Source organism: Panthera pardus, unplaced genomic scaffold (genome assembly GCF_024362965.1).
Source record: "Panthera pardus isolate Hobbes unplaced genomic scaffold, ASM2436296v1 HiC_scaffold_12, whole genome shotgun sequence".
NCBI lineage: Eukaryota > Metazoa > Chordata > Mammalia > Carnivora > Felidae > Panthera > Panthera pardus.
This window is the reverse complement of record NW_026526677.1, coordinates 24,834,634-24,906,722: the sequence shown is the minus strand read 5'-3', so window position 1 is coordinate 24,906,722 and position 72,089 is coordinate 24,834,634.

Here is a 72,089-nt window from a genome sequence, read left to right as displayed (position 1 = left end):
GTCATTAAGGATCATGGGTAGGGAGAAATGGGGAGTTGTTCAGTGGATATAGAGTTTCAATCATGAAAGCTAAAAACGTTCTGGAGATCTTCTGTGTGACAGTGTGCATACTGTTAGTACAGATGTGCCTCAGAGATACTGCAGGTTTGGTTCCAGAGCACTGCAATGAAGTGAATATCACAATAAAGCAAGTGAGGTGAATTTTTCGGTTTTCCAGTGCATATAAAAGTTAAGTTTACATTATAACTGTACTCTATAAAGTGTGCAATAGCATTCTGTCTCAAAAGCAATGCACGTGACTTAATTAACGATACTCTATTGCTAAAAATTGTTAATCATGAACTGAGCTTTCAGTAAGTGGTAATCTTTGGTGGAAGGTTCTGCCTTGATGTTGATGGCTGCTGACTGACGAGGGTAGTGGTTGCTGAAGCCTGGGGTGGCTGTGGCCATTTCTTAGAATAAGACAAAAGTGAACTTTGCTGCATTGATTGACTCTTCCTTTCAGGAAGGATTTTTCTGTAGCACGTGATGTTATTTGCTAGCATTTTACCCACAGAGCTTCTTTCAAAATTGGAATCAACCCTCTCAAACCCTGCTGCTGCTTTATCAACCAAGTTCATGTAATACTAAATCCTCCTGTTGTCGTTTTGACAATCTTCACACAACATCTTCCCTAGGAGTAGATTCCATGTCAAGAAATCACTTTCTGTGCTCATTCTTAAGAAACAACTCCTCATCTGTTCAAGTGTTGTCATGAGATTACAGCAATTCAGTTACATCTTTGGGCTCCACTTCTAATTCTAATTCTCTTGCTGTTTCTACCATATCTTCAGTGACTTTCTCTACTGAGGTCTTGACTCCTCAGCATGTTCTAGACCAGAGCTGTCCCATAGAAATATTATGTGAGCCACATAACTAATTTTAATATTTTTTAGTAGCCATTTAAAAAAAAAGGAACTGGGGTACTTGGGTGGCTCAGTTGATTGAATGTCCGACTCTTGATTTCACCTTTTGTGATCCCAAGATCATGAGTTTAAGCCCTGCATCGGGTTCCTCTGCCCTTCTCTCCCACTTGCTCTCTCACTCTCAAATTAAAAAAAAAATTAAAATTGAAAAAAATTTTAAAAATGGGGCACCTGGGTGGCTCAGTTGGTTAAATATCTGATTTCAGCTCGGGTCATGATCTCATGGCTTTTGAGTTCGAGCCCTGCGTTAGGCTCTGTGCTGATAGCTCAGAGCCTGGAGCCTGCTTTGGATTCTGTATCTCCCTCTCTCTCTCTGCCCCTCCCCCACTCATGCTCTGTCTCTCTCTCTCTCTCTCTCTCTCAAAAATAAACATTAAAAATAAATAAATAAATAAGAACAGATAAAATCAATATGAATAATGTATTTTGTAGAACCCAGTATTTCTAAAATATTATCACACAATTTTATTAACAAATTATTGGTGGTCTGTTTTACATAATATATTTTTTTACAAGATCTTCAAAATCTAGTGAGTATTTCCCACAGCACATTTCAATTAGAGTAGCCCCATTTTGAGGGCTCAGTAGCCATCTGTGGCAAGTGGCTACTCTAGTGGATAATGCACCTATAGACAGAGAAAACAGCTGGGGCAAATGGCATAAATTAGAGACAGATCTGGAGAGCCAAGACAAAAGAAAACAGTCCCAGAGTGGCTGAAGAGAAGGGAAGAATGATGGGGGTTGAGTTGGAGAGAGAGACGGGGCAAACAGGATATCTCCCATGCAGAACGCATCGCATCATCTCTTGTGTGCATAGCACCTGCGCCCACAGGTGGTAAGCTCTTCCTTCAACACAGGAATTGTTTTCTCTTTGTCCCAGCAGCTCAGGATGTCAAGTAGGTGACACGTAAGTATTTCATAAATTAATGAATTGAAGAGATGAAAAAAACTACAAGGGAAAATGGCTTGTTTAGCAAGAACAGATTTTTTTTTCATTTGTGCTTACCTTCTTAAAAGCTTTTGAACCGGAAACTCTAGTGCATGCATAGGTTTCTTGCAGCGTATCTATTTATGACAGGTTTTGCAAACTTCTTCTGACTATATCATCATTGTTAAAGAAATAATTGCCAGTTTGGAGTAAACATTTATTGAACGGCCTTGAATAATTATCTTGTGAGGTGTGTTTCTGAATTATCAGCCGTGTTGTGTATAATGTTTTATGAAATAATTGGTAGCTGGTACAATGCCTCATTGAAATAACTGCCTGTTTAGTGCAATATTTTAACCCAGCAATTGTTTATGCTTTGCATGGCTTTCCGTTGCCCTGAATCTTCTTTCCTCTAATATTTCACTAAAGATTTTCTGTTCTGCATAATGGGAAGATGAGCTGCTAGAGCTTTTAATTACTAGGTACGGCTGCATTGCTTATTGAAGAATGGAAGGAAAAGAAAAAAGAATTGTATTCTTAAGCTCACAAGTTGCCTTGCTTTTATTGCATGGCTCCAGTTGAAAATGGGTAAATGTAGGCTTGATAGGCTTAGGTTATTAATACTGTGATGTCCTGTTCATGAAATGCTCATTCCTGGTATTAGTAGTGTCAAACTAAGCATATAGAAGCATAGACTCTCTTTCTCTGCTGTGTTGCAGATCAAATTCTCTGGAAGCAGAACTTAGACTACAAGATCTTTATTTGAGATCAGTATCTGTGAAAGAAAGGAGGAAAGGACAGGACTGGGTAGAATAAGGAATTGAACTCTGATGCAGACCAATGAAATCTCAGCACACCTGGAGGCGAGCTCTGGGGTGAGCATTGCTTGGAGAGCTGTCCCACACTGAGCTGAAATGGATGGCTTTCATAGCCCCACGTTGCAGTTTCCAGATGCAGGCTGCTCCAGGAGAGTCATAACCTTGGCCAGAAGGCTGAAGCAGAGGCAGACCTTGAAGAGGTGATAGCTGGAGCCTGCTGTCCCCACAGCTGGTCAGCATGCCCTTCCTTGAAGGGCAGTCTGGGTAGTACAGTTCATTGTTTGCCACTTCCTATTAAACCCAACCTTGATGTTTTGGTACTAATTTTTCACTCCAATTTAAACAAAATTTTACCTTATTTTTAGTTTTACCTTTAATTTACTTAGTCTAATGAGAGTTAATGCCTACTTTTACTTTATGTTTGTATACATCTGCACAACACTGCAATTAACATAATATAGGTCAAGACTAGAGAACAAAGCAAAGAGAACTCCTTAAAGAGTTCTTTACATTATTCAAGTATGAACAACACTGATCTTTTTATGCCAAACTAATACATCTGCTTTGTAAAAAAAAATCACAGAAATAGATAAATTGAAATATGAAAGATTTCCATAGAATTCCTGTAACCAATTTCACTCCTTCAATGAAAGCACTATTAACAGTTTGGGCCTATTATTACATGTTCCTCTCTAGATCTATATAAATATACATAGGTACACATGCTGATAGCTTTTTTTTTGTTTTTCTCACTTTAAAACAATAGCTAATCATGGCCCAGAGCATTCTTCAAGTTTTTCATTTGAAATCTAAAATGCCTTTTCATAATAGTACATATAATTTTTAAAAAATTAGTAAAAAAATTAGTAAAAATAACTAATAAAATTAGTACCTAATTTTAAACTTTTTAATACATTATGGATATTTGTATTTTACAGCATTTTACCTTTATTAGCAAAGCTGCTAAGAACATTCTGTATAAATATTTTTGTGCATGTACACAAGTACTATCATAGGATAGATTCCTAAAAATATATCTGCAAAGTTGAAGGGTACACATTTTAAGGTAGCAAAAGATACTATTATGTTGTCCTCCAAAAAAATGTGCGTGAATTAGAATGCCATCAACAATCCATAAGACACTGTTTCCTAACATTATTGCCTTCTTTAGACATTAATGTGGCAATTTGTTCTAAGTCTGAAATATGAAAAACTGTGTTCATTTAGTTTTGTACCTATTTTTTACTTCCTATTTTGTTACAATTAGTAATGTATTTCTTCAGGATTACCTCAATAATTTTAAGCTACATGATGGTATCTTGTTCACTCACAATGGGAGATCATTCTAGGTAATATGAAAAAGTATCAATTTTACTTCAAACAATAAACCACCAAAGAAAGCAATTTTACTGGGACTGAATTGATCTGCAGTATGACTTGTGATGGTTAGAATTTTTTGATAGAAAGCAGCAAAAATGGATTTTGGATAACTTAAGAAGGAAAGACTTTGATTGGAAGAAAGTTCAGTAGCTCACAGAATAAATAGAGATAGTCGTAGACAGTGGGTTCAAAGAGGCCAGTGTAATGGGCCTAAATCCAGTACCTCAGAAGGTGACCTTTTTTGAAAAGAAGGCCATTGCAGTTTAAATTAAGATGAGGTTGTACTGGAGTAGGGGGTTCCTGATCCAATATGACTGGGATCCTTATAAAAGAATGCCATGTGAAGAAACAGACACTCCCAAAGCAAGAATGCTAGATGGACATCAAGGCAAAGATTGGGGTGTTGTGTTTATAAACCAAGGAGTGCCAAGGATTGCTAGCAACATCAGAAGCTAGATCTTAGACTTCTGGCCTCTAGAACTATCAGACAAAAAATTTCTGTTGTTTAAGCCACTCAGTAATATTTATTAATAGCACCTGGCAACCCCATATAGCCAGGTACCAGGATGTCTTTCAAAGTTTAGGTAGCAGGGATTATTTATTTGACAGTCTCATCATGTAGCTGTCACTGTAATCAATACATTCTAGTCTCTGGGTATTTACAGCTTTCTTTTCAAGATTCAGATTCCTAGAGAGAGGCCATAGTCAGAGTTGGATCCAGTGCCCCCCCAACACTGCTTAAAACAGAAGAGAGCACCTGATATACAGTCCCATCAAAAATGTACATCAGATGAGTGATGAGGCAATTCCCTCAGAGAATTTGGTTTGTTACCGAAGAATCTGAGTTGGGTAGGATGCTAGAGAGTGTGTTGGGGGACCCATAACTGGTATATTAGGTTAAGGATATGCAGATTATCACCTGCCGAATGAGGAAGCACTCTTTATCCACAGGGGGCCTGTAGGTAGTTCTCCAGACACCCGAGCTCCCACTTTAGGAAAGTGAAAATCCCAGGGTCCTTTTGATTGAAGGCACAACTTCAGTACACCCACACAAAGGAAGTAAAGTGACAGAGTTTATTACTTATTGATCCCAGAGATGGGGGAGGGTGTGGGAGAAAGAGGGCAGAATGAACCAGGGACACAGCAGTCTTCCCACCCATGTCATGAGTCAGCAGGAGGCAGAGAGGAGGGCAGCAAGCACCTATTACTTACAAGATGGTTGGTGTGGAGGGCACTAACTTTTTGTGGACTCAGATCTAAGGGGTTATTTTAAAAGGTACCCTGGGAAAAGCAAAGGGAGAGTTCGTGGTGGGACTCCTGAGTTTAGGTCCTTATCTACGTATCCAGACTCTGGACAGGATTGCATATGTAGATGCCTAGGCAGTACCTCAAAATAGCTGTTTTCTCATCACGGGGAGCCAAGAAATATAAATCTTCACTACATTAGTCAAAATAGTTATGTACATTTTAAAATAGATATTTGATTTATATGAGACACACACAGCATATTGATGTGGCTTATTTATCTCCAGGAAAAATTCTTTACATGAGAAAGTATACAGAAATAGTGATGATGATGATGATCATGATGATGATCATGATGATGATCATGATGATGATAAAGAGGAAGAGGAAGGAAAAGGAGGAAGAAAAGAAGAAGAGAGAGAGAAGGAAGGAAGGAAGGAAGGAAGGAAGGAAGGAAGGAAGGAAGGAAAGGAGGGAGGGAAGAAGGAAAGGAGGGAGGGAGGGAGAGAGGGAGGGAGGGAGGAAAATTATTGGGTAGTTGCTCCATTTCAGGTAGTGTTTGGAATGCCTTATGTGTATGAACATATTTCACCCTCTCAACAGTACTACAAAATGGCTGTAATTATTGTCCTGACTTTACAGTTGAGAAATCTAAGACACACATATAGATTTTAAGATATTTTCCCAAAGAGGGATGCCTGGGTGTCTTAGTCAGTTAAACATCTGACTCTTGATTTCAGCTCAGGTCTTGATCTCAGGGTCGTGACTTCAAGCCCCACAGTGGGCTCAGTGCTGGGCATGAACACTACTTTAAAAAAAAAGATATCTTCTGAAAGAAATACAGCTAACAAGTTGCACAGTTGTTTCAAATCTGGGAAATTTGCTTTGAAAATCGACCTGCTATCTATCCTAAGTTCCACATGTGTAGGGAACATGGCTGATTTGAGATTTAACAAGGAAGAGGTTATTTTCCTCTTTACCTAGAATGTGTCCCTGGTGCCTTTGAGCTACCTATAAGGGGATTGGGAAGTGACACATTATTTTGTAATTGTACTGTCTTACTAGGACAACTAAGAGTCAGTGACTGTCTTTTCCTTAATGGCCCTTGGTTGCTTTTGTTAGCTGAAGAGTGTTCATTGGGTTTTGATTGCCCAAAGCTAAAACCTTCTCTTTGTTGGCAGTATAAAAAAGATAGTGTAGTGTCCATTCCACAGCTAACTAGTTATTTCTAAGTGCCTACAATCTTGTTACAAATCAGTAAATGCTGTGTAAGAAACCCCCAGTGCTAGGTCATTTTGAGTCATTACATTTGCAAGCCTCTTAACTCCTCTGGGAATTGATGCCTTCCTTGTAAAAATGGGATTAATACTTTATGTTCTGTGGTCAAGGTACATTGTTAGATCATGCGTAAGAGTGGTTTTAAAGTACTTTGTAAACTGTAAATATTTTAACCAGACAATCTAAAAAAATACTTTATTAACAGTAAATGTCCTGTGATCTTGCGTTTGCTTCCTTCATTTGTATATAATTAGCATTGTCATTTATTCATTAAACCAGCCAGTCATTGCATTTTATAATGTATTTAATGAGTACCAGGTACACAAGGTGAATGCAGTGGAAATCAAGGCATGCTTTTATTGTCCAAGTGCATGAACACTGCAAATATATAGAATATGATAAATGTTATGGTGGGTTAAATTGGGGTTTCTCAATAGCAGCCCTTCTGACATTTGGGACAGATAATTTTTTGTCCTGCACAATATGTTTAGAAGCATCCCTGGCTTCTTTCTACCCACTGGGTACCAGTAGCGTCCTTCTCCTAGGTTGTGGTAGTCAAAAATGTCTTCAGACATCTCCAGATGTCCTGTGAGGGGAGAAGCAAAACTGCACCCAGTTGAGAACCATTGGGTTAAATGAAGGGTGCCTTAGTTTCCTGCAAGAAAAGATGTCTACACTGAAACCTCCTTAATGAGCAGGAGTTAGCCAATTGAAGAGAATGGGTAAAGTGGAGAGTATGTACATGAATCCCAAAGGCAATATCCTACAAGTCAAAACATTTGGAATTATCTTGTTTTTCTTTTGCATCTGACAGCTAGTGAATCTGAACGATCATTATTTTACTTATCCAAAAATGTACCTAATCTTTTTGTGGTAAGTAGGAACAACCTTGTTTTTAGAGGAATAGGTCCGTCAGAGTCTGGTGTGGATTGGAATGCTATAGAAAATTTGGCGTATTTACAAAAGAAGAGTTTAAAGAATTGAGGCGGGCAAAGTGGGTACAGGGAATTACTATAATTTCCCAACAATTAAAACAACTGGGTTTCCTTGCAAGCTGGACTAAGTGATGATTTTATAAACATGAATAAAATGAGTGCTTTTTATGTCATGCTCCCAGATTCAGTGGGTCAGGCATTTGGATAGAATACAGTGATGACAAGTTGTCCTTTTTTTCTGTGAAATCTGGGGATTCAGCTGGGATGACTTGAAGGCTAGGATCTGGAATCATCTGGAGACTTCTTTACCCATGTGTCTGGCAGGTGGTATAGCTGTTGACTGAGATCTAAGAGGCAGTTGCAGTACTTTGCTTAGATGCAAGGTGAGAGGACATAGGCCCTGCCCCTAGATGGGAGTGTCAAGGTTACACTGTAAGAAGAGATTGTGGGATGGGAGATGTTTTTGGAGGCATCTTGTATAAATACAATCTTCCACAGATACATATATGGCTTCATACAGTTGTCCCAGATTCTAATATTTTATGAGAGTTTAAGAAACAAAAGTCTGAGTTAAAGAGAATCTTTGTTTCTGCCCTAGCATCCTGTGAACCTCTGACCCATACCTATAGATCAGGAAAGTCTTCTTTGAGGGAGAAAATTTACTTTCCAATATAATCATCCCAGAATATATGGCTCTGTGTTTCTTCAGGTACCTGCATTCCTTAGTAGTTAAAGACTATGTTAAAACAAGATCAAATTTATTTAAATGTAAGTGAATGTTACCATCTGTGGGGGGAGGCAGGGAGTGGTTGAATTTCCTTCTGAAAGAAGACCCTAGACAGTTCTCATTTACCTTTACTTGTGCTTTTTGTAAGAGCCATATTGGGTAGACCAGGATGTTTGCTTGGTGAGCTGCATGACCCATCACATCATGTCCCCTCTTTCCTTTCTTAATGCCATTCAGTCTCAAGTACCTGAAAATTGTTTAACTTAACCCCCAATGCATCCGCTTGGCTCCAAATGATATCAAGGGTTTACTGATCATTTGTAGTTGTAAGCAGTTTTGTTCCTGGAACCTCCCTCTCCCCTAAATAAGGAGGACTCTGTAAGTTTCTCTTTGCTTTCTGAATATGTAATCATGAAGAATGATATTTATTCTTCAGAACCTCATCCCCCCAGTATTCTAATAAAATCCTGACTCATCAGCCAAAATAAAAAGATTAATCTATTTTCTCTAGAAATTAGAAAATTAATACTTATTCAACAAAGGAGTTATTGAGTATTTCATATATGAATTAAATTTATTGTGATTGAAAAGGAGACTATGATTGTCCTGAGTGAAACAGTAATCAGAAGATGTTATCACTCAATATCTTCCATTCTCTCAGTCCTTGAGTTAAATTAATGTTTTACTGAACTACATCATTCATTAATAGGTAGCTGTCAAGTGATAGACGGATCATGCTTTCAAGGCTTTGCAAGTTATAAGATGGACTTGCCATCAGTTGAAAAAATTCTTGCCTTTCCAGCAGTGGTGTTAGATTTGTCCTGTTCTGATCCATCCGTGATCTTTTATGATTGGCTTCTTTCTTGGGGCAAATATTTAACTTTCCCTTTCTCTCACTTGTCTTTGAGAGTTTCACTAACCCTGAGGGAAAGGAAAAACATGGCCAACCAATTATGTTACCAAACTTTGAAAGGTCAGATGTACAGGCTATCTGAGGGAGAATGTAAAAGCCATTAGCAGCCTGATATCTCATTTGGTGGCTAACAACCCGAGAGGAATACCAAATGGCCTCCCCCCACATTAATCCCTTAGAAGTAAAGTATCTTAACGAGAATGGAATAATGTTATCAATTTCTTCCGTTCTCATTAAATTCCAAAGGCTGTAATCTAGAGTCCTCCTTGGTTTTTACACCAGCCAGTATGAAAGAGACACAGCATATAAAAAAGAACAAAGCGGCAAAATTAAACTAAAATAGAGCATGAGGTGGCTTATTCATGAAATGTATATGCATTATTTCCAATTTACAAAGGCTCAGTATACAAAACCTCATTCTAACTTGTCTTCCCTTTATACGTCACTCGTGTCCCACAAGTAGAATGCCAACATTTCCATGCTCAGAGTACTCCTTACATTTCTACTTCTCCACCTTTGCTCTCTTTCTCTTCTACTGAATGCTCTTCCCAGGTCTCTCTCTCTGAATGCATACTTACTTTATAAGACCTAGTTCAAGTCTTATATTCTTTATGATAGTAACTCAGACCTACCTTCCCTTAATCTGAAACCTTTCACATCTTACTGACCATATTACTTATTTAGCATATAGGCAAGTACAACAAATTTAAGACAATATCTGTATATCTCACTGTCACAACATGTATTCATTTATTCACCTCATTTATCCATGTGTTAATTGAAGAAACAGTCCACAGTACTAATTCCATATCAGGCAGTGTGCTAGAAGCTGGAGACATGAGAATGAATGAAATCTTCAGTCAGACAGAAATGTTATAACAGAAATGTAAACAGGAGGGGCACCTGGCTGGCTTAGTCAATAGAGCAACTGACTCTTGATCTTGGGGTTGTGAGTTCAAGCCCCATGTTGGGAGTAGAGATTACTTTAAAAAATTAAATGAGGAAAAAAATACAAAAAGAAAAAGAAATGTAAAAGGACACATTGGGTATATAAAGGAGAAGGTGATGACCACTAGCTGGGAAGAAGACCTGAAAGGTGAGTCTCTAGTGAGACATAAGGTGTTTATTAGGTGGTAGAGAATGGAGAAAAGTTCTTTTCTTAAATTTTTTTTAATCTTTATTTATTTTCGACAGAGTGAGAGAGAGAGAGAGAGAGAATGAGTGGGGGAGGGCAGAGAGAGGGAAACAGAATCTGAAGCAGGCTCCAGGCTCTGAGCTGTCAGTACAGAGCCTGACACGGGGCTCGAACTCATGGACTGCAAGATCATGACCTGAGCCAAAGTCGGTCGCTCAACTGACTGAGCCACCCAGGTGCCCCGAGAATGGAGAAAAGTAAGGAGGAAGAGGAGTGATAGCAGAGAAAGGAATTCCAGAAGAAGGAGTCAACATGAGTAAAGACTATGGTATAGACATATGCTCATGGGAGGATAAGTAGTTTTGAGTAAAGAAAACCACAGATTGTGAAATGGGACAGATGTCAGCTAAACTGAGAAAAGGTTGGACTTGGAGGGGGTGGAATCGTGGAAGGCTTCATACACCATGGTCTTAATCAGCAGGCAATGGGAGGCTATTGCAGTTTTCTACAGGCTAGAGAAATGTGGTCAGATTTTCATTTTCTAAGGTCACCCCAGCAGGGATATGGAGGATGGATGGTAGAGAGATATGATTGAAGGTAAAAAGAACAGTTGGGGGAGTGTCTTATAATTGTCTAGTGGAGAATGACTAGAATATGAAGTAAAGGAGGTAGAGATAGAACAGCTATGATAAATTATGAGAAAATAAAACATATAGGACTTTTGACTTCTCAGGGGCAAATGCTGCATCTTTTTCCTACACAGCCTTAAGCACTCACCGAGGTATATTGCTGATACTTGATAAATAGAATTGAACTTTATACTGGTGTAACAAAAGCCTTCAAGAGGGTTGAATAATTTATGATGTCCCCTAGAAAATTAAAGGCAGGATTTGTCTATAGCTAAGATCACTTATTTTATGAATTTTTCTTGGAAAACTAAGAAATTAGAGAATTTTCATGTGGGCTCCCTGTTCCAGTACTCAAACTGCTTTACTCTTAGACTTTCATAACCAAAATTTACTTTAAATTTTGACTTCACAGATTACACGGTTATTTTAAGTTGAATATGTTGGTGTGAGGTTGATGTTTGACCCAAAGTAATCCTAAACCAATAGATTTGTGTTATTTGTTCCTAGAAATTATAGGCCAGTAACATTCTGATTCCTCCTGGACTAGGTGACTATGTAATTGAATAAGAATGAAACTCCCAGATTAATGGAAAGATAGAGCTCCCTACTTTGGGGAAATATCCTTTGATTCTGGTAGAATTTAAAAAGGTCAGAAACTATTATGACTTCTTCCCACTCTACTCACATAAAAGGTGATCCTTAATAGTGTTTTTGGCACTAACTGGGACGCCTGAGTGGCTCAGTCAGTTAAATGACTGACTTGGGCTCTGGTCATGATCTCACGGCCCATGGGTTCAAACCCCAGGTCAGGCTCTGTGCTGACAGCTCAGAGCCTGGGGCCTGCTTCAGATTCTGTGTCTCCCTCTGTCTCTGCCAAACTCCGTTTGTGCTCTGTTTCTCTCTCTTCAAAAATAAACATTAAAAACAATTTTAAAAATAAAAATAAATTTAAAAACCAGTGATTTTTGGTACTAACTGACTATTTAAGTACTAACTAAGCATCAAGTTGTACCTTGATATTCCTTTTGGAAGAGAAAATAGCTTTCAGGCAAGAATATTAGAAAGTCCATTGCTGGGGCGCCTGGGTGGCTCAGTTGGTTAAGTGTCAGACTTCGGCTCGGTTCATGATCTCGCAGTTTGTGAATTTGAGCCCATGTTGGGCTCTCTGCTGACCACTCAGAGCCAGGAGCCTGCTTTGGATTTTGTGTCTCCCTCTCTCTGCCCCTTCCCCGCTCACACTCTTTCTCTCTCTCGAAACTAAATAAATATTTTAAAAAATTAAAAAAAAAAAAAGAAATTCCATTGCCTAAATATGATTTTGAAATTTATGATTGAAAATATTTTCAGTGTCTTCAACTGACCCATAGCAAGTCTTTCTCTTCCCATTTGGGAAAACAGTCTGGCCACTGAACTTGTAACTCCAGGCATTGATGGGACAGTGTAGTAGGCTTCATAAATGGTATCATTCCTGTATAGTCTTTTGCTATGTGACCTAATGGGTCCTCTCATCAAAAGGGAGGATCTATTTGTCCGCCCCTAAAAATTGGTTTGGCCTTATGATATCGTACCAGTTCTGAGTCTAGTTGTCAAGAAGCTTGTTGAGCTTCTCTTCTCTTTTAGGCCCTTGCCTCTGCATGAGGTGAGACCCAGGCTAGTCTGCTGATGATCAGAGTCCATCTGGAGGAGAGACAAGTTACCCCAGGTAAAGCCTTCCTAGGTTAGCCAGGCCCTAGCCCACAGGTTAGATGACCACAGACTCATGAGCAATCCAGATATATTTGGCCAGAACAACAGAACCACTCAGAAAATCCGTATTTATTGTCATATGCCCCTGAGCTTTTGTGGTTGTGTGCCACAAAATTATCACAGTAATTTTGATTCCACTAGGAGGTGTGCATAGGGCAGAGATGAGATCAATCCATTTATGGGTCAGGGGCCACGTGCCCCTATAATTAAGTACAAATAGTAAATCAGTCTCAATGAAAGAGGTGTTGGGTCCACTGATTGAGTCAAAGAGATCTAGATAGAACCAATAAAGCAAGTAACATATTTCCTTGTAGAGAAGTTATTCTGACAGAGTATGAAACCATAGTGAAGGAAACTAATGGCCAAGAAAACTGATTTGAGCATCAGTTAGAGTTTTAATTTTGCCATTAATAGGCAGTTACAATTGCAGCTAATATTTATCAAGAGTTTTCTATGTGCAAAGATAATCTTATTTAATTTAAGACCCACAAAATTCCTTCTCTATGGATACTATTATTATCTTTCCTTTATTGGTGAGTTAAGAAAAATTCCTTATATCATGCAGCTATCAACTAGGAGAGTCAAGTCACAAAACTAGGCCTCTGCCTCCAAATCACCCTTTTATTAAGGACTCTAAGCTTTATTTTACTTGTATGTAAAATGGGGATAATAATGCTTACTGTCAAGGTTTGGGGCAAACATTAAACAAGATAATGCATGGAGGCATTCAGTCATTAGTGCTATTATAAATTTAATTATGATTTTATCCTCAGAGCTCCAGAAGTGTTTGGCCAGGCTGCAATCCTTCTCTTGGAAACTTTGCAGCTGGCTTAATGTTCATGGGGTCTGGAAATCATTCTTTTTATTACAAAGAACTTTTGGTCATCTTTTTATTTGCAGGGAGAGCTCCCTTCCATCCTGACCTATAATCTCACAGACTGGTCCGGGGTGATTCTTCTTCTTCCCTGTGCATTCTGTCAGAAGGCCTGGCATTGAGACACAGATTCTGTGTGAAAAAGAAGATCAGTGATCTCCTCTGGGGATGAGAATTATCAGGATTTAAAAAGGAAGTGCTAAGGAAAAATTAACACATGATAAAATGCGAAGACAGTTACACTAAAAACAAGTTTTCTCCTGCATATCTTGGGCCATATTCCTACAAGTTCTTTATTCACGATTACTTCTACTGTAAGTCTTGTGTGATTAGAAAAGTAATCTGGACATTGTTTTAGGAGACATTCGGTTCAACAGGACTGGGAGTCAGGAATACTCATAATTTAACCCAGCAGAGTAGACATATATGAGGATATAGTAGCATATTAGGGTGGGAGGGTCATTACCTGTTATCAGATGCACACATGTGGGCCTATCTCCATTAGGTGATCTTTCACCCACTGCTTGAATGCTGTGGTGACTTAAAACTTACCAGACCTCATGAGGAAGGTGATTCTATTTGTGGAGAATTCCAGTGAGTCAAAACCTTGTCTCCTATAAGTCTCACTCACTGAACTCTGGTTTTCTGGTTGGGGAAATACACCAGACTAGTTTCTCTATTCTGTTTTCCTGGCTCTTTAAAATGAATACACTCCGGGGCGCCTGGGTGGCTCAGTCAGTTAAGTGCCTGACTTCAGCTCAGGTCATGACCTCATGGTTTGTGAGTTTGAGCCCTGCGTCAGGCTCTGTGCTGACAAGCTCAGAGCCTGGGGCCTGCTTCAGATTCTGAGTCTCCCTCTCTCTCTACCCCTCCCCCATTCACGCTCTGTCTCTGTCTCTCTCAAAAATAAACATTAAAAAAAATTTTAATGATACACTCTGGCCCCCAAGAGGAGTGGTAGCCATTTATTATAAGACATTGTCCATTGGTCATAATTAATAAGACCAGGGCTGTACCCCTGAATCTAGGTAGGCTGTCAGAGGATCTTTGGCATCAGGATTTTGTTAAGTGTTAGATTATAGCATAAATCCCAGAAGATGTTTTAAAAATTCTTTGTCATCACTTAAGTGTCAGGATTTTTGCATAATACAAACAACCAGAATTTTAGCTGCTCTTGTGAAATGAATGAGAAGACCTGACAACATGGGGCAAACATTTCCACATCCTAACAATTGGCTGTACCTGAGTACGTGATGACTCCTCTGCATGGATCTGGCACTCCCCAGTTTTCTGGGGTATCCCCAGACCGTATCTGCTTTCCCCACAAATGCCACCTGTTTGAGCACTTTGAGAATCCAACTTTGCATGCTCCGAGTGCATTTTTGTACTTGTAAGCAAGACAGCCTTAAGCAAACTTTACATAATTCAGTGTAATCACCTGGCTGGATACTAGAATCACCTGGCCAACTTTCCAAAATAGATTCTTGGACCAGTCTCCCTAATTATAAAATGAGAGGCTCCAGATTCTCATTCTCATCTGGTATCTCTGGATTCTCTTATGGCTGGAACATTGTCATCTCAAAAATAAAACCAAACCTCTCTAGATTATAGCCATGGTTGGTAACCACTGATACAATTGAAGGTAGAAAACATGGAATGCATCACCCATTTCCTTCTAATGTACAAAATCCATGCAAGTGGGCCAGCTTTCTCCAAGCTCAGTGTCTCCGGCTGCCACCTGGACGTGTTTTAAGATGCTCTTAGGTAAGAGCTGCCAAAGGCTGGGTGCTGCTCATTTGAACCTGCTTTTGCTCACTTGGTGTGTAAGCTGAGCACGTAGAAGGTAGAAGGATGGGAATGACAAGTGAGGAGATGCAAGTCTCCAGCAGTTTTAAGGTGCCTTCTCTTGGGATTCACCGAGGCAAAGGGATGATGAGAAATCTTAGAACATATTCAAGGATCAACCAACATTATAACGGCTTAACTCAACCCAGCTGAGAGTCAGATCTAGACTTAAAGCTACATCTTGCTGAGCCATCTCTTATTGACTTAGGAGTTGTAGTTTCAAAGACAGTAATCATACTCTTGTTGCAAAGCCAGCTTTAAGACCTTCTAATTTTACTCATGAGGAAGTGCCTACCCTGCCAGTTTCAATAGTAAATCATCTCTGGTCCTGTCTCGCTCTTGTGTACCTGTGGTCTGAGAGACTTCTGTTCCTCCTCTGGGACCTTCCGTTTCTTTAAGTAATGCTTACGTTCTTGGCATTTGCACTACTGCCTCATGCCCCTACCTCCCTGGATTCAGGAGTTGCTTGGCTCTATAATTTGTTACAGTATTTCGTTTACTTTGAACTCCATCCTCAGCTCTACCTGAGATTTTAAAACAATCCAAATATAAACATTGTCATCACAGGGCACCTGGGTGGCTCAGTCGGTTAAGCCTCCGACTCCTGATTTCAGTTCAGGTCATGATCTCACAGTTCATGGGATCAAGCCCCATGTCAGGCACTGACAGCACGGAGCCTGCTTGGAATTCTCTCTCTGGCCTGCACCCGCTTGCGTGTACACATGCGCTCTCTCTCTCTCTCTCTCTCTCTCTCTCAGTAAATAAACTTAAAAAAAAATTGTCATCATGGTAATATATAACAATTCGCTAAATTCTTACTCTATGCCAGGCATTGCTCCCATCTAACCCTTCCAGAGTCTGTGATGCAGGGGTTATTGTGGATGGAGTAGCAGAGTCACAGAGAGGTGGCCAGGCTGAAAGCCCTTCTGTGATTTTCTATTGCCTTTAGGTGAATGTTGCATATACTAATCACAGATGCTCAGACCTTTCCCATGACCCATTCATCCTCCTCTCTTCCTTCATTAATCTTTCTGGCTTCCTGGTAGGGGCATTATTTTTTCTTCCTCTCTCTGTCTCTCTCTCTCTCTCTTTTAGGACTTGACATAATTTTTCTGTGCCAAAAACTCCAGGTCCGTTCTTCAGCCTTACCAGCTTGGCTAAATCATAGTCTCCTTGTAAGTCTCAAATGAAAATTACCTTCGTTGGAGAGGAAATCCTGGACCCCATGTTAATATTTCTTCATTACCTGTATTGGTACTGGGGGGAAGTATTAAAATTTAGCTTTCAGAGCTTTTTTTTTTTAGAACAATTGAATTAGAAGGTGTGGGCTAGACATTTACACTTTGAGCAAACATTGCTTGCGATTCTTATGACCTATAAAGTTGGATAATCTCCTCCATAGACTAAGTTAATTTCCTTGGTTATTTGCTGCTAGCACCCCACCCCTTCCCTTTCAAAGTAACCATCACATTCAGTGTATGTTTATCATTTATGTTCCCTATTAGATTACATTACAAATGACATTACATTACATTAGAGACATTACAAATCCCTATTATATTACAAACTCCATGAAGTTAATGGATATATATCAGTTCGTATCTGTATATCTAGCATCTAGTCTGTTGCTCGGCCTATAACTTTATTTAATTAAAGAGAAACATTTTGTTTTTTTCTTCTTGTGGTAAATTTTATGATGCACCAGCCTACCATTTTCTGACACATAGTAAATCCTTAGAATGCAAGGTTGATTAGTATATGGTCTTTTTGCTCAAAGAACTCACAGCCTTATGGGGGAAACAGGCAAGAAGATATTTGATTTTAGTATAGTATTATAAGAATGAATAGTTCTCTCTCTCTTTCTCTCTCCTAGTTAGCAAATATAATGATGGAGGTAAGGGCTCTATGTACAGGAAAGGTGAGACCTAGTCCAGCCTGGAAGGGACAATCTGAGAGGACTTCCTGGAGGAGGTGACATGCGAGTTTAGCCTTTAAAAAGCAGACATCTGAGAAAGGGGTGTAGAAAGGGTACTTTAAACAGAAAAACATGAGACAGGGGCGCCTGGGTGGCTCAGTCGGTTACACAACCGACTCTTGATTTCGGGTCCAGTTGTGATCTCACGGTGCGTGAGTTCGAGCCCCGTGTTGGGCTCCATGCTGGTAGCTCAGAGCCTGCTTGGGATTCTCTCTCAATTCCTTTCTCTGCCCCTCCCCTACTCTCGAGTTTTTCTCTCTCCCTCTCTCAGAATAAATAAACTTAAAAAAAAATCTTTACAAAAACATGAGACAGCATAGTATGCTTTGGGTAGGGTAACTGTAAGTTGTTTGGCAAAGGTCAGTGTAGGGCATCAGTCAGGGACTCTAAGAACCAGATCATGAAAGCCTCAGGACTTTGCATTTTATTGTGAATGGCACTGGGACATAGTGAAGAGTTCTGTCCTTAGACACTTGCAATTAAGGTCAGATTTCTATTCTGCATCCTTATTATTATGAAATAAATTTTTGGTGCTGATTGATAAATTGAGCTAGTAAAGGATGATTGACTTATGTGTGCATACATTTATATATTCATTTATATTCATTCAACACATATTTGTTGAACATATACTATGCACGGTACCATATTTCATTTAATCCTCACAATGGCCATGTTAATTAGGTGGCATTTTTTCCATTTGTCTGTTGGGGCTCAATAAGGTTTAATTACTCGCTCAAGACAACAGAAATATTCTGTTAGTAACAGAACAGTGTTCTATTCCTGATCTCTTACAAATTTTGTTCTGCTTTTGTTTGGTTCAGCAATGCTTAGCATTCACTTATTTGGTCACTTAATATTTACTTACACCTATTATCTGCCAGGTAATATTCTAGGGGCTCAGAGCATAGAACTGGACAAAAGGAAAAAAAAACATTCTGCTCTTTTGACATTTGGATCCTCCTGGGTATTTAGAACCTTTTACTAGAGAACTGATTTACACTGACCCTGCTCTCCCTTCTCAAGCAGAGGGCAGAGGGGCCCTGGGGTAGCAAGTGGTTTCAGGGATGTCCATTCTGTCTCCTGTACCCAGCATGGTTTTCCAAGGTAAATACTAGCCTTGGCAGAAAGGGGTTAGAAGGAAGGGTGAGGCTTCACTCTTGATATGGAGAGAAGAGAGAGGAGAAGGGGAGAAGGCTATGTAATTATAATAAAATCTGTTAACTACTAAATGTTATTGTGAAAGCAAGGTGTCTTGACATTTGGTACAAGCATCATTTACAGGGACAAAAGGAAAGTACCCTGAAACATAAACTTTGCTAAAGCATTGCTGGCAGATCACCAATCATTCCAGAGAGAGTTGAGCTTGATTGTCTGTAAGAATAGCTGACATTCTGGTTGCAGATTGTCCATAGTGAATGTTTAACCTGGTTACTGCTTTTGCTCTGTGAAGAGAGTACCTCTTCAATCTCAGTGATCTCTTCTGTATAGTGGGGCACATCCCACCCATCATTCCAACCTTCTTAACTTGTAAAGATCAATTAAGATAATGTATATGAGGGGTGCCTGGGTGGCTCAGTTGGTTAGGTTAAGCATCTGACTCTTGATTTTGGTTCAGATCATGGTCTCATGGTTCATGACATCGAGTCCTGAGTTGGGCTCTGCGCTGACAGCATAGAGCCTGCTTGGGATTCTCTCTCTCCCTCCCTCTCTCTGCCCCTTCCCTTCCTGTGCGCTCTCTCTCTCCCTCTCTCTCTCTCTCTCTCTTTCTCTCAAAGTAAAGAAATAGACTTAACAAAAATATAATGTATATGAAAATGTTTTTAATAATTGTCTGGTATTTTTTTTTTAACGTTTATTTATTTTTGAGACAGAGAGAGACAGAGCATGAATGGGGGAGGGTCAGAGAGAGGGAGACACAGAATTGAAACAGGCTCCGGGCTGTCAGCACAGGGGCCCGATGCAGGGCTCGAACTCACGGACCGCGAGATCGTGACCTGAGCCGAAGTCGGCGCTCAACCGACTGAGCCACCCAGGCGCCCCTAATTGTCTGCTATTTTTGAAGACAGGTGAGGGATAGAAAAGAAGGAGTAGCAATTGTTTCACTTTGATTAAATAAGTATGGGGGAAAACTGACTCAAAGCCCGAGAAAGCACTGCAACCAGGTGGGGTCTCTGACCTTGGTAGTGTGAATCTGTGGGCCTTCTTCCTAGGTTGCTTCAATTACAGTGGCTCAACTGCTAAGACCTCCCAGCCTCTGTGACTCTCTTCTAAATTCTAAATTCAGGGGAACCAGAGTCTGATTAGTTAAGCTTGAAAGTGAATGCCACTGTGGTAGGGTTTAGCATGCCTCCTAGAAGCCAACCACCTCAACTGAGGGAGTCGCTGGAAAATCCATGCAGTCCCAAAGATACCCTCTCTAATAGAAAGCGGGAACCAGAGTTTATGACAGAAGCTCCAAGAAGCGAGCTGCACCTCTTTCATACCTGATGATGGGAAGTCCTTTAAATTTTTTGGTTTGCCAGCAGAGATTCTTAACATGCAATCTATAAAATTCATGATCAGCAGTTAGGATGCGTTTTAAATCAAACTTCTCTTTACAAACTTATATTAATAGTGCCTTCCAGGGGTTAGATAAAATGGGGAAGTGCAAAAGTTGCCTGTTCAGCATAACAGATTATCTCAAATATGCTGAGAAGAATAGTAGGAAAGGGGAGTTAATGAATCGTCGCTGTCTAAAAATCATGTTGGTTCTAAAATATAGATTTTGTTTATCTTTGAGATTGCTGTTTCCTGGAGGCGTTTAAAAATAACCTAAAAGCTTATAGAAAATATCCCGTTCTTAATTAAGCAGGGAAATGCACTCCTCAGATGGTAGTTAGCAGTGCAGGTTCTATGATCTTGGAATTGTTCAAGCTTGGGCTCTTTAATGTGCTAACTGTTGAACCTTTGTCAGGTGTCTTATTGCTAGAGGACTCACATTGTCATCTGTGAGGCCAGATTGATAAATACTGTGTAGTAGGGTGGTGAGGATTAAATGAAATGACCTAATTAGAGTGCTTAGCACAATGGCGGGCATGTAGTAAAGATAAATGGCAGTCACTGGTGGTGGTGGTGTTGTGATTATTATTGCCTTTCAAGTGTTTTCTAATTCCATGGTTTTTAAGTTATAAAATAATGAATCACCAATAGAAGTCAACATCCATTGCAGTCACTTTGTGGAATAACACCGACAATGAAAGGAAATGAGTTACATTCTCACGTGTAAACAGACAAATCTTAAAAATGTAATGAGCAGCAAGGCCATTCAGAATGAGATCAGTTCAATAAAATTAAAAAACACACAAATATATAAAAGAACTCTTGTGAACATATTTTGTGTTATGCATTGTTACTTGCCCACCCAATGTTTATTTTCTCCTCGCTGGTTGGTTACTCAGGTGTTCAGTGGTGCTCAGTTGTGGTGTGGCCATTTCTTCACTTTTTCCACAAACAGCTCTGTATTTTTTTCTGTAAGTGTCTCCTTCTGAAAATGGGTGAATGTTTCTTTAGGGTAAATTTCTAGCAGTGGGAGTGCTAGGCCGCACACTGCATTCTTCAAGCTTATTGGATGTTTCCTAATGACTTTTCCAAGGGCACTCCCATCTGCGATGGGTGAATTCTTGCTTCCCATCACCTTTCTCACCATTGTTGTCAACAGACATTAACTTTTGTCGGTGTAATTGGTGTGAACTAGTATCATCTTTTTTAAAAATGTTTAAAGTTTTCTTTAAAAATATTAAGCACAAGTTATTACAATTTTGAAAGGCTCATGTATCTGATAATAACATATATTTAGGCATTTAGGACATGTTTCTGGTATTCTCTAATGAAATTTAATATCTTATTAGTTTGGCACTATGTTCTTTATCCTCGATTTTTTTCAGATGATTTTTTTAGAGGAGTTTTAGGTTCATGGTAAAATTGAGAGAATGGTCGCTATTTCTCATATATCCCTTCCCCCACTACGTCCTGCATAGCCTCCTCCGTTATCAACCTCTCCCACCAGAATGGTACATGTGTTACAATCAGTGAACCTACAGTGACACATCAGTGTCACCTAACTTTATGATTTACATTAGGATTTTCTTTTGTTGTACATTCTGTGGGTTTGGATAAATGTATAATGGCATATATCCATTGTTATAGTATCATGCAGAGTATTTTCACTGCCCTTAAAATCCCCTTTGTTCCCTCTCTTCACCTCCACCCTTGGGAACCACTGATCTTTTAACCATCTCCATAATTTTGCCTTTTTCCAGGTGATACCTGCCCATAGTCCCAGCTACTCGAGAGGCTGAAGCAGGGGGATTGCTTGAGCCCAGGGGTTCTGGGCTGGAGAGCACTAACACTGATCAGAAATCTGTACTAAGTTCCACATCATTATTGTGACCTCTCGGGAGTGTTGCCTAAGGAGGTTAGGTTGCCTTAGGAGAGATGAACTGGCCCAGGTTGAAATGCAACAGGTCAAAACTCCTGTGCTGATTGCCATATTAAAAAAATTATTATTATTATTTAGTTTATTTACTTATTTTGAGAGAGAGAAAGAGCATGCAGGACAAGGGCAGAAAGAGAGGGAGAGAGAGAATCCCAAGCAGGCTCTGCACTTAAAGTGGGGCTCAAACTCACAAACTGCGAGATCATGACCTGAACCAAAACCGTGTCAGACGTTTCACTGAGCCACCCAGGCACCCTGAACATCTTTTCATACTTGGGAGATTTTAGCTTTCATTTTTATTAACTTACTCATCTATTACTTTCACATAGATATTAAGAATTTTGAGCATATATAGTTATGATTTGCTTATGATTATTAGCGTCGTAAATGTCTTCTTTCTCCCTACCTACTTGAGTTTTAATGGTTTTATGATGTTTTACAGAGATATTTTTGAATTCTGAAGTAGGCAAATTTATCCAGTTTTTTTCCTAAGAATTATAATTTTTTGTATCTTAAAGAGATCCATTTCTACTCTGGATCTTAATTGTCTTCTAAAGGTTGAAATAAGTTGCATTTCAATTGTAGGTTCTTAACTGATGTGGACTTTATTTTTGTATATGATAAAAGATAGGGAACACAACATTCTTTTTGTACATAATGAATAATCATTTGTTCCTGCACCATCTCTTATGTGTTCCCTCTTCTGTTCCATTGTTCTGTTAGTCTGTGTCTGGTCCCACAGAATAGTGACATCATTATTATAGCTCCATAATAACTCCTGATAGCTGAGAAGGCTAGCTACCCACATTGATCTTCTTTAGGAGCATATTCACATTGATCTTCTTTAGGAGTGTTTTGGCTGTAATTGATCGCCTAGTTTGCCATGAAAATTTTAGAATCCCTTTGCCATTGTCATGAGGAGCTATGTAGGCACTGTGGTCGTAATTCTTTCGAATTTATAGATTAATTTCTCAAGAATCAATATATCTTCATGGTTTTGCATTTTCCAGTCTCTGTATATATGAGATGTCTCTCTAGTTATTTAGATCTTATTTTATATCTTTTAACAAAGTTTATATATGTGTGTGTGTGTGTGTGTGTGTGTGTGTGTATATCTATATATATATATGTTTTTCTTTTGCTAGATGCTGTGTGCTTTATACTTTTCATTGTTACAGTCAATGACATTTTAAAATTCCACATTTCTGGGGTGCCTGGGTGGCTCAGTTGGTTAAGCATCAGACTTCAGTTCAGGTTATGATCTCACAATCTGTGAGTTTGAGCCTCACATCAGACTCTGAGCTGACAGCTCAGATTCTGTTTCCCTCTCTCTCTCTCTTTGCCTTTCCCCCACTCATGCTCTGTCTCTCTCTCTTTCTCTCCCTTCCCCCTCAAAAACTAGACATTAAAAAAATAAAAAAAATAAAGTTACACATTTCTAATTGTTGATGTATCATATTGCTATTGAATTTTGTGTACTGAATTTATATTCAGCAATCTTACTGGTTTTTCTTACTAGTTTAATAACTCATGTGTTTGGATTTTCTATGTAGACAGTTGGGGTTCAGGATAAATGTCAGTTTTGTTGCTTCCTTTCCAAACGTATCATTTTCTTTATTTTTTCATGTGATGCTTTATTGGTCAACACCTCAAGCGTGCCTAATTACTTTTAGATAGACATCGTCTCACCTTTACTTTCATGATCCAGAAATGTAATTTGGATGTATAAAACATAGAATATTGGCTTTTTGTTTTATCTAAGGTATTCTCCTAGGTGTCCTTTGTAAACCAAATTTCTTAAATCAGTTTGTTTTCTTGCTATTTTCCAAAATAGAAATTAATAATTTAAAAGTTCTGGTTAGTTGGCTTCCAATTAGTCAAAGGTCTACTATAGGATCCCCTAAAACATATTTGTTTTAGTGCTAACGCAGTGAACATCTTTCTGTGGCTCCTCTAGTGAAGACTTCTAAAGATGTCATTAGTTCTTTGCTAGATTTCTTTGCTGTACTTGTTGACTACCTGTTTTCTTATTCCCTCTTGGTGGACCCGATCACCCAGGGTGAAGAGAGGGGCAAATTAAACACCAAGCCTCCTAGCTTGCTCTGAACCTCTACTTGGAGCATTAAGAAAGAACCTACTTTTTCCAGTCCAAGATTCCTGATTTCAGAATTTCTTTTCTAGCAGTATGCTAAGGAAAACTAGAAAAAATCAGACCGAGAGTTGCCCAAATGATACATTATTAAATCTAACTCCACAAACACTGGTGGAAAAGAAGTGCCTGAAAATTCTTCGGTAATCACAAGCTCATGGTATACGCAGGTACCCTTCTTGGCCGTTCATTGCTTTTAGCGCAAACTGTGATGCTGTAATTAGCACAACCTAGTTGAAAGTTAGCTCCATATGGATTGAAATGGGGAGAGATGTGATTTCCCTCCCAAAAACCCCAGGGAGCTGTTCAGGGAGCTGAACAAAGGTAAACAGGTGGCTAGGAAGAGGTCCACATCAGGTACTGTGTATGCTTCCAGATCCCCTTGCCTGTTTCCTGACACACACTTGTGTTAGGGTGGCCGTGTTACTTTTGTCAGAAAACCGTACAGAGCATCCAACCTCAGCCTTCTCATCTGTCCTGTCTTCAGTCTGACATCACTGGCAAATATTGTAATATTGTAGATCTCTATTGTCTTATATATTCTAGGACTGTGATACTAGAAACGTAAAGTCTCCCCTTTTACAGAGATTTGTTTGACTTTTATGCATACCACCTTTCATAGAAGATACCAAATATTTGATTTTTATTCCATACTCCCTCCTCATTTTTTAAAACCTAGCAACAGTGGAATAAAACTTTCAGGGTTTACTTTGTACCTAATCTAAATTCATACCTGATAGCTACAGAAGGATTCAACTCAAGGTTAGCTTTAGGTCATTTGAAATAAAACTATCTCTGATAAATTTCCTAATTACTTTGTTTATGTTACTGATTTACTATATCTTTATATGTTTTAGGGGATCCTATAGTAGACCTTTGACTAATTGGAAGCCAACTAACCAGAACTTTTAAATTATTAATTTGTATCTTGGAAAATAGCAAGGAAACAAACTGATATAAGAAATTTGGTTTACAAAGGACACCTAGGAGAATACCTTAGATAAAACAAAAAGCCAATATTCTATGTTTTATACATCCAAATTACATTTCTGGATCATGAAAAGTAAAGGTGAGATGATGTCTATCTAAAAATAATTAGGCTTGTCACCATCATTATCATCATCATCAATATTACACTCTTCTACTAAGGTTGGGAAATAAGCTAATTTTTTAAGTTTATTTCTTTATTTTATTTATTTTGAGAGAGAGAGATAAAGAACAAGTTGGCGTGGCAGGGGAGATTGGGGGACAGAATCCTAAGCAGGCTCTGTGCTCTCAGCATAGAGCCTGATGTGGGATTTGAACTCATGATCCATGAGATCATGACCTGAACTGAAATCAAGAGTCAGATGCTTAACCTACTGAGCCACCAAGATGCCCCATTTTGCTGCTAATTTTTTAATGCAGTGTTTAGTATTTATAGAAAAAAACAAAACACCCAAACTCAAACATCTTAGTCAATGAGTTTTACATTAGCCATGGAATTCAATGATCTAATACCAATGCTGTGGTACATGTCAGGTTATAGAAGTTTTACTGTATTCTGCAAATCGTACTTGCAGTAAAATATGTGAAAGTAAACCAAGAGTGAAGTTGACATTCTGTTTACACACTGCAATTTGAATATGTGCCTCAGTTGTCCCGGTGATCACTTTATTCACAGAGATTTTTTATAACTTTATAAGTCAGAACCATTATTATATTAGAGAAAAATCAAGTATGAATATTTTTAAAAGCTCATATTCATCTATTTCAGTGCTAATGTGTCCCTCTCCTTTACCATCTTAAACCTCTGTCAGAACACCTGCTTTGATTGCTAACTCATTTAAATCTTAATCCTTGGGATTTGCTCTGCGCCTTTGAGCACAGAAAGGATTTTTATTTTATTAGCCAAAAAAAAAAAAAAAAAAAAAAACCAAAAAAACAAAAAACAAAAAAACCAATCAGGATTAAAGCAGTGCTTTGGGTGAGTTGAGTCTATACAAAATCTTCACCAGTGAGTTTAAATCTTTGAAGGCCTTTTTTTTGTTGTTGTTGTTGTTGTTGTTCATCTGATGGAACACTTCTCGAAGGTAGGATATTCTGAGTCTGCCTTTAAGTAGCAGTTATTAATCAAATCTACCAAATAGAATATTATGGCCCCAAAGCCATATTCTGTGTTCTTTAGGCCAATCTGTACTTTGGATTTAACCAAAAGGAGTATATAACAAACAACTTTCTCAACTTAAAAGTTTTTTTTTTCTTTCCCATGCATAATTGGCTTAAAAAAATTCTGACATTTTTCATTACTGTATTAAATTAAATTATGCCACACGTTCAAAAGTTCAGCAACATCAGTGTTATGTTGCCACAAAGCCAGATTTGTGTTTCCTGCTACTGAGCCTACATTTTATTAAGCAATCGTAGTTTACTCACTTAGAACCTCTGTGGCCTGTGTGTCTAAGTCCCCACTTCCAACCATCCATAGGAACTGCAAAGAGCAGAATTGTTTACAGAGATGAAAACCAAGGGCTAGAAAGGACACTGCATACATTGGCCAATACTTAGGTCACCTTACCCTGGTTAGCAAACACAGATAAGATGCAAACTTAAAATTTCTTCCTTGCCAAAGACTACATTAAGTACGGGAAGGGAAAGCTAAATTTGGATTTGGGGTTGTTGATTCATAGACATTTCAAATCAGGGGATGGTCTTGGACTGCAAAGACCTCTTCTATACAAAGGATTGGTATTATTTTTCTATTCTCACGTGTTTACAACCAAGTTTATCTGGAAACAATTTTAGAGTCAAGTAATTTTGCTCAAGTAGTATCTTCAGTGTATCTCTGAACAAACTGCAGGAAGAAGTATGGTGAGAGGAATGGAAGCATTTTGCTTTTCATGACTCCTCACAGGGCCTTCCAGGTCCCATGCCAGACCCATGGCCAAAATATTTATGCAAGGAATATATATGTGGGTAAGTGGTAGATTATAAATATAATCTCTTGGAAATAACCATGTCTGAGCCCTGTCTGTACTTCCCACATCAGCAAAATGACAGATTAACGTAGCCTATGTTGGACTTTACCCTGATACTTTTGTTCTCTCTACCTTCAGGGATCTAAAACTATCTGTATCTCTCTCGACATATAGATATAGATACATCTACATACTATATATTAATTTATATATAGATGATATTGTTTATATATACAGATAGATAGACACACACACACATATAATATATACTGCCATCTAGATGCTGTAAGTGTTAAAAATCTATTCAGAATTTTCATTGCTGCTGAACCTCCCTCACTATAATGACTACATATATTAGTTTTAGCAACTATTTTAATTATTCAGAATGCCATGTCCATGCAAATTATGTAACCACATGATAACATTATAGTCCATCAAAATCAATAATCAGTATAATTGATATGAAAAGTCTCAAAAGTATTATTTCCACTCTCCATAGTTGACTAATTGTGCTCTTTAAGTAGCTGTGGGAAAGATTTAAAACCAGGACCATTGACAAAGGGCTAATGAAGCTGGAATTATTCTATTGATAAACAAGAAGTTGAATATCCTGGTCCACACCCAGCATCTGTTGTTTATCAGATGTAACACTGACAAAACACCCATATGGTCTGATCTCAGCTCCCTCACCTTCTGTGCCTTAGAGAGCTAGTATGGGGGTAAAGTAGGACAGGTATGTAAAAGAGCTTTGTTAAGTCAAAAACTGTTATACAAAAATGCAGAGTGGCCACTGTTATTTTATTACTAAATAATATTCACATAAATAGACACAATCATGGAATCTTTTAGTTAGAGGGACTTGGGGCTCTTCAATCTAGCCCTCCTTTCAAAGCTTGAATCTCCTCTGCAACTTTGCTCCCCTTCCCCAAGTGGTTATTTGTCTATTAACTGAATTGGTACAATGGATATTGAACCACCATGTTCAAAGCAATGTGCTAGCCATTGCAGGACATCAAGACAAAACTATATTTAATTTATTGGTACAGTACTTTGTCTTACTTTTTTCAGGAAGGATTTAAAGTGACTCCAAAACAAATAAGACATTATTACTTACCTTGACTTTGAAGTCACTTATGATGAAGCATTCACTAAATCCAGAGATAGCCTATTCTATCTTTGAACTTTTGTGACTATTGAGATGTTCCTCACCTTTCCCTTAACTTCTAATTATTGGTCCTGTTGCTAGCACTTGGACCCATACTAAATGCACTCTCTTACACTGCCACCCTTTAATACTTAAAGATACCTCTTCTGTTGCCTGGGTTTCTCTTCTCTAGGCAATATATTTCTGTTCTTTAAATGTTTTTAAAAGTTATGTCAGCATCTTTCACAATCATGATGGCCATATTCTAAATTGGTCATTTGCCTTTTAGAGCATCTCAGTTCTGTTTAGCCATCAACCACATTCTGGATATCATGCTGTGCAATTTGGCTCACTCCTTCTCTAAACTGCCGGAGTCCAGCTCCAGCAGGTCCAGGGGTTCCCGAAGGATGAACGGCGTCAGCGAAAAAGTGAAAAAAAAAAATAAAACAAAAATAAAAACGGACACAAACAACAGCAGTGTGTTGAACTGGCCGCTTTATTGTGGCAAATGTGGCATTATATTTGTTAGCAATTTCCTTGTAGCATACATCATCTATGTTTTCTAGCATTACCTAATTCTAAAAATGTTCCTATGTGTAATCACCTTTTAAGGAATAACATGGTTATTTTCTCATAACATTCCCTCCTGCCCTTTGCTTATTGATTAATTTCTTACATTATTTTCATTATGTATCTATGTTTATCTGTAATCTATAAGGCATTTGCTTTGCTGTTTTCATGAAAGGTCATTTATCTCTCAACACCTCAAGTGGAACAGTTACAGGGACATGACTTCTTAGTTGTTTCCCTGAACCATTTGTGGTTTGAGGAACAAAAGTGTTTGCCTCAGTCTGAGGTGTCAGGAGGGGGCCAAGAGGGCCTTAGGAACCCACGCCTTACGCATTCCCAGAGAGACAGTGCACCTAGGAACTAATGAACTATTCTGTACCTTAACCTACTAGGTTCAATCATCATCTGGAATGCCTCCTGGGGGCCCAGTGGGCCTAGGGGTTGGAGTAACTGGTGCCCATAGAAACACTCCTTTGTTGCCGGAGTAAGGCTTTTAAATCCATTTATCTCTCCTTTGCTGGCAAATGTATGAGGCTATCCTTCCTTTAGGTAGAGGAGTCTTTATAGGGGGTGGCAAGGGCTAAATGTAGGGCCACACAATTTCCTTGCGGGACCTTATTTCTTTCCCAATGGTTCTTTTCCCAGGGGGCCTGTCAAGGGCAATTCCCCAACAGACAATTCCCCAGGTACTTTTATTAAGGCCAAATTACATAAAAGCAGGAGTACAAGAAGCTTCTCTGTTTGTGGGCCACCCGGCAGTCCCAATCCATCCACCGCCCAGGCCCTGCCATCAGGCTGGTTGGATAGCTCGGCTTCCAGCACTAAACCTTTAACAAATTTTTTTCTAATTCCATGTACACATCTATTTCTTTAGAGCCTTCTCCATCCTGACCTTAATATAAGAACTTGCCTGCAAAATTCCCATAACTTCTATTTCCCAGTTAACCCCTCATTGTTGATCAGAATTTAGTACAGACTAGAGTTTTCCTACTAACTTATAACTTACATTCTTGAACAGAAGTTATCTATAAGGAAAATCAGGAAATTAACACATAGCCCCATTTGATTATAATAATCAGCTATTGTTCAGCAGCACTGAAAAGAATAAATACACCTAAATGGATTGTTGATAGAATGGCATATTTTGGATATGTCACTTAGAGGATAACTAAGAGAGACGAGTGCTATGGTTTCCAATAAAATAAATCTAAATGCCTCTATCATCAGAAGAACATAAGACCACAAGAATATGAAAGATTTGGGGCACCTGGGTCATTCAGTTGGTTGAGTATCTGACTCTTGATTTCGGTTCAGGTCGTGATCTCACAGTTCCCGAGATCGAGCCCCATGTCAAGCTCAACACTGATAGCACAGAGCCTGCTTGAGATTCTCTCTCTCCCTCTGCCCCTGTCCGGCTCATGCACACACTCTCTCTGTGTCTCTGTCTCAAAATAAACGAATAAACATTTTTTAAAAAATTGTTACCTCAATTGGAAAAAGTTCAGTTGAGTAAAATTTTTTTAATTTTTTTTAAATTTACTTTTTTTTTTGTAAGTTTACATCCAAATTAGTTAGCATATAGTGAAATAATGATTTCAGGAGTAGATTCCTTAATGCCCCTTACCCATTTAGCCCATCCCCCCCACACACACAACCCCTCCAGCAACCCTCAGTTTGTGCTCCATATTTATGAGTCAGTTGAGTAAAATTTTTAAGATCCTTTTTTCAAAATTGAAGTGAAGGACTTTGGTTTTAGTTACCACATAAAAGAAACTAGAAGTAATTGCTGTCATCCCTCCTACAAGAAAAAAGCGGTACAAACTAAAAATCAGTAACTCTTGCAGACCCAGTAGAGGACTGAGGTTGGAGAGCATACCACCACCCGAAAATATCTAAGGAAACCACTGAATCCAGAGAGTCATAGCTGTGATCCGATTCCCTGGAGCAAAAGTTGCTGGAGCCATAAACAGAAATCTGTGTATGATAGTTTTGATAAACTACTGAGTGTGGACTAGCATGGTTATGAGAAGCTCCTGAGGGCCACAGTGGTTGGTGAAGAGCACACTTTCATGAACCTTACAAGGAACCCTACTGGCATCTCATGGTGAATTTGAGAAAGAGCCCTTCACAGCCCTGGCCAAGAAAAGGGGAGATGACTCATTTTATTTTATTTTTTTAATTTTTTTTTAACGTTTATTTTTTTGAGACAGAGAGAGACAGAGCACGAACGGGGGAGGGTCAGAGAGAGGGAGACACAGAATCCGAAACAGGCTCCAGGCTCTGAGCTGTCAGCACAGAGCCCGATGCGGGGCTCGAACTCATGGACTGTGAGATCGTGACCTCAGCCGAAGTCGGCCGCCCAACCGACTGAGCCACCCAGGCGCCCCTAGATGACTCATTTTAAAATAAACCCAGAGTGTATTCTACAACAAAGAACTAGTTAATAGAGCATTATCCCACCTCTGATAAGGGCATTGCTCCTCTTCCTTGTCCTCTCTAGCTTTCTGGTCAGACCAAGTGTTGGGGAAACCACATTGTTTCAAGTTCTAAAAGTATGCTAATCACAGACTTAAAATTTAGAATATAAAACATAAAACCCAGTAACAAAAAGTATGGCTAAAATATATTTTTCGTCTCTGTCATGGTCAGTTTAAGGAACTAGAAAGAGAAGTAAGTATACAAGGGAAGGAAGAGTTATGAGGTGTTATTAAGAGATCTATTAAAATAAAAGTACAAAAGGATCAAACAAGAGACAGAGTGACATGGAGATCAAAGTGAAGGGAAGAGCACTGTGGTTACTTACCTGGCCTACATTTGAATAATAGTTCCATGTGCATTTTTATCAGTGTGATTTGGAGTAGGTTAAATTCTTGGTCTTAATTTTTTGATCTGTAGAATGGGTAAAATACTATCTACCTCACATTAAGGAGATTAAGAAAATTAAATTGTCTAATTTTATTGAGATAATTGACATATTAGTTTCATTTAGTGTCATTAAGAAAATTAAATTGTCTAATTTTTATTGAGATAATTGACATATTAGTTTCAGGTATACAACACAATGATTCAGTATTTGTATCTACATCAAAATGATCACCACAGTAAATCTATGTGATATCCGTTGCAACAAACAGTTACAATTTTTCTTGTGGTAAGAACTTTTGGGATCTACTCTCATAGCAACTTTCATACATACAATGCAGTATTATTAGCTATAGTCCTCATAACTAAAACATATATAATCATATATATTGTCTCTTATAACTGGAAATTTGTGCCTTTTAATCTCCTTCACCCACTTTACTCACTCCCCCACCTCCCACCTCTGGCAACCATCAATGTGTTCTCTGTATCCATGAGTTTGTTTTTATTTGTTTGTTTTTTAGATTCCACATAGAACATATGGTATTTGTCTTTCTCTTTCTGACTTATTTCACTTAGCATAATGCCCTCAAGTTTCATGTGTGTTGTTGCAAATGGCAAGATTTCCTTTAATGGCTAACTAGTGTTCCATTGTATGTATATGCCACATGGTCTTTGTCCATTCATCTATTCACAGACACCTAGGTTGTTTCTGTGTCTTGATTATTGTAAACAATTCTGCAGTGAACCTGGGGATGCATATGTCTCTTCAAGTTGGTGTTTTTATTTCCATCAGATAAATATCCAGAAGACTTGTTGGGTCATACAGTAGTGCTACGTTGCATTTTTTGAGGAAGCTCATACTGTTTTCCAAAGTGGCTGCACCAGTTTACATTCCCACTAACAGTGTGCAGGGCACACTTTTCTCCACGTTCCCACCAACACTTGTTATTTCTTGTCTTTTTGATATAAGTCATCCTGGCAGGTTTGAGGAGATACCTGACTGTGATTTTGATTTTGACCTTCCTGATGGTTAGTGAGCACTTTTTCCCTGACTTTGCACACTTTTTCATGTACCTGTTGGCTATTTGTGTATCTTTTTTTTGGAAAAATGTCTATTCAGATCTTCTGGGCATTTTTTAATCAGATTTTTTTTGTGTGTGTTCTTTTGCTATTGAGTTACATAAATTATCTAATGTTTAAAGTGCTTATCATGGTACTAGGCATATAGAAAGTTTTAAATAAGTGATAGCGATTACTATTATATATAGTCATATAACAAGGAAAATAAAGATAAGTCACTTGGAAATAGAGCAAAACCATCATTGCCTAATGACTTCAGTTTTGTGGTTGTTTTGGACATTGTATCACAAGTCTTTAAAGTTAAATTACCTTTCTTACAAGTCCAGGCATAATGCCTTCAAGTTTCATCTGTGTTGTTGCAAATGGCAAGATTTCCTTTTTTAAATGGCTAAGTAGTGTTCCATTGTATATATATGCCACATGGACTTCCTAGTTGCCCTGAATGTGAGGATAAAAAATCACTTATGTCTCATTTATAGGAAACAGAACAACTTCCTCATGTTTCCCTCATGGGTACAACCTGACAGTTTAGTAGAAAAACCAATCTGTACGCTTTCAATTTAGTAATTCATATCTTAATTGTTATTAGCTAATTTGATCAATTATTTTTGGAAGGGTTAAGAAAAACCTCACATTCAGATTTTACTGCATATTTCTGTAGACATGTTAAATTAAGCAAAAGTACCACAATGCAAGATTGAATTTGCACTTCAAATTGAACTTCCTGTTACAGAAGCAATAGGATAGAACCCAAGGGGAACAAAGAAAAAAAAATCACACTGAGCTCACTCCTCTTCCAGGCCTGTAGATACAACAGCCTCAGGCGCTGAGGGGTGTCAGCAGTATTTCTGCAGGAACTTCAGTTAGCAGCTACCCCCAAGAGTCTGAATCAGTTATGAATATGACCCTTGTGTCAAAAAGTAAAGGTCACAAGTCACTTACTCCTCCTGGCATAGAAAGACCTGGTAGAAGGGGAAAAAAGGCACCTGGAAGCATATTTTCTTAACATGCAAAGCATCCTGTGCCTTTGCAAACATCTGAGATATTTTTGGATGGCAGATGGAAATTTACTAAAAGAAATGTGGAAATTTGTATTGAAAACAGCCTCTGTAGTCTTAAACTAAAACTTCCATTTGTTTGGGAGAAGGGGGCACCTTCTCCCGTGGTTCATTTTGTGTTAAATTAAATCCATATTTTCATGCTGTGAGACCGGGGTAGTGCCATTTATTAAATTAACTGGAAAATTTGGCAACTCCTTAGTTTTGCCCACATGGTCAAGAAGTTTGCCTATCTCTATGGAATAGCTTGAGTAGAGCCCTTTAAAGTTGGTTGAAAAAGATGGAAATTATCCAAACGTTCAACCATAGTGGAGAAGCATTCTCTTTCACTTGGGAAAATACAATATATCCACTTAAAACAATCTTAAACCTCCACATTCTGGCTCATTACAGTAAGGCTGAGGGTCAGGGTTTGGAAGTGTGCTACTAAGTATGCATTTAACTAAATAAAAAGTCTTTCAAACAAACATACAAAATTTGCATGGAAAAACAATTGGAAGGATAGATGCCAAAATGCTGACCTTTTTTATAATAGGGATACAGGATTGTTATCCTTTCCTCTGGTCTTATGAACTTTTGCCAACCTTCTATCACATACCTGTAAAGTTTCTTTAAAAAAATTCCTTCTTAAGAAATTTGATGTGACAAATTTTAACTGAATGTGCATAGGTACTGGCCAGGTGCTGTGCTGAGGTACAGAGAGGAATGGGATACAGATCCTGGGGGGACTCTCAGTCTCAAAGAGAAGGCAGAAACATATATAATGAAACATATGCAGGTACAGACTGTCCAGAAAAAGGGGTGATCTCCTGGAAGTGAAGGGGAGGTCAGGAAGGTGGTGAGAAAGTCAGCAATATGATATCTGGAGTAAAATGGGTCAGGCACAGGGACAGCTAGTGCCAAGGGGCAGGCAAGACCATTCTTGGTGCGACTGAGAAAATGCCAGGCTAGAGTGGGATGAGTGATGGCAAAAAGTACTAGAGGGTAAGTGTAGAGTTAAAGACACAAATAGACTCTGGGACACTGTATGGACTTTTACTGTGAGTGAGATAATGAGCCATTGAAGGTTTTTAATCCAGGAAAAGACCTTGTTGGATCACTGTTTTAATGGGAGTCTTTGGGCAGCTGTGTTGAGAATAGACTCTAGGGACAAAGGTATGAAGTACAGTATAAGTGAGAACTCTGGGACAGTGATCCAGGTAAGAAATAATAATGACAAAATCAATGAAAATAGCAAGTGGAGGACCTGGAGGCAGTCAAATTCTGTAGATATTTTTAAAGTAGAGCCAAAAGGGGTGCCTGAGTGGCTCAGTTGGTTAAGTGTCTGACTTTGGCTCAGGTCATGATCTCATGGTTCATGGGTTTGAGCCCCACATTGGGCTGTCAGCTGTCAGCATGGAGCCCACTTCAGATCCTCTGTTCTCCTTTCTCTGTGTCCCTCCCCTGCTTGTGCTCTCTCTCTGTCTCTCTCAAAATAAATAAAAATTAAAAAAAATAATAAATTAAGGCCAAGAGACTTCTGATTGGTCCACTAAGATAAACTGAGGCACCAAGAATGATGCCAAGGATTTCAAGCCAAGATCACCAAGGAAGGGAAATAGAGAAGGGAAGAAGACCAAAAACTAAGCACTGAGGCACTCCAACATCAAGAGTGTGAGGACAAGAGGAAGAACAAGAAAAAGAGACTGAGAACCAAAAAAGAGGAGATACCTAGAAGAGTATATTCTGATATTCTGGAAGCAGCTGAAGAATGTACATCAAGGAAGAAGGAGTGATTGATTGTGTCAAATGCTGCTGATCCAAGTGGAAACCCCTGGGCATCTTGACAGCCGTTTCAGTACAGCGGTGGGGGTGAAAGCTGCACTAAAATAGTTTTAAGAGTGGACGGGAGAACGATGATTGGAAAAGCAAGTATAGATATTTCTCTTCAAGTGTCAAGGACGTATTTCCTTCAACACTCCCTGAAGTGTTGCTATGACACTGTGCAATATCTTGTGAGGAACAGAAAAACTCAAGACAAGAAAAATTACAGTTTGTTTGGATGTGGATGGGAACAATCCAATAGGCTGTGAAAATTTGATGCTAAGGAGAGAACAGGAGAATCTCTGGAGAGATGTGCTTGAGTGAGTGACAGGGCCTGTACCTAAGTGGAAGCATCCATTTCAGATAAGAGAATGGGTGGTTCATCTGTGCAGTTGTGTGGGAGGATAGACTGGGAGTCCCCATGGTGGTAGGTAGGTAAATGCAGTGTTTGGAGTATGTGGATATGTTCTGACTGCTACCATTTTTTCCAGTCAAATAGGAGGCTAAGTGATCAGCTGGAAACGAGATTGGAAAAGATGTTGAGAGTTTGAGGAGAGAGATGAATCTATTAAATATGAGAGGGAATGATTGGACTAGGGGAAAATAGTGCAATTAGTAATCGACAGCACCAAGTGCCCTTCTGAGTTTCACTGCCATTAAATGGAAGTGAAACAAGTCTGTGTGGTGGAATGCTTCACCAGTCTGTTCTAAAACCTCTGTCAGCTGTGTGATTGCAGCTGGGCGGCAGGCAGGGATTAACCTAGGTTGTGGCTTTGCCAAGAATTAATGTTGGTATGAGATGAGCAAAGGAGTTGAAGGTGCATGCAAGGGGGTGAAGACAATGATTAATCATGGGATTTAACCTAGAGAAGGAGTGAGAGGACATCAGCTTGACAGTTCATGCTCCTTCCCAGGCACTGAGGTCCTCATGTGCACATGAGCAAGAAAGCAAGAAAGTGACAGATTTCTTACTCTACGGTCACTAACCTTACTAATATTTACACTGGGTCTCATTTGTTGAGAACTAGTATTTGGATATTGTGATGGCATTGCTGGTGCTTCAGATATGTCCTTCTGGATCATTTTAGGTGGGGAGAAAGCAGATCCAGGTCTCTGTTAGGGGAGCTGGCTCAGCTGATAACCACAGACTGGTCAAAGTAGGGGATAAGTCATCCTTCAGCTCAATAAAAAAGTTTTCTGAGACTGTCTAATTGCTCTTCATTTTTTTTTTTTTTAATTTTTTTTTTCAACGTTTTTTATTTATTTTTGGGACAGAGAGAGACAGAGCATGAACGGGGGAGGGGCAGAGAGAGAGGGAGACACAGAATTGGAAACAGGCTCCAGGCTCCGAGCCATCAGCCCAGAGCCTGACGCGGGGCTCGAACTCACAGACCGCGAGATTGTGACCTGGCTGAAGTCGGACGCTTAACCGACTGCGCCACCCAGGCGCCCCTAATTGCTCTTCTTAATTGTGTTAAGTAGGCAGTTTCATTTGCAGAAATTTATTTAAAAAAAATAAAAAAAATAATATAAATTCCTATAGGACATTAAGGCCTAATGCCTTAGAGAAAATTCAGGACATCTTATCTTCTCTCCAAATTATTTCACGGCCTTTAATAATTTAAATCATGTGTGCTTGAATTAACACACCTGATTCTAAAGAAGAAGAAACAAGAGTAGAGACACAGTGCTTACAACTACACACACACACACACACACACACACACACACACACACACACACACACACACTTGCCTCTATCTTGTATTTCTATTCAATTCTGTGCTCCAGGCCTTGGATGAGTTTGTTATCTTGAAACATTGTATTAAGCTAGATGATAACAAAGTTCAAAGAACTGTTTTCATTTGTGAATACAGAATTTTTCTTACAGAGTTAGTGGTTATTTTTTTAATAAAAAAGAAAATTATTTCAGAGGCATTCTACAACATACTTTGTTACTGATGTCTGATGTGGTAGTACCCAAGAATTTCTGCAATTGTTTTAAGATAGATAATGGAATTATTAAAACAAATAGTTACATTGAATAATTATTAAATAATTTCAAGTGAATATTGTTTTCCTATTAGAAATATATGTAGGGGGGCGCCTGGGTGGCTCAGTTGGTTAAGCGTCCGACTTTGGCTCAGGTCATGATCTCACAGTTCGTGGGTTCGAGCCCCGCATCAGGCTCTGTGCTGACAGCTCAGAGCCTGGAGCCTGTTTCGGATTCTGTGTCTCCCTCTCTCTCTCTGCCCCTCCCCTGTTCACGCTCTGTCTCTGTCTCAAGAAAAAATAAACATTAAAAAAAATTAAAAAAAAAAGAAATACATGTAGGTCATTTAGCACTTAAAGGGTATCAAGTATAAATCACCTTGTTTTTTCTTGGCCTCCATGCTTCCATTGGAATCCAAAAGGCGTCACCAACCCCCTTGTGTTTCTGATAAGATTATACACTCTCTACTTGAGGATTAGCAGAAGTGAAGGAGTCCCAGATCTCAACCTCCTCCTTCCCAATCTACTGCCAATGACCTAAAATCCATAGCCTTGATGGGACCATCTATCATGAGTCCATTAGGACTAATCCCTTCATGTCCTATATCTTAGCTTTTGCAAGATCGCCACATAGCGTTTGCATTTTTAAATTCAGTGTTCAAATCTTATTCTTCATTTTGTCTGAACAATATGCAGTTTTTGATACAGCTAGGTGTTCCTTCCTTCTTGAACTTCTTTCTCCGCTTGGATTCCAGGATGCTGCATTTTTCTGCATTTGATTGAAATGGGTTTTCTTTTTTACTATTGTTTGCTGGTTTATCATTCATGTCTCAAACCTTTTAGTACGAATGTACCTCAGGGCTTACTCCCTCAGTGATTCATTCAGTCTCATGGTTTTAAATAGTTGATGGTTCTCAAATGTATTTCTTAGCTCCTCAAATCAAGACTTGTACATCTAACAACCTTCTTGATATATTCACTTAGGTTTCTAATAGGCATGCCAAACTTAGCATGTCTAGAAACAAATCTCTGAACCTTTTTCTTCAGTTTCTCCCTCAGTCTTACTACCACAGTATATGTCAACTTCATTATGATGGTCTTTTGATGCATTGACTTGGCTAGGCTATAGTTCCCCATTATTCAATAAAATATAAATACCAATTTAGGTGTGGCTGTGAAAGTGTTTTGCTAAAGTGAGTAAAGTCCATGATCAGTTGAAGTTAAGTAAGGGAAGCTATCCTAGATAACTAGATGGGACTGATTTAATTAGTTGGTCCACCTTAGAAATATCAGTGAGACTTCCTTGAAAAAGAAGAAAGTCCACTTGTGCATAACAGCTTCTGCCCCTGCCTGACAGTTCCAGCCTCACCTTCCTGATAGCCTGCCCTCTGGATTTCAGACTTGCTTATCTAGTCCGCACAATCATGTAAGCCAATTTCTTGCAAGGGAATGGAATGTGGTATGTGAAGAGACCTTTCTGATTAGGCAAAAAATGTGAGGATATTTGAAGTATTTGTATCCTATGTGTATACACTTACCAGTGAGTGACCTCAGTAAAGGATAATGTTATGAAGCAAGTGGGTAGGGTGGCTTATTCTATGAATGCCCCTCTTCCCTGACTCCTGACATTATTTAATGGGCTCATGCATAAAGTGGCCATTGTGGCTGGGTTAGAGGTTATGTATGCATGGGCTCAGCAACATAGACTTCCACCTACCCAGATGAGTGGCTACAGCCATTGCTATTTTCCAGTACTCTATTTTCCAGCAAGAGATACCAATCCAACCCCAAGTCCCCAGTATGGCACCATTCCCTAAGTAGATCAACCAGCTAACTGGTGGCAGATTGTTTACCTCTTCCATCATGGAAGGGACAGTGCTTTGTTCTTACTGGAACAGATGCTCACTCTAGGTATGCATCTGTCTTCCCCAAACACTTCTGCCAAAACATGAGGAGATTCATTATATACGTTCAAAATAGGATGTACCTTTCCCCCCAAACATGTAACATATCTTAAGTCATTTTAAGGAATTGCAAGAGATTCAGAAGGCGGTAAAAAGTTTACATCCAAGTATTCAGGGAGTATTTATAAAGATATGTGATTTGGGGTGGGTTTTCAAGATCAATTAGTCTCGTCTGGAAATACAGAGAAGAGAGATCTGATTATTTCACACCAGTGGCACCACATAAATGGAATTTGGAATAGAGACTTCATTTGGGGAGTGTGGGATAGAATGTGTGGTTTATCTATAGAATGCCTGGAATTGTCTTTAGAGTTTAGATTTTAATCCTGTAAGAAATAGGAAGTTAGTGATAGCTTGTGAATTGAGAACTGACTTAAGCAAAATGAAATTTTAGAGCATATTGTTTACAGGACAGGTTGGGGAAGAAATCGTTTTCAAGTAGAGAGATTAAGTGCTCTGCTATTATACTAGTTCAGATGTAAGAGAATGAATCCTGATGTCATAGTGAGAATACAAGATGGACTAAAAGAGATAGATTTAACAGTGATTTCAAAGAACCAAAAGGACTTCTAAATGGTCTGCATAATGTGTGTGTTATGTGGTGTGTATGTGTGTGTGTGTGTGTGTGTGTGTGTGAATGATGAAAGTAAATTTTGTACACTGTGTGTGTACAGTTTGTAGAATTGAGAAGATAAAAGTAAAAGAGAAAGCAAAGATGATGCTATAGTTTTCTTGTTGTGGAACTGAGAGAAGACAGTATTTCCAGTAACAGGAACAGAGGGAGAGAAAAAATTATATCCCGTTTCAGATTAATACCAAACAGTGAGAAGGTGTTGTGTGTCAGGCTCTGTTCTAAGCACATATCGTGTAGTGTCTTATTTATTTTGTGCATAAATCTGATGGTCAGTGCCATTCTCCTTCCCATTAAAATTTTTTTTAATGTTTATTTATTTCTGAGAGAGAGAGAAGAACAGGAGTGGGAGAGGAGCAGAGAGAGAGGGAGACAGAATCCAAAGCAGGCTCCAGGCTCTGCGCTGTCAGCACAGAGCCTGACAGGGGCTCCAACTCACAAACCGCGAGATCATGACCTGAGCCAAGGTCGGATGCTTAACCACCTGAGCCACACAGGCACTCCGTCTCCTTCCTGTTTTATAGATTAAAAAATGAAAAAAGGTGAGGCACAAACAAGTTAAGAAACACATGCAGTGGAGGCAAATGGAAATATTCAAGTGTAAGTAGTTTAAATATTGGGTGAGTTTTAAGAAGGAAGAGGAATGGAAAGGATATACATATTCAAGTATGTTTCAGGTTATTTATATGGATTTCTTAAGTCGGTATGCTGGTTTGATGCCCTGGGAATGAAGATAAAGTCATGGAACTAACCCCATTTTAAGCCCAAGAGTCTGGACCAAGATAAAGAAAGTGACATGGCTCTGGCCTTACTTCAATTGATGTTCTTAATTGTAATATTATTGATCTTCTGCAAGAAAGCCTTGGGGCAGAAGCAAAATTAAAATTTATCACCTTGAACATTAAAATCAATGAGCAAAACATGTGAAAACTTGCATTAATAACTCACAGAAATCACCTTCTCATTGCCTATTTCATCAGACTCACAGTTTAAAAAAGGAGCCTTTCAGATATGGGTCCAATTATGTATACATTTCAAACCTACAGTTCATTTTATAAATGTACCATAGAGATATTTGTAAGCAATGCTCAGTTAAGAGCCTTAAGTGATTGACCTTTCTGTGGGTGAGTGATCTAGAATTTTAAAGAGATTTGAGATTTCCCCACGTGTGTTCTATACAATCTTATTCAGCATGTACCTCCTAACAGTTCTGTGTTCAAATAAGTTAGGGAAGTGCTGGCCAAAACAGATGTAAGTTGCTTTCTTTGCTCAAAACTATAGGTCTCAGAACTATTCAGATGTCAGTGTAAATTGTGAATCATTCATTAGAGGTAGAGGATTTCCAGTTCCAAAGTTGTAGTATTTCAAAGCTAATTCCTTCTCCATCAAGCTCTTGTTGTGAGGGTTATCCTAACAGACTTGTGTTAAACAAATAATGTTTTGGGAAACACTGATATCAATTTCCTATAAGAGTATAAAAGCATATTTTAGTAAATTATATGTAATATATATCTTATAATATATTTTGTGATATACAATAATATATTATATGGTATCCTATCTATGATATATAACTATATAATCTTCTCTGATATGTAATAATTAGACATTGTTTATGTGTATCATTAATGTTGTTATGTTATAATTATAAATTATAGAAGATTCAGAAAATTGTAAGGAAGATAATAAAACATCTCTAATACCCTAATCTATAGATGATGGCTATTATCATTTTACATATTTCTCTTTTTTTGTTGAAATTATACTACGTATTAATAATTTTGTTCCATTCATTTTGTAATTACATTAGAATGGCTTTCTTATTCCATCAAAATAGTTGTTGAATGCATAAATAATGACATATTCTGGTCTCTAGAGGATTGCCAGCAGGTGAAGTGGAGAGGAAACTGGATGTATTATTAGGATAACCAAGTTCAATTTCAATCTTTGGTGTTAATTAGATTCATGACCATGACCTGGTCACTTAACATATTTGGGTCAGAGTTTTTTCTCATTTGTTCCTTGAGGTAATTACCCCAGATGATTGCTGAGGTCATAACCAGCCACTAAATATTATTATTCTGTGATTTCCTCCTATTATATCAGACTACAGGGGTGTCTGAATGACCTTGTATTAGGAGGTTATTAGCTTTCTATATCACTTTTTACATAATACTATGGTTCCATCTTATATGATAACTCATAATCAATTATCCATCAATATGAATTAGAAGAAAGGCACTATTGCTTATGAACTCTTACATTCCCTGGAATACTCTTGTTTTCCAGAAACAGGAAGAAAAAATAAAACAAAAGAGGAAATTTTACATTAATTGAAGAATATCAGCTTATCTATTTAACTTAAAGAATCTTAATTCTTACCATTAAAGAGTTTCTTATTAGTTTAATAATTTTCTTCTTGCTTTTAGTGAAATGTGCAACTGATAACACATACAAATTATCCCTAAAAAGATGGGTGAGATATAGATGTATTCGAAGTGATTTAGACCTCACTATTTTCTGCCAAATGTTAAATACATTGCTAAACTCTTGACTGATCCTATTTGGCAAACAAAGGGGTTTGTATTTAGGAAAAGTAAAACCCTGCCGTCTCTGTCCATGTAGTCCTGCCCCCTTGGCCCTCCACCTCAAGGACTAGGTTTTATTTCTGATTAAAGAGTCTGTGTCAACTAGAAGTCATATTTGTAGTCAACTGTACTGTATTAAATCATCATTTCTCTTTAAGTGTCCAAAAAAAGGAAGTTGCTTTTCTCAGTATGGTTTTCTCATTGCTTATATGCTCTTCCTGTTGTTCAGAGTGGATCAGTAGGCCATGCCATTAATTAGATGAACTGTCCTGTGAGACTAATTTTTTTTTCTTAATTTTATGTGAATATTTCCCATGAGCCTGTACATTAAATAAGATGCTGGGTTTGGGCCACCTGGGTGGCTCAGTCGCTTAAGCCTTGACTTCAGTTCAGGTCACGATCTTGTGGTTTGGAGGTTTGAACACCACATCAGGGGGCTCTGTGCTTACAGCTCAGAACCTGGAGCCTGCTTCAGATTCTGTGTCTCCCTCTCTCTCTGCCTCCCCACCCCCCCCACTCATGCTCTGTCTCTCTCTCAAAAATAAATAAACATTAATTTTTTTTTTTAAAAGATGCTGGGTGATAGGCAGATAGCAACCTGGTGAGTCTTTCTTTCACTGACTTAGCACCACCCCTATTCCCTCCCCCAATCCCATGAAACTCTCACTTTAAAAAGATTGGCAGTTTGGGTTAGAGAGGGTGTAGGAAATTGTACATATTTAAATACAGTTTCTGTGACCTTGGTATTTAAGCAGAGTTACGTATTTTGAATTTATTTAACAATTTTTGAACATTACTGGAAGGCAAAATGCAAGGTTAAGGAAAGGCAGTACAGAGACCAGTCTGTTCTGCTGTGGACCATGCGTGTGCCAGCAGTGAAGTGGCCCTTCAGGAACAGAGTGAGAACTTCACCTACACGTTTCTTAAACAGCACATTTTATTTAAATGAGTATTCCTTGCTTCCTGGGCCATGTTCATAATATTTAATGTTTTCTTTATGCTGCTTTATGCCCCAGAATGTCAATAGGATATTGTGCAAGCGAGAAAGTTTGAAAAGGAATGGTTGAAAAACAAATCCATCCTATTCTGCTTATTCTGAGAATTCCATTTCCACTGTAAATAAGTCACTATATTTTGGATTACATGCCACCTCGTGTTATCTAAAAGTGATACCCCGAAACAAATAGGGTAGGTAAAAGCTTGTGCAAAACAAAAGAGAATGCTAATGTCCTCATAGAAAGGTAGATTAAATTACATGAGTAGATATTTCAAAGAGAATGAAACCTAGGGGAGCCCGGGTGGCTCCGTTGGTTAAGCGGGTGAAGTGTCCGGCTCCTCATGGGTTTGTGAGATTGAGCCCCACATCTGGATTCTCTCTCTCCCTGTCTTTCTGCCTCCTCCCATCAAAATAAATAAACTTAAAAAAAAGTGTGGGGACTTTTCTACTGGGGACTATACTATATTCTCCCTTTGCTATGATGCAAGGACTTTAAAGTTTAACACATATTTGGCATGCTGTCCACGAAACCTATGTCTTTTTTTCACTACAGACCACTGTTAAAGTAAGTGACCTGCATGGTAGATTTAGACCTAAGTGCATATTGTCACATGTATCTCTGATAAATGTAAATTGTGTTAACTTGAGTCCACCCCCAGCCCACCAAATTCTTTTAGCATTTAATTCTGTCATCTAAGATTTCCTTTTATCATTACCCCAACATACTATTACAGACATTACAATTAGAAAGAAATTGTGAGAACGATCATGGACTCTTGTGCTTAAGCTTCTATGTGAGTTATTATAACACACAAAAACAAAACAAAAACAAAACAAAACAACAAAAAAAAACCACTTCTGAATATAGTAGGCAGCTGGGCATTAGGAAATTCTCATTCGTCTTCGTAAATGACTGAGAGTTGAGGGTTTGTCTGAACGATCATTGGCTTGGTCTGTTCTAGAAATTTAAAGCTCTGAAATGGATGCACATGTAGTTATGGTAGAAAGCAGTTCCAGGTGGGTTCATTAAGGTTTGGGGTACCATGTTTGAAAACTATAAATGTACTTGCTGTTATTCTTTTGATTTGATTCATTTGGTGCAGCAAACCAGGGATGTTTCAGTCGTATCACATCACTAGGTAAGTGATTTCAGGGGTGGAGTTTATAATTAATGATATTTTATTTCCCTTGAGATGGCTATAGTAGCTGTTGCTATCTTAGACAGTACAGCACTCTTGAACTACATTCTTCTGTCTGTTTGTGCTGCCTTCTTGCTCTCTAACCCTGAGATCAAGAGAAACTCAAAGAATATTTTGGACCAATCACTTCCTTTTAGAGATATGGAAACCCTGACCTGGAGAAGCAATTTGAATTTCATATAACTTTCATGCATCACCAAATGTTATTTTTCTTTTGACTTTTTTTTAACTATACACATTTAGAAAACATTCTTGATGGGGCGCCTGGGTGGCTCAGTCAGTTAAGTGTCTGACTTCAGCTCAGGTCATGATCTCACAGTTAGTGGGTTCGAGCTCTGCATTGGGCTCTGTGCTGACAACTCAGAGCCTGGATCTTGCTTCGGATTCTGTGTCTTCTCTCTCTGCCCCTTTCCCGTTTGTGCTCTGTCTCTTTCTCTCTCTCTCTCAAAAATAAATAAACATTAAGAAAAAAATAAATAAACAAAAACCATTCTTAGCTCATAAGCTATATGAAACCAGAGGGTGTGTTGAGTTTGGTCAATGGACGATAATTTTCTGACCTCTGTCATAAAACATTTTTTTAAAGATAAATAGCTGGGTGAAATAATGAGTGAGAAATGGATGGATAAATTAAAAAAAAAGTGAATGAATTAAATGTAATTAGTATTATATAACCTGGATGGTAAATGGTTCATTATTCAAAAGTTAAACTTTAATAACCACAGACCTAGTTTTGTTTAATTAATGTCTTAATTCAAAAACCGTTAAGGGTGCAGATATTATTTCAAGCAAAGTTTATTTTTACATTATAAAAAAATAATGCCTAGTTATTATAGAACATTAGGAACATTTAGAAGAGTAGAAGAACCAAACACTAGCTCTATTTGGAGACAACTATTATTAATTTTCAATGTATTTGGTAATTTTATATAACCTATACTATGCATATAATACATCTAATTTAAGTTTTTTAATATAGCATGAACAATTTCCTGTTGTTATAAGAGTTTTCTTAAACATCACTTTAAACGATAGCTTTTCTTTTAATAGCGTTTTATTATGAAACGACTTCTTCGGGCACCAATTGCCTCCCTTTTTTATATTAAGTATGTAATTATTTAAAAAATTACAATTCAGCCCTATTTTCCAGCTTGTTAATTAAAGCACAGATATATTTCACAGTCTTTATGGTTCTAAATTGCCTCAGAATCTCTTTCCCTGAAGTCTCCTATTTTCACCTTTTTGGTCCTATTCTTGTGTTGCATCCTCATTCTGGGCTGGTTGACTCCCCCCCCCCCCCCCCCCACAGGATCCAGGAAGCACCAGGCCCTGCTCTGGTTGCTTAGTTCTACACTGATATCCTGCCCTATATGGCACACACCCCGTGTTGCAGTGACTCATGTTCCCAAATCACTCCTTTCTTTTTTTTTCCCCCCTCTGGGAAAAAAAAAAATCCACTTAAAAATGTGTTTCACTGATAACTTGATGTAAGCTAGTGGATACGAGAAAGCCGTTGGATCAAACAAGCATTTTCTTGGAGTGTTTTCCAAGATGTTCCCAGGAAACAGGGCTCTCTGAACTATCATGATTCTTCCCTGAGCAGCCAGCACCCAAACTGCAAGGCTGCTCCCATGAAAGTCCTACAAGTCTCCCCAGCAAGAGCAGATCCCTGTCCCAGATCGTGATCCAAGATGTGTCCAGTGGTGCCTTCCCAAACACAATTCTCCATGCCATGCTGAGAAAGTGGGAGAAACCGCCTGGCTCTTGCAGCTGCAAAATATCTGTTAGTTCCCATTTGCAGCAAGTGATGTTTTCCCAAGCCCTTTGCTGGACAGCAACAGCCAGCATGGGGCTCTGCTTTGCTTGAGAGTTTTTTTTGCCCCAAAGGCAAGGCTATCAGCTCTTTCAGAAATCTGTCCAGGCAGACTGTCTTCTGACATGTCCCTCATCCTGCCTGGAGCCACATATTCAGTCATGGCAGACCAATGTTTATTCCAGTCAGCTGGGCCCTTTGGGGTCCCATGCTCCCTCTTCCCCCTCTAAGCTGAGTGTGACTGATTGCAGTTTTGCTGTGCTGGGACAGAGAGCTCTCTGTCACGTAACTGGTCCTCTGCAGAGACACACTATGCAAATGGCACAGACATTTCATCTACAGGGATCACTCTTTCCAGGCTGAGGCTGAGAGTCTCTCTTTCCAGAAACCACCAATGTCTGTACTCTCACCAGTTTTCTTTTTTTTCTCTCCCTTTCTTCCCCTAGTCCAGAAAACCGTCTTTTTGGATTGGGTGGAGGAAAGACCATAGGCACTGCTTTCACTGCTAATATTTCTCCCACATCGTTTTGTCTCTGCCTCCAAACCTGCTTTTCCCCTAAGGAGTTAGACTTTTAGAAGCCAGCTGTAAGATTGCAACTATTTTCTCTGCTTTCCACATCCCTCCCTAAGGCACTGCACATGGAAAAGAACAGCAGCTTTAATTGGAGCAGTGCAGCAGTGGGAAGAAGAAAGCCAACTGTCTGGAGGAAAAGATACTGGTTCCTATCTCAAAAAATTATCCTCCTACATTTGGTTAACATAGACTTTGTTTCTCTAACTTATTACCAGGATCCTTCACCTATTAAAAATAAATGCCTTTAAATGTCTGCAGAACACATTATATATACACAGGGTACTTTCAAGCCTTGTACCGTTCAAGGCATTCATATTTATAATCTCATTTCAGGGTTTTTTTTTCTGTAACAGAAACTTAAGAGGGGTTACCTATTTCCTTAATTTCTTCCAAGTGACATGGGAAAGGCAAATAATAAAAAGTGCAGAAATAGCAAAGATTGGAGGTTTATTAATCATCATAGCCATTAATTAATTCAGTGCATATTGACTATTACCATGTATCAGGTACTATAGTAGACATATACCCATATATACCAGATTTCATCACACTTAGCAAATCCTGGATATGATAGATCCTGTACTCACAAGCCAATTTTTATTTTTCTCTGAGGATTTCTTGATACTACTTTTAATATTCCATCACAGATCATAAGCATTTTAGAATAGCACTAATATAACTTTCTGTGATGATGGAAATGTTCCAAGCTTGTGCTATCCAAAATGTTAGCCACTAATTACATTTGGCTATTGAACACTTGAAGTGTATCCAGTACAACTAAGGGACTGAATTTTTGTTTTTATTTAATTTAAATTGAATTAAGTTTATTTTTTCTACCTTTATTGAGGTATAATTGAAAAGTAAAAATTGTACCTATTTAAAGTGTACATGTTGTTGGGGCTTCTGAGTGGCTCAGTCGGTTAAGTGTCCGACTTCAGCTCAGGTCATGATCTCACGGTCTGTGAGTTCGAGCCCTGCGTCAGGCTCTAGGCTGACAGCTCGGAGCCTGGAGCCTGCTTCAGATTCTGTGTCTCCCTATCTCTCTCTGCCCCTCCCCTGCTCATGCTCTGTCTCTCTCTGTCTCAAAAATAAATTAAAAAAACCATTAAAAAAATAAAGTGTACATGTTGTTTCATATACATGTACATTGAGAAATGATTACCACAATCAAGCTAAATAACATATCCATCACCTCACATACTTATTTGTGTGTGTGCATGTATCACTTAAGATCTACTCTTTTATGTTTTTAATTTTATTTAAATCCAAGTTAGTTAACACCTAGTATAATAATGGTTTTAGGAGTAGCGTTTAGTGATTCATCACTTACATATAACAACCAGTGCTCATCCCAATAAGTGCCCCCTAAATGCCCATCACCCATGTAACCCACCCTCCAGCAACCCTCAGTTTGTTCTCTGTATTTAAGAGACTCTTATGGTTTGCCTCCCTCTCTGTTTTTATCTTACTTTTCATTCCCTTCCCCTATGTTCATCTGTTTTGTTTCTTAAAATCCACATGAGTGGAATCGTATATTTATCTTTCTCTGACTGACTTATTTGACTTGAAATAATACATTCTACTTCTATCCACATTGTTACAAATGGCAAGATTTCATTCTTTTTGATTGGCCAGTGAAATTCCAGTGTGCGTGTGTGTGTGTGTGTGTGTGTGTGTGCACGCGCACGCACCACATCTTCTTTACCCATTCATCAGTCAGTGGACATTTGGACTCTGTCCATAATTTGGCTACTTATTGTTGATAGTGCTGGTATAAACAGTGGGTTCATGTGCCCCTTCAAATCAACATTTTTGTATCCTTTGGATAAAAACTTATTAGTACAATTGCTGGATCATAGGGTAGCTGTAATTTTAATTTTTAGAGGAACCTCCATACTGTTTTCCAGAGTGGCTGCACCAGTTTGCATTCCCACCAGCAGTGCAAAAGAGATCCTCTTTCTCCACATCCTCACCAACATCTGTTGTTATCTGAGTTGTTAATTTTAGCCATTCTGACAGGTGTGAGGTGGTACCTCATTGTGGTTCCAGTGTGTATTTCCCTGATGATGAGTGATGTTGAGCATCTTTTCACGTGTGTTAGCCATTTGGATGTCTTCTTTGAAGAAGTGTCTATTCATGTCTTTTGCCCATTTCTTCATGAGGATATTTGGCTTTTGCGTGTTGAGTTTGGTAAGTTCTTTATAGATTTTGGATACTAACCCTTTATACAAATGTCATTTGAAAATATCTTCTCCCATTCTATCAGTTGTCTTTTAGTTTTGTTGATTGTTTCCTTTGCTATACAGAAGATTTTTATCTTGATGAGGTCCCAATAGTTCATTTTTCCTTTTGTTTCCCTTGCCTCCGTAGACATGTTGAGTAAGAAGTTGTTGCGGCTGAGGTCAAAGAGGTTTTTGCCTGTTTTCTCTTCTAGGATTTTGATAGTGTCGTGTCTTACATTTAGGTTTTTCATCCATTTTGGGTTTGTTTTTGTGTATGGTATAAGAAAGTGGTCCAGTTTCATTCTTTTGCATTTTGCCGTCCAGTTTTCCCAATACCATTAGTTGAAAAGACTTTCTTTTTCCTATTGTGTATTTTTTACTGCTTTGTCAAAGATTAGTTGGCCATATATTTGTGGGTCCATTTCTGCATCCTCTATTCTGTTCCATTGGTCTATGTGTCTGTTTCTGTGCCAGTACCATACTGTCTTGATGATTACAACTTTGTAATACAGCTTTAAGTATGGAATTGTGGTGCCTCCCGCTTTGGAACATGGATGCAAAAATTCTCAACAAGATACAAGCAAACTAATCCAACAATAAATTAAAAGAATTTTCACTACAATCAAATGGGATATATTCCTGGGCTTCAGGGGTAGTTCAACATCCACAAATCAATCAACATGACACATTAATAAAAGAAAGGATAAGAACTACATGATCCTCTCAATAGATGCAGAAAAAGTATTTCACAAAATACAGCACCTTTTCTTGATAAAAACCCTCAAGAAAGTGGGGGTAAATGGAACATACCTCAAGATCATAAAGGCCATATATGAAAGACCCACACCTAATATCATCCTCAGTGGGGAAAAACTGAGAGCTTAAGGTCAGGAAAAGGACAGAGATGTCCACTCTCACCACTGTTGTTCAACATAGTGTTGGAAGTCCTAGCCTCAGCAGTCAAAAAACAAAAAGAAATAAAATCATCCTGATTGGCAAGAAAGAAATCAAACTTTCATGCTCCACAGAAGACATGATACTCTATGTGGAAACCTGAAAGACTCTACCAAAAAACTGCTAGAACTAATACAGAATTCAGCAAAGTCATGGGGTATAAAATCAATGTACAGAAATCGGCTGCATTTCTATACACCAATAGTGAAGCAGCAGAAAGAGAAATCAAGGGATCAATCTCAATTATATTTGCACTGAAAACCATAAAATATCTAGAAATAAACCTAACCAAAGAGGTAAAAGATCTGTACACCAAAAATTATAGAAAGCTTATGAGAGAAATTGAAGACACAAAGAAATGGAAAAAAAAAACATTCCATGCTCATGGATCAGAAGAACAAATATTGTTAAAATGCCAATACTACCTAAAGAAATCTATACATTGAATGCACTCCCTATCAAAATAACACCAGCATTCTTCACTGAGCTAGAACAAACAATTCTAAAATTTGTATGGAACCAGAAAAGACTCCAAATAGCCAAAGCAATCCTAAAAAAGAATAACAAAGCTGGAGGTATCACAATTCCAGAATTTAAGATCTACTCTTTTAACAAATTTTAATACAGTATTATTTTTTAAATGTTTATTTATTTTTGAGAGAGAGAGAGAGAGCAAGCAGGGAAGGGGCAGAGAAAGAGGGAGACACAGAATCTGAAGCAGCCTCCAGGCTCTAGCTGTCAGCACAGAGCCTGACACGGGGCTCAAAATCATGAACTATGAGATCATGATCTAAGCTGAAGCCGAGTGCTTAACCGACTGAGCCACCTATGTGCCCCTCAATACAGTGTTATTAACTGTACACCAGGCTGTATATTTGGCCTCCAGAGTTTATTCATCCTGCATAACTGAAACTTGGCACTCTTTGATCAATATTTCTCTGTATCCCATACCCACATGCCTGGGAACCATCACCCTGTCTTCTATGAATTTCACGTTTTTAGATTCCACATGTAAGTGACATCATGTAGTTATTTGTCTTTCTGTGACTGGCTTATTTCACATAGCATAAGGTCCTCCAAGTTCATCAATATGACAAGATCTTTTTTTTCATTTTCAGTAATATTCCATTATGTGGAATGGAATGCCATATTTTATATAAATGTGTTTTATACCGTATTGTCTTCATCCATTCATCCTCTGATCGACATTTAGGTTGTTTGCATATCTTTGCTATTGTGAGTAAGGCTGAAATAAACATGGGAGTGCAAATATCAGTTGAAGATACTGATATCACTTCCTTTGATTATATGCCCAGAAGTGGAATTGCAAGATCATACGGTGATTCTATTTTCAATTTTTTGAGGTACTTCCATTCTGTTTCCCATTAATGGCAGTACCAATTTACATTCCCACTTAGTGTATACAAGGGTTTTTTTTCTCCACATCCTCACTAACACTTCTCATCTCTTATTTGTTTTAATAATATCCATCCTAACAGATGTGAGGTGGTATCTTTTTTAAATTAATTAATTAATTAGTTAATTTTTAATTTACATCCAGGTTAGTTAACATATAGTGCAATGATGATTGCAGGAGTAGATTCCCTAATGCCGGTTACTCATTTAGCCCATCCCCCCTCCCACAACCCCTCCAGCAACCCTCTGTTTCTTCTCTACATTTAAGAGTCCTTTATATTTTGTCCTCCTCCCTGTTTTTATATTATTTTTGCTTCCCTTTCCTTATGTTCATCTGTTTTGTGCCTTAAATTCCTGCTATGAGTGAAATCGTATATTTGTCTTTCTCTGACTAATTTTGCTTAGCATAATAATCTCTAGTTCCATCCATGTAGTTGCAAATGACAAGATTTCATTCTTTTTGATTGCCAAGTAATACTCCATTGTATGTATATACCACATCTTCTTCATCTGCTCCTCCATCAATGGACATTGAAGCTCTTTCCATACTTTGGCTGTTGTTGATAGTGCTGTTATAAACATTAGGGTGCATGTTCCCTTTCAAAACAGCACACCTGTATCCCTTGGATAAATACCTAGTAGTGCGATTGCTGGGTCATAGGGTAGTTCTATTTTTAATTTTTTGAAGAACCTCCATACCATTTTCTAGAGTGGCTGCACCAGTTTGCATTCCCACCAGCAGTGCAAAAGAGATCCTCTTTCTCCACACCCTTGCCAACATCTGTTGTTGCCTGAGTTTTCAATGTTAGCCATTCTGACAGGTATGAGGTGGTATCTCATGGGTTTTGATTTGTATTTCCCTTATGATGAGTGATGTTGAGCATTTTTTCATGTGTTGGTTGGCCATCTGGATGTCTTCTTTGGAAAAGTGTCTATTCATGTCTTCTGCTCATTTCTTCACAGGGTTGTTTCTTGGGTGTTGAGTTTGATAACTTCTTTATAGATTTTGGATACTAACCCTTTATCTGATATGTCATTTGCAAATACCTTCTCCCATTCCTTCGGTTGCCTTTTAGTTTTGGTGCTTGTTTCCTTTGCTGTACAGAAGTTTTTTTATTTTGATGAGGTCCCAGTAGTTCATTTTTGCTGTTGTTTCCCTTGCCTCCAGAGACATGTTGAGTAAGAAATTGATGCAGCCAAGGTCAAAGAGGTTTTTGTCTGCTTTCTTCTCGAGGATTTTGATGGCTTCCTGTCTTATGTTTAGGTCTTTCATCCATTTTGAGTTTGTTTTTGTGGATGGTGTAAGAAAGTGGTCCAGGTTCATTCTTCTGCATGTCGCTGTTCAGTTTTCCCAGCACCATTTGTTGAAGAGACTATCTTTATTCCATTGGATATTCTTTCCTGCTTTGTCAAAGGTCAGTTGGCCACACGTTGTGGGTCCATTTCTGTTCCATTGATCTGAATGTGTGTTTTTGTGCCAATACCATACTGTCTTGAAGATTACAGCTTTGTAATACAGCTTAAGTCCGGGATTATGATACCTCCAGCTTCGGTTTTCTTTTTCAAGTTTGCTTTGAATATTTGAGGCCTTTTCTGGCTCCATACAAATTTTAGGATTGTTTTTTCTAGCTCTGTGAAGAATGCTAGTGTTACTTTGATAGGGATTGCTGTGATGTGATGTCTTCTTGAGGTTTGATTTGTATTTTCTTAATGGTTAGTAATGTGGAACAGAACAACCTTTCATATACCTATTGGCCATTTCTATGTTGTTGTTTTTTTTTTGACGGGGGGAGAAATGTCTTTAGATCCTTTGCCCATTTTAAAATCAGATTGTTTTCTTACTATTGAATTGTTTGAGTTTTTTATATATTTGGGATATTAACCCCTTTTCAGATATATGTTTTGCAGTTATTTTCTCCCATTCCATAGGTTGTCTCTTTATTAATTGTTTCCTTTGCTGTGCAAAGGTTTTATTTGTTTGTTTGATGCATTTCCATTGTCTATGTTTCCTTTTGTTGCTTGTACTTTTGGGGACATATCCAAAAAAATTATTGCCCAGGTAAGTGTCCAGAAGCTTTTTCCCTTTGTTTTTCTCTAGTAGGTTACAGTTTAGGTCATATATTAAACTCTTTAATAATTTTTGAGTTGATTATATGTGTGGGTGTGTGTGTGTGTGTATACACACACACACACATATATATATATATATATATATATATATATATGATTACTAGAATAATCTTAGTTACCATCTACCACCAGAAATAGTTACAAATTTTCTTCTCATGGGATGAATACCTTTAAGATGTACCCTTTTAGCAACTTTCAAATCTACAACATAGTTTTGTTAGGGATTGTCACCATCCTATACACTATATCCCCAAGGTTTATTTACCTTATACTTGGAAGTCTGTACCTTTTGATCATCTTCCCCAATTTTCCCCACACTATTGTATGTTCTTGGCATCTTTGTTGAAAATCAGTTCACCTTGTATGCCTGGATTTATTTCTGGACTCTCTATTCTGCTTCATTGGTCTATATGTCTGTTTTTATGCTGATCTCATACTATTTTGATTACTGTCATTCTGTAGTATATTTTGAAATAGGGCAGTGCGCTGCCTACAGTTTTGTTTTTTTTCCCCCAAGGTTTTTTTTTTTTTTTTTTTTTTTTTTTGCTCTTAGGTGTCTCGGGTGGTTCTATATGAACTTAAGATTGTTTTTCTATTTCTGTGAAAAATTCCATTGGGATTTTTATAGAGATTACATTAACTATGTATGAAACTTCCTTCTGATATCAGGAACAAGACAAGGATACCCCTTCTATTCAACATAATACTGGAAATTCCAGCCAGAGTCATTAATAAACAAGTTCAGTAAAGTTGAAGGATACAAAATTAACATACCCAAATCAGTAGCATTTCTATGTGCTAACTATGAGGTATCTGAAAGAAAAGTTAAAACAATCCCATTTATAATAGCAGCAATAATAAAAAAATTATGAATCAATTTCGCAGCCAAGGAAGTGAAAGACCTCTTCAAAACTATAAAATATTGATGAAAGAAATTGAAGAAGATACAAATAAAATCCCATATTCATGGATTGTAAGAATTAACATTGGGAAGTGCCCTATTGCCCAAAGCAATACATTTAAATTTAAGTTTCAATTTAAAGAACTACATGTGGTTAATGACTACTGTATTGGACACATGGTGGTAGAATATTCCCCAGAGACTTACCAAAGTAACTGATCAGTTCATATTTTATCAAATTTCTGGTGTTTTTAGAATTTGAGGGGAAGTAGAAACCAACAGTAAATTTAAACAACAAAATAATGTGCTGGAAAAAAAACAGTGGGCAAATGAAATTAAAAATAGGTAGTACCTGGGCTTGTAAAATGGCGAAAGATCAGAATAATTTCAGAAAGCTAGAGAGTAGTTCCCTCAGCAGTGCTTCAGAGCTGCAACAATCTGCTTTGGATCACCTATAGGGTTTCCCTTTTTATGATGTTTCTCTTCTTACTGTTTTATTTGTTTGAGGTTTAAAGCTGCAGAAGAACATGCTTCATTGGCCGCATGCATGTAGCTTTCCTTTGAGGTGAGGTCAAAGATTGGATTTTTCTCACTTCTGCAAGAAAAGCAAGCACCTTTATTAGGAACCTGCATTTACTGTTCTACGTACTCCGCACAGTGGGGTAGAGAGAGTTTCTCATAGGGAAATTCTGGTGTTATTAGGAAAATGAATGAATTTTTTGTACCTCTCAGATTCGCAAATGTCTCTACAACCTGAGGGTTAATAAGACAGTTTCATCAACAGAAGTATCTAATTGATGAAGCCATTCGATACTATCCCACCTTTCATCATTCTGAGAAATTACTAAATTATGCTAAATTAATAAATGTCACTAATTATGATTCCAAGGGCATTGACCTCATTTTAGAGATGAAGAAATTTTAGTTCTAGTGCTTAGAGTCCACCAAAAATGTCATTAGTAAGTTATGGAAGCGTTATAGATTGTTATTCTATAAGTAAATGGACATAAAGATCCCGAAATTGCTCTTAACGAATTCTAGAATGATGTAAAGTGTATCTTCCAGATTGGTTCACCATTATTACTTGATTTGGTTTAAATATGTAAGTCACATATTGAGCTCTGTTAAGAACATGCATTTGCAATGGGGGTGCTATCTCTTCTAAGAGGACAAAAATTTGTTATTGGGGGAGAGGAAGAAAAAAATTACTAATTTTTTAAAGCACAGACATAGATCCATTATTTATGCAGTATATCGGTCATGTTAACATTTCAGAGGAGGGGAAGAATTCAGGGAATAAAAAGTAGAAAAATATTTCTTAAGGGCATGATAAGGCAAAAAAAGGTTGAGAAACACTATTTTAGAGCTTAGCATTGAGATAGATGTCAAATTGTACAATGCAAAATAGTGCATTGAAAGCCAAAGGCCTTCTTCCTCCTCACTGTTCTCTAAGAATTGTCTATGGAGTTGATGTTTCTACAAAAGCAATTTGTGACCCTTAAAACGTTTATTTGAATTATTTTTCTGTGGAATTTTCTTTACAGTTGGGGATGTCAAGCAGGTAAAGAAGTCTTTTCCCTAAATGTATATTTAAGAATTTAGTAGGGTTGTATGACCTTGAGGCTCAAAGGTCCCCTACATATCTTCCAGTTGCTTTCCCAGTTTCCCTGGGAGGCCTGACCTTGACCTCCAGTATGAGGAGTAAAAAGATACTACTAATAACTTCCTATATGGAGGTCACTGTGGGAGTAAAACCATCTCTTACCAGAGTTGGTAAGACTTACAGCCTCATCTAGCAGTTTGATCTCCCAAGATTCTGGATTTTACTCTGTGCTCTGTGGGGTTTGCTTTCTTTAATGTTAATAGTCACATCCTCATTTAAGTTTTTGCTGTTATGGATAAAGAAACATCTTCAGAATTTACTTCTACCTGCTGAGAACCCTTCATTTTGGACACAGCATCATCTACTATGTAAGTAAACTGAGTTAGATCAATTGACAGTAGATGCCATAAAAGCCATAGACATTTCCCAAAGAGTGTCTCTATATTCCAGGGTCTCAGGGGTAAATGGAAACCAAGACCTGAGAGCAGGTGGAGTTAATATTCTGGGAATAAATACCATTTAGAGTCAGAAACTAGGATGTAGCTATTTTTTCTCTCCTGTTTTCCCTTTCTTTCCTACCTACTGAAGGTGATATGAACCTGATAGATACCTTTGGATGTTGCTTCCAAGCTTAGAATCTGGGTGGACTGTCAAGATGGGGGCATATCAGGAAAAGGGAGCTCGTATGAGGGGTGCTTTCCAGAAAGTACACAATTACTAACAGATAGCCAAGGAGGGAATATTTTTTGGCTGATGAATTTCTGAATCATGGTGGGAATAATAATAGTATAGCAATACTAGCAACAAAAGCAGTTATTACTTATTAAATATTTACTATGTGCATTTCATGCATCATCTCCTTTAGTCCTCCGTATGGCATTACTATTCCTAGTTTACACATAATAGGGCTGAAACCCAGGAAGGTTGAATAACTTGCCCACAGTCAAATAGACAGAAAGTGATGGAAGTGAGAGACGAAGGCAGCTGACTGGATAGCGTTAGACTATACTATTGTGTAGGTACAGGGAGTGAGAGGCAGAGCAGTCCTTTGGATAGTGTGTAAGTTAGCTATCGCAGCAATAATGCTGTATAACAACCATCCCGCCTTTTTTATTTTCATTTTTGCTAATTCATCTTCAGTTAGTTTCTCGTGTCTCCATGTGTCTCATTCTGAGGCCTGTGTTGAAAGGTCAGAGGCTCTTTTAGATCTGCTTTTCTTAATGGTGATCACAGAAATGTAAGCATCTGAGCAGATACACATGATGTGTCTTAAGACCCAGAACTAGCATACTCTCACTGCCTCGCACTTTACATTGACAAAAACAAGTCAGATAGCTAAACTTTATGGGGAATGGGAAGAGGGTGCTTGCTCTAGTAGAAGGAACCACAAAGACAAATGCTACAGGATGTGGGTTGGTAATTCTAAAACAGGATCAGGAAGGGCATGAATAATTGAGAACAATAATATTACTACCACAGATAGACTTTCTCAATTACAGACCACGTGAGGGCTGACTCATATTCTTTACCCTTCCATACTCAGGGTGAATGAGAGTGACAGCTCAGGACATTGAAACATTTCGTTACTCTATTAACCATAATGTATCTTTGTAGACAAATGTAGCATAATCATTAGGTTTTCCTTGCAATGCCTAATTAGCTGAGGGTATAATTTCACAAAGATATTCTTGTTAGGCATGCACAGGCTCGTAATTCAAATTATCATAGTGTCCAACTACTTTCTCCTCCTCAGAATAACTTATTGTCTCATGCTTACTTAAATATTTTTTATAGCCACCTCACGGTGCCCCCTCACACATTCATTATACTTCCATATTCATATAAATTATTGACCCACACTTCTCATTCTTTCCTAAGTTATGAAGCCTATTTCTTCTTAGTCCCTACTCCTTCTTGCTTGTCATTACTGGCTTCAATGTTGATCTTCCCTTCTCTTTTCTCTTTGCTTCTGACCAGTCTTATAGTAACATTCTTTGCCACTGGCCATCAGTGAAGACTGCAGTGATCCACTTTTAAAATAAAATTGGTGGGAATCTGGGATTAGAAACCCTCATAACACACACAATTGATGAAAGGCAACTCCAAAGAAGGAAATAAGTGTCGGGCCAGAGTCTGACAACATGGTACCAACCCTGCCATTTTCTTACTTCCTGATTGTAAGCAACCCTTGTGGTATCTTTGGGCTTCAGTTCTTCTCTGTAAAATAGGCAGAAAAGGCATGCAATTGTACATGACAGAAAGATATATGTAAAAAATGCTTTTTAAAATTTTTTTTATTTTAATTTTTTTAATGTTTATTTTTGAGTGACACAGAGAGAGAGAGAGAGAGAGAGAGAGAGAGAGAGAGAGAGAGAGAGAACTATCAAAGGAAGAGCATAGAGAGAGAGGGAGACACAGAATCCAAAGCAGACTCCAGGCTCTGAGCTATCAGCACAGAGCCTGATGCGGGGCTCAAACACAGGAACTGTGAGATCATGACCTGAGCTGATGTCGGACACTGAACCAACCAGCTATGAGCCACCCAGGCACCCCCAAAAATGCTTTTTATTTCCTTCTATAAAACTTGAAAATGAAAATTCACAAATATGGATTTAGTTACATTGAATGCCCACATAATGTGGCCATAGAAATTTCTGTAGAGAATACCGTGAAAAGACAGACATGATATAATGAAGTGAAAAATATCTGATTTATTAATTTCATTTCTTTATTCCTTCAAAAATTGAATGCAGCTGCTGGGCACTACAGCTCAAATGGTGAAAATAATCCTGCTCTCATAGCTTACATTCATTTGAAGGAAATATAAAAAACCAAATAAATTAAAACAAAGCTGTCACAGTGAAACATGCTAAGAAGAAATAAAATGAAGTGCGGGATGGGCTGTTAACACAGCAGACATTGACATTTTGGATTCAGTAGCCAGAAAAGGCTTCCTTGTGACAATAACTTGTGGATACAGACCTGGAGTCTGGGTGGAGGGACTGGCAAGACATGGTTCCTGGGTGGGGTTGTGTCTAGTGTGTTTGAGGGTCATAAAGGAGACTTTGAGACTGGAGTGGAGTGAGTAAGGGAACAGCAGGGGATGAGGGCATAGCATTAGTGGGGAGGGGGCCATGTCACAGAGGGTGTTGGCAGCTCCTGATGGGGATTCTTTAGTTTTCATGCGGAATGAGATAGGAAGCCACTTGGGGGTTTGGGGTGAAAGGAGGAAGATGTTCTGCTTATATTATAATAGCATTTCTTACTCTGAGAACTGACTAAAGGAGGTAAGAAGGGAAGCTGAATAGCATTGGAGAGGTTCCCACAATGACCTCGACAGGATGTAGTGGTGGCTTGTGCCAGAGTGCTGGCATGAGGATGATTTCTGGGCATATGTTGAGGTAGCAGCAGTAAGATTTGATGATAAACCAGTATGGGTGTGAGAAGAGTTTAGATGACTTAAATGATGCTTGATCTGAGCACAGGAAGAATACAGTTCTATTGTATGAGAAAGAGGATGTCTGCAGGAAGAAGGGGCTGGAAAATAAGTATACTATAGTCTTATTTTTATATAGCATTTATATACATGTACACATATGAAAATTCATAGCCCAAGGTCTGAAATGATACACACAACTTGGAAGTAGTTACCTCCAGTGATTATAACCATGGAGATGTGAGGATGGGCCTGCCTTATTTTATTCTGTATCCTTCCATGATGATAGAATTGTTTACAATACACTTGTATTTATCCATTGCTTTGGAATTGATAAAAGAATTCTACCTACATCTGGAGTTCTTGGATCAATCCATTTCAACCAGAATCTATGAAGCTTACAGAGTTATACGAATGTAGATCACAGGCATTTTTTTTTTTTTTTGATTAATGAAATACATTATGAACACAAATTTCAGCCCACTTCTTGGCTGTGGAAATTGAACACAATATGGGCTAATAAAATATTTGTGTTAGTCACATATTTGAACATATGATGCTTTCCTGATTCATCCCAAGATGTTACTAAGAACTGAGGGACAAACCATAGCCAAGGTTTAATTTACTAGTGAGCTACCCCTCATCGGGTTTGGCAGTGTTGAAGGCTCAGTCAATCCTCTGCAGGTCAGTGGGTCTCACCCTGAGAACATCTCAGTAACAAATATCTGACTTCTGTCTTCTCTGTGGTCACTGAGTGAACTGAATTTACTAGCAATGCTCAGTGCGTCTTGTCTGACTGGAATTAATGGACTCAGGTTGTTGCCACCGACTTGCTCTGTGACCCTAGACAAGTCATCTGAACTCTCTTGCTCTTTCTTAATTGGGAAAGAAAATGAGGAAATGAGTATCAGTTTCCTCCATGCTTCACGGACAAATTATGGGAATGTCAGAGGTACGACAATCCCTTAAAAGATTATTTGGGAAGAGGCCCTTTGATACATTCATTTAAAAAAATAAAAATCAAGCTTGAAAGTGAGAGCTATCTGCCTTTTCAGCATAGCAACATCAATATAATTGTATGAGTCTCTTTCTTTGTCCTTGTAAGGGGTAAATAAATGTCAAGGTTTACATTTGACATCAAAGTAATGTTCAGGGTAGAGCATGAATCCAAAATTCAGAAGGCACTGAAACATAAAATAATGACTTAAAGGGAAGTGTCATTCACTCCTTTCAGAGGTCAAGGATTTTTTTTTTTACTTAAGATCAATTCTCTCTTCCCAAATGCCAGGGCTTCCCTGCTCATACTCTACAAAGTATGCACGTCCCAAATCATTTTCTTGGGATGACAAGTGTGAAGGGGAAGTAAAAACGAAATGTGGTGCAAACAGACCTCACTCCTGCTGGGCTATCAACAGGCAATGTGCTGAAAGCTGATGGAGAACCAACTATAACAGAGCTCTAGACTCATGTGGTTAGATTTGCCCTTGAGTGGAGGTGGGGGCAGGGGCTTGATGTAGGCAATGACTGAGCATAGAGAGATAAGAAGTACTAAAATGATGCTACTCACAGTGGTCTTTCACTGGGTCCTTTAAGTGGATTTTTTACATTTTGGGTCCTTCTCCTGGTAAACTCCCTTACTTATTCTCCAAACCTCTCTGTTAGTGGAGAAAATGCCTCCCCATCTCTCCATGCATCAGAAGTTCTTCTCAAACTCTGTGTCCCTCTTGTTCTTTCACTAAAAGCCTCACTGGGATTGAAAAGTGGAGGAGAGAGAGTTTTGGGGCAAGGGTGATTCTGGCAAGGCAAAGAGGAAATTTAGGATGTTTGCCTTTCAGAAAGTGTTTCCCTCCCTTTGATATCCACTTTGGAAAGCTGGTTGGTATTACCTACCACAGTGGACACTTTACTACAGGCTCAGATCCTTATTCTAGACTAAAGGACCTATTTTCTCAAGCTGCTTTGGAGGGGTGCTAGTGCGCAGGAATTGCCATCAGGCACAGAGACTTCAGACAAAGTCTCCTCTGTCTTAGGGGAAGCCTGAACCTAATAATAGGTCAGTAGGTGTATGCAATGACCTGGTCCCGCTGCCTCAACTTACAGTGATTCTGAGACAGTCATAGCCTCAGGGATCTCTGTGGAATTGACCATAGCTTCATTTTGCTCAAGCTTGCTTCTTTGGCATCTCTCACAGGTGCTCAGTTTGCAAGCTCTCCCGGTCAGCTTCTGGTATAGAAATGTCAGTTGCAACATGGGGACAAATAAATAAAGTTGGAGAGAGGTACATTTATGGTTCAGCAATTCTAATACTAACTATATTCCTTAGAAAAACATATATATATTTGTATCCAGGTGCGTATAGGAGAATGTTCATAGCCGTGCTATTTGTAAGAGCCCCATACTGGAAAAATCTAAATAAATTTAAATATCCATCAGTAGTAGAGTGGATGAACAAATCATGGCAAAATCAAACAAGTAAATATATACACTAATGAAAATTAAAATGAATGAACTATAGTTGTACATACCATACCATGGATGAATCATGTATAAATTTGTGTATCTGTATATCAATATACCTGTATCTCTATCTGAGTGAAAAATAGCAAGACACTGAAGAGGATATGTGTGTATACGTGTGTTTGTGTGTGTGTGTGTGTGTGTGTGTGTGTGTGCGTGTGTATGTATGTATGTATCTATCTATGCAATTCACCTTAGACAAAGAATAAATTATCCTGTTTTAGAGATATGTACATAGATTTAAAACTATAAAGAAAAGTAACTGATTAGCAAAAATTTCAGGATAGTGGTTATTTTTAGAGGAGAGGGGTTATAATTGATATAAGAACACACAGGGGACTTCTGGAAACTAATATTTCTATTTCTATGCTGAGGTGATATTAACATAGTTGTTTACTTTTGACTACCTTTGACTATCAGACTGTACTTTAAAATGTGTCCCTATCTCATGAAGGACTATGGGACCACCCAGATTTAATTGGGTTGCATACCCTTAAAAGATTTTCTGGAACTCATTTTGTTTTGTTCTGTTTTTTGTTTTTTTTTGGTAAGTATATCCTTAGGAATATCAACAGATCTTGAGATCTACCCAAGTGTAGACCATCCTGAAACTAATTTTTCTTTAATTATGTACTGTCTCTTAAAGAAATAAAGCCTTGAGGGCACCTGGGTGGCTCAGTCGGTTAAGTGTCCAACTTCAGTTCAGGTCATGATCTCATGGTTTGTGAGTTTGAGCCCCGCGCCCGGCTCTGTGCTGACAGCTCAGAGCCTGAAACCTGCCTCAGATTCTGTGTCTCCCTTTTTCTCTCTCTGCCCCTCCCCCGCTCATGTGCACGCACGCTCTCTCTCTCTCTCTCTCTCTCTCTCTCTCTCTCAAGAATAACAAACAAAATTACATTAACAACATTTAAAAAAGGGTATATTGGGGCACCTGGGTGGCGCAGTCGGTTAAGCGTCCGACTTCAGCCAGGTCACGATCTCGCGGTCCGTGAGTTCGAGCCCCGCGTCAGGCTCTGGGCTGATGGCTCGGAGCCTGGAGCCTGTTTCCGATTCTGTGTCTCCCTCTCTCTCTGCCCCTCCCCCGTTCATGCTCTGTCTCTCTCTGTTCCAAAAATAAATAAAAAACATTGAAAAAAAAAAATTAACAAAAAAGGGTATAAAGCCTCAAGCCTTAAATAGAAAGCTGGTTCATACAATCAAATCTAAGTGGAAGTGTTTTGTCGAAAACATTGATTTATGATTGGCTTTTAACTAAGAATATTTTAAAGAATGTATGGACCTACTTCTGCCTGGGTGACCCTGCCCCATAGTGTGTGGCTGTCCTTAAATGCCCCCAGGAAGTCCAGCTTATAAATGTGGCTCTCCCTGATAGGAGATAGGACTCTGCTCATGCTGACGTGTAGTAGGGGGACAGATGGCTGACACCCTTGAACAGCTCTAGGCTACAGAGCACACAGCTGGTCTGAGCTTCTTTGTTTGCACCTGCTGAGACCCACTGACCGAAGTCGTGTTCCTATCAGGTTGGACAAAGAAAGACTTTGCAGGCTATTGAAACATTGTAGTCCCATAACCTCCTTTTCCCACCATCAACAACCATCAAAGCTTGCCTAGAATCATGGGAGACTGACTTTTAACTGTTCTCTTTACATTCATTCATTCTTATTCATGTATTCACTCAACATGTATCATGTCAAGTTCCTACTTTGTCTCAGGCATTGTTCCTAGAACTTAGGGGTATGTAGATGAGAGAAAAAAATTACACAAATATCCTGCCTCGGTGGATCTTTTAATGCATTAAGGCACTCTTCATGTTATTCTCCACTACATCTTATGAGTATGGAAGGCAGCATTAATGCTTACCTTCTAAGTCTATGAAAAAGTCTCTCTTGTTTAGAAACAAAGAAATAAAGGGGGGAGGGAGATGCTTCTGTCTCCAAACCTAACACTAGATAATTAGTTCCTAAATGGTAAAAACATAAGTGATTCTCATGTCTTTTATATTATTCACTTCAATAATAAAGCTTCTGGCAGAAAAGAATATGATCAGGCCAGGAAATGTCACGATTAACAAGATGGTTAAATCATAGTATCCAGATTTCAAATAACCTGTGTTTCAAACCTTTCTCTACTCTTTACATCAGAGTGAGTTTCATAATGTTTCTCAGTTTCTTTATGCCTTAGAAATTTGGAATCTCCAATATCCAGGACATAGGATTGCTCTGAGGAGTAACTAAAACTGTAGCTTAAATGCATGGTACCCAGAGCACACATGCGTGTAGCCTCACCACCACCCATTTCCTTCATGCCTTTTCATAACCCCCCATGGATTTCTCAGCCACTCTGTTCTGACAGATTTGACACCCATGTCCAGGGTCAGAGTTTGGCATTGGTTAATCTACTTTATGCATCCCATTTTCTGGACACACACACACACACACACACACACACACACACAAATGATTGAAAGATGGCACATAACTCAGTTTGGGGCAATGAGACCTAAGGGGACATTTTCTGTGGGCTTGGAGAATGAAGATTTCTTACTCTTTTGCATGAACTCCCCAAAGAGATTCCCCTTATCCCTGCTGGGTGCAAACGTGGAAGCATCGTCATTGCTGGCTGCCATCGTGCAAAGAACCTGGTGTCCTGAGAAGCAGAGCGAGCGAAAGAGTACAGTTCAATCTTTGGAGACATTATTAAGTTATGGGAGCAAACCTCTTGTCTGAATATGTTAATTATGTGAACCAATACATTCTCTTTATTGTTCAGGCCTGTTGATCTAATAAAAAATGTTGAGTACCTCAACACATAATAACTGTTCATTAAATGTAACAATTATATTTTGAGTCAGATGGCAAAATGTTTTGAACTTCACTGAGAAAATTGCTCAAAATATCAATGAAATTTTTAAATATGATAGACAGCCTGGTACCTGCTATTCTAGCATATGGCCTATAAAATTTCACTAACTGTTTTAATTTCTCTTCTGGAATGGAATACTAAAAGGAGAAGACCTAGAAAGAAATACATGGATTTACATTCTTTAATTTACCATACAAATTAAAAATTTACATATCTAAGTTTAATCTTAGTAATATTCAACAACCTTGCCTGCATACCTCCCTGCTGCCTTTTATTTCACTACAACCCGCTCTTTCTCGCCCCCAGAAAATGCCTCTAAATCCCTGAACCTGTCAGGTTTCACAAGCATGTAATTTTGCTTTAGCTAAATTCTAAACACCAGTAAGAGGTGAATTTGACACAGGAACTGTGAAAGAGTCTTATCTACAGTGACACAACTGCTACCACCCTAATGTCTATTAAGTAGCACAGAATTATAGTGTAACAACTCTGAAATTGCTTGTGACACCTGCATGAATACCAAATAGATTCGTTATGTTCAGACTTATTACAAAAAGCACTTTCTGAATTTTAAGTGATTAAGACTCTTACAAATTAATAGCTACCGAGTGAGTTTACTTTCTAATGTACATATATTATTTAAAGATCACAATTCAGTTAAATGTAGGCAACGATGCAAATAATATTGCCACTTACTAGAAAGGGTCATTTAGAACAATATTCCTAATTTGGAAGGCTTTCATATGGCATTATTTTAAGAAAAGTACACCCCCCCCCTTTAAGTGCCACATGTCATTCCCCCCATCTCCCTGGAGATGAAGGAAAAAAAATAAAGAAAGAAGAACGTGATAAATGTTCATATTATGCAGAATTTGCCTTTTTGAAATCCCATTCCCCATTGCACTAGCTGGAATTTTATAGAGATATAAATCACAAAGAAATAAGACGCCAGTAATGAGATAGAAGTATATTTGAAATATGGATGCAAATTCCTACCACCTGCTGAGCAAAAGTAGTCTGCAGAGACTGTCCTGGAAACCACGATGCCATTAGCATCTTGTAAGCTCTAAATTTGCAGCAGAAGAATAGAGGAATTATATCTGTGAAATGCCAAAGGCCTCTCTGATTTATCTCTCAGCAGAGTGTTTCAGCCACATCCACATAAATATTTTAACAGGAATTTAATTTTCATTTTAGTCACATAATAAATCTTTTTATTACACACCATCATCTTGTCCTAAATGAGTTGCCTTTTTCATGCAATTTGTGTTCATTCCTCTTCTGTGTTTGATAAATACAATTTTAATATACAAAGGAACAATGGTTTTATTTACACAAGAGCCTTGCCATGGGCCATTTCATTTTAGCCATGAATTCTATTTATTTTAATAACAATTTATACTACAGCTATCAGTTGGCTTATATGTAGCTTCAGCATTTGTTCTTAGGCCTTCAGGACATTAGGAAATTGGGGCAGTGAGGGGATGTGAAGTTCAAGTAATGCTCCAAGTCAATGTCCTTATAGATTCAGGTTTAGATGCATTGGCTATAAGGTGTGTATATGGCTCTATTCTCCACCTGATTGTCTGTGTGTTTCATCAAATAGCATGTGGGAATTGGAGGCAGTGGAGGTCTGATGGAATCTTGCCTTATTTAAATGTCATGGGTCACCCTGGTTTCTTCACTCTGGTGACATTATAAACACTTAAACATGACGGTCAATCCTTTTGAACCCACCAGGAGGACAATAAAAGGTATTACCTTTCATGTATTTATTGAGAACCCCATCAACACATAGTGGATACTTATCCTGCAACCAGTCCCTCAAATGAATCCAACAGTTGTCAAGATATTAAATTTGTAGGGCGCTTGGGTGGTTCAGTTGGTTCAGCATCTGACTCTTGATTTGGGCTCAGGTCATGATCTTGAGGTTTGTGGTACTGACCCCCATGTGGGGCTCCATGCTGACAGCATGAGCCTGCTTGGGATTCACACACACACTCTCTCTCTCTTTCAAAATAAATCTTTTAAAAAAATTATTAAATTTGCTACTTGCAAATGGGTTGACCAGCTGGGGTGTTGGGCAGCCATGACTGCAGTCTCTGTCTGTATTATTTCCCTTTCACTTTTGCTTAAAGATACTTAGTCATAACTTTTTATTTTAAAAATGCACACAGAATTGAGAGCTTAATCTTGAGGTAAGGAAGCCTTAAAAAGCACAACACAATTATTAAAGTACCACAAGTCTTTGTATCTTTATCAAAGCTTGCCAAAGTTGAAATTGAGTGTGGGGGAGCAGGATGAGAAACATATTTTGGAATGGGTAATACATTAGGAAAAGCTTAAGAATGACTTTTTTCAGGGGCGCCTGGGTGGCTCAGTCGGTTGGGCGTCCGACTTCGGCTCAGGTCATGATCTCACGGTCCGTGGGTTCGAGCCCCGCGTCGGGCTCTGTGCTGACAGCTCGGAGCCTGGAGCCTGTTTCAGATTCTGTGTCTCCCTCTCTCTGTGACCCTCACCCGTTCATGCTTTGTCTCTCTCTGTCTCAAAAATAATAAAAAAAGTTAAAAAAAATTAAAAAAAAAAGAATGACTTTTTTCAGCATTCCTATTACTATTTGAGGGAGATAGATTTTTTTCCCTGATTGACCTTTGTTTAAAATGGAAACAACAGATCCCGGGTCAACCACTGCAGAGATCTAGCTATTGAGGATGTCTTTATTCCTAAGCAAATAATGAAAAGTTACAGTTAATTACATTTTTTCATCCAAGGTTTCACATGACATTTTTCCAAACATTTGCTTTTTCATTTTTTGTTTGTTTTAGTAGTTTCTTGCATGGTCTGAGGTCCAACAAATATCTTTGTTCTCACCCATATAATAAACATGAGTGCCTCCATGGGAAAAAAAAAAAAACATAGTGATGATAGAGCAGTAAAATGGTCCTAATTTTTTAATAAATGGACATAGGATGAGGAAAATTGATTAGTTCAGATTTATTGCTCCACTAATTACTTACAGATGGCCCCTTGGCTCTTTCTATTTCTTTTTTTTTTTTTAATTTTTTTAATGTTTATTTATTTTTGAGAGAGAGAGAGAGACAGAGGGCAGGCAGGGGAGGGGCAGAGAGAGAGAGGGAGACACAGAATCTGAAGCAGGCTCCAGGCTCCAAGATGTCAGCAAAGAGCCCAATGCGGGGCCCGAACTCATGAACCCTGAAATCATGACCTGAGCCGAAGTTGGACGCCCAACCAACTGAGCCCCCCAGGTGCCCTTTTTTTCTATTTCTTCTGTATATTTTTCTCTATGTTTGAATTTTCTACAGAAACCTGCCTATTATCTTTGTATAAAGGAAAATTGTTTTCTTTCATTTTTACACAGTAGATAAATAAGCTAAGTATTGTTTATACTATTAATTCTCTCCAGTAACCCTGTCTGAATGTTTTCATCTCTCTTTTTTTTTTTTTTTTTTTGCGTGTAAATTCTAGCTGTATGTTGAGGCCCAGTTCTGTGCTCCCTTTTATTACTCACACATTCATTTATGTATGTGCTCATTCATTCATTGCTTGTTATGATCCATATACAGCCTGAATATAGCTCTATAGCGGGGGGGAACATCCTTTCCTTCAGCTTCCTGGAAATATCTGATTCTCTCTTTTTTTAATATCTCATACTACACTATAAGTTCCTTGAGACTTTAATCTGTTATTTGATTTATCTTTCCAAGAATTTCCAAGAGAGCACCTTGCACATACTAAACACTCACAAATGTTTGTTGAAAGAGTAAATTATTTTGCACTCTGTATGGGGTTTGCTAAACACAAATCATCTTAGCTCAAATCTTTTCCTTACTTTGCTCAAATTAATAAAGTAAAGATAAATGTGGTTTGATTGCATCCAAGCTTTCATCAAAAGTGTACCATCTGGTGTGCTGACTAATAGGTATGGATTCAAGTCCTGAAACCACCATTTATTAGTTCTGTGACAGTGTGCCTCAGTTTCCCCATTGTTAAACTGCAGATAATGATAGTTCATAAGTAAATAGTTCATAAGTTCACAACTCAGTTTACTATTTGAAAAAAAATTTTTTTAATGTTTATTTATTTTTGAGACAGAGAGAGACAGAGCATGAATGGGGGAGGGTCAGAGAGAGAGAGTGAGACACAGAATCTGAAACAGGCTCCAGGCTCTGAGCTGTCAGCACAGAGCCCGACTTGGGGTTCGAACTCACGGACCGCGAGATCATGACCTGAGCCGAAGTCGGCCGCTTAACCGACTGAGCCACCCAGGCGCCCCATCAGTTTACTATTTGAATGAAATTTGGTAATGGGCCTAAATGAACCTACTGCCTGATATATATATTGAATTCTCAGAATTTCTTAGCTAGTATTATTTTTTATTATTTGCTGTTCCTATTGTTATTAGTATTAATATAAGAGGTTTTGTCTTATATTCAAGCCCCTCTCTTGCTAACTCCCATGAAGCAAGATTATCTGTTTTTGGAAGCTGCAATGGCACAAGATTTCCTTGCCATAACTATCATATATATATGTCATATCGTATATGTATGATAAATATTATAAGTACATATATATATTTAGATTGAGGTAAAATTGACATATAACATTATATTCATTTCAGGTGTACAATATAATGATTCAATAGTTGTATACATTGTGAGATGATCACCACAATGACTCTAGTTGATATACATCACTATGAAACGTTGCAAAAAGAATTTGTTTTCTTTTAATGAGCATTTTTAAGATTTACTCTCTTGGCAACTTTCAAATATGCCCCAAAATATTATTATGTTTTAAATGTTTACATATTTATTTTGAGGGAGAAAGATGGAGTGGGGGGGGGAGGGGCAGAGAGAGAGGGAGACAGAGGTTCCAAAGTGAGCTCTGTGCCCAATGTGAGGCTCAAACTCATGAGCTATGAGATCGTTACCTGAGCTGAAGTTAGACACTTAACCAACTGAGCCACCCAGGTGCCCACACAATATAATTAACTATAGTTACCACATTATATCCCCATGACTTATTTGTTTTATAAGTGAAAGTGTGTATCTCTTAATTACCTTCACCCATTTTGTGGCCCCCTCCACCCCCAGCAACTACTGTTCTTTTCTCTGTATCTATGAGTTTTGTTTTGTTTTGTTTAGTAATTGATTTTATTTTTTAGATTCCATATATAAGTGAAATCATACAGTATTTGTCTTTCACTTAGCATAATACCCTCAAGGAGGTCTATCCATGTTGTTGCAAATGACAAGAGTTCTTTCTTTTTATAGCTGTGTGTGTGTGTGTGTGTGTGTGTGTGTGTGTGTGTGTGTACCACATCTTCTTTATCCATTCGTCCTTCAATGAACACATAGGTTGTTTCCATATCTTGGCTGTTGTAAATAATGCTGCAATGAATGTAGGGGTACATATATCTTTTCAAATTAGTGTTTTAATTTTCTTTGGAAAAATTCCCAGAAGTAGAATCACTGGATCCTATGGTAGTTCTATTTTTAATTTATTTGAGGAACCTCCATACTGTTTGTACCATTTTACATTCCCACCAATAACATGTGACATTTCCATTTTGTCCATGCCTCACCAGCACTTGTTTCTTATCTTTTTTAATAACAGCCATTCTAACAGATATGAGGTGGTATTTCACTGTGGTTTTGATTTGCATTTCCTTGATGATGAGTGATGTTGAGCATCCTTCCATGTGACTGTTGGACATCTGTATGTCTTCTTTGGAAAAGTGTCTTTTCAGATCCTCTGCTCATTTTTTAAAATAGATTTTTTTTTTTGCTACTGAGTCATATAAGTTCTTTATAAAATGTGGATATTAACTCCTCAATACATGATTTGCAAATATTTTCTTACATTCAGTAGGTTGTCTTTTCTTTTTCTTGATGATTGCCTGTGCTGTGCAGAAGCTTTTCAGTTTGATATAGTCCCATTTATTTATTTTTGTTTTTGCTGAGTTTGTTTTTGGAGTCAGATTCAAAAAATCATCAGCAAGATAGATGTCAAGGAGCTTACCACTTATGTTTTCTTCTGGAGTTTTATGGTTTCAGGTCTTACATTCAAGTCTTTATTTTGAGTTAATTTTTGCATATAATGTAAGATAGTAGCCTAGTTTCATTCCTTTGCATGTGGTTGTCCAGTTTTCTCAATATCATTTATTGAAGAGACTGTCCTTGCCTCATTGTATATTCTTGCCTCCTTGTCATAAATTAATTGACCATACATGTGTGGATTTATTTCTGAGTTCTCTGTTCCATTCCACTGAACTATATGTGCTTTTATGCTGACATACTCTTTTGATAACTATAGCTTTGTAATGTAGTTTGGAAACAGGAAGTATGACATCTCCAGTTTTGTTTTTCTCTCTCAAGATTGCTTTGGCCGTCTGGGGTCTTCTGTGACTCTACAAAAATTTTAGGATTGTTTGTTCTGTATCTGTGAAAAATGCTATTGGAATTTTGATAGGGATTGCATTGAATATGTAGAATTCTTTGAGTAATATGGAAATTTAAATAATATTAATTTTTCTAATCTATGAGCACAGAATATCTTTCTACTTGTGTCTTCTTCAGATTCTTTCATCAATGTCTTACAGTTTACAATTTACAGGTTTTTCACCTCCTTGGTTAAATTCATTCCTTAGCTATTTTATTATTTTTGATGCAATTACAAGTAGGATTTTTAAAAATTTCTCTTTGTGATAGTTCTTCCATTTTTCTCTCAAATTTGGTAAACATCTTTATGACCCTTACTTTGGAGTCTTTATA